This window comes from Moschus berezovskii, chromosome 6, assembly GCF_049115385.1.
Source record: "Moschus berezovskii isolate FMDL1 chromosome 6, NW_MosBer_1.0, whole genome shotgun sequence".
NCBI classification, from domain to species: domain Eukaryota; kingdom Metazoa; phylum Chordata; class Mammalia; order Artiodactyla; family Moschidae; genus Moschus; species Moschus berezovskii.
Genome location: NC_142465.1, coordinates 4,741,177 through 4,797,924, shown reverse-complemented (window position 1 = coordinate 4,797,924; position 56,748 = coordinate 4,741,177). Strand labels below are relative to the sequence as shown.

The window sequence follows — 56,748 nt, the reverse complement described above, 5'->3', positions numbered from 1 at the left end:
AAATCACATGAGCTACTCAGCACTACTATAAAATAGGCTTTATGTTAGAGGATTTTGCCCAACTGTAGGCTAATGTAAGTGTTCCAAACATATATAAGATAGGCTAGGCTAAGCTATGATGGTGGGTAAGTTAGGAATTTTAAATGCATGTTTTTGACTTACAATATTTTCAACTCTTGCAGGGTTTATCATAACCCCATCATAAATTAAGATTTGTATCTAATGGCTCCTACATTAAAATATACCAAAAAGTGTCCAGTAAGAAGTCTGCTTCTCAAGAATAAAGTAAAAACAAAACAAAAAACCTATAAAAGAAGTTTGCTTCTCATCCCTTTCCCCATCCAATTCAGCTCTTCTCCTCAGAAGCAACCAATATTATCAATTTTTAATGTAACTTTTGGGAGATATTCTAGGTTTATAGAGGCAAATATGTGTAGTTACCCTTTTTTTCAACAACAAAAGGATCAGGAACAAAACAAATACATAATTTCTGACCACTTCTATCCAACATAGCCAGTGCAAGAAGACAAGAAAAAGAAGTAAAAATACCCAGATCAGAAAGAAAGGTCATTGTCTTCAGTCACGGAAGACGTAATGCCTGTATACAAAGCCCGCGTAATCTATAAAGACGTTATTACAACTGAATGGGCTCAGCAAAGCTGCAGGATGCAAGTTCAATACAGAAATATCAAATATTTCTATATGCTGCTGTTGTTGTGGTTTATATGCTAAGTCATGTCCAATTCTTTGCGACCCCCCCAAGGACTGTAGCCCACCAGGCTCCTCTGTCCATGGGATTTCCCAGGCAAGAATCCTGGGGTGGGTTGCCATTTCCTCCTCCAGGGGATCTTCCTGACCCAGGGATTGAACCTTCATCTCCTGCTTGGCAGGCAGATTCTTTACCACTGAGCCACCTGGGAAGCCTTGTTTCTATGTTAGCAATGAAAAATTAGAATTAAATTTAAAATATTATTTACAATACCATCAAAAACATGAAACACTTAGGAATACCTCTGGTAAAAGACCTGTACACTAAAAACTACAAAATGCTGCTTAAGGAAATTAAAGAACACCTAAATAGAAAACTATACTACCTTTATGGATTCAAAGATTCAATCATTACCGGACAGCAACTCTTCCCAAATCAATATATGGACTGATTGCAATCCTAATCAGAATTCTAGTAAGACTTTTCAAAAAATAATTTTATAAAAATTAATAAGCTGATTCTAAAATTCATATGAAACTGAATGACCCCCCTCAAAAAAAAAGAATTTATAAAAAGATAAAAAGGGAATGAACCTAGAATGGACAAAAACAATCTTGTAAAAGAACAAAGTTGAAGACTAACACTACTTGATGTCAAGACCAACTATAAAACTACAATAATCAGTACAGTGTGGAATTGGCATTAAGACAGACAAATCAATGTTCAGAAGTAGAACCACCCATTAGGGAGACAACTGATTTTCAACAAATGTATAAATAATAACAGTCTTGTCAACAAATGGTAATACAGTAAACCAACAAAAAACTTTAATATCTACCTTGAACCATATTCAAAAAATAACTCCAAAGGAATCACAGACCTAAATTAAAAACCTAAAATTACAAAACTTTTGAAGAATATATTGGGGAAAAATCTTTGTGACCAAAAGCTAAGCAAAGAGTTCTTAGAAACTACACCAAAGCACAATCCAGAGAAGAGTTTAAAACTTCTGTTCTTTGAAAGAGAGTGAAAAGGCAAGCCAAGCCAGGAGGAAGAGTTTGCAAATCATGTGTCTGATAAATGACTTGTATCCAGAATACATAAAGCACTCTCAAAACTAACTAAACAAAATATGGGCAAAAGATTTGAACAGACATAATCAAGAAGATATACAGAAGTCAAATAAGCATATGGAAAAACATTCAACAGCATCTGTCATTACCTATTAAAAGGTATATTTAAAAAATTGACCATATATCAAGTGGTGGCAAGGATGTGGAGGAACTGAAACTCTCATACTGGTGGTAGGAATATAAAATTACTTTGGAAAACACTTTGACAGTTTCTTGAAAAGTTAACTATACACCTACCAAATAATCTAGCCATTTTATTCCTAGGTAATTTCCCAAGAGTAATAAAAGCATCTGTGTTTACAAAGATTTGTATGCTAATGTTTCTAGAAGCTTTATTTTAATAACCACAAATGGAGAACAATCCAAACGTTCATCCACAAATGAATGAATAAACAAACAGTAGTACGTGCATACAAAGGGATATTACTGAGCAAAAAAAAAATAATAAATGCAACAACACAGATGAATCTTAACATAATTATGCAGAGTGAAAGAAGCCACACTCAAAAGTATACATACTGTTCGATTCCATTTATATAAAATTCTAGAAAATTCAAACTAATCTGTTGCAAAGCAAGCATGTGAGGGAGAGGATCACAAAGATGCATAAAGGAACTTTGGTGGGGATGATGGATATATTCATGATCTACGTGATCATGGTTTCTATGTCAAATGTGTCAAATTGCACACTTTAAATATGTATTTTGTGTCTATTATACTTCAACAAAGCTAATTTTTTAAAACAGTTTACACAATTCTGCCCCCTGGCTTTTTTTTTCTTTCAAATAATATACCCTGTTGATCTCTTCAAGAAAATTAGAGATATCAAGGGAACATTTCATGCAAACATGGGCATTTTATGGACCTAACAGAAACAGATGATATTAAGAAGAGGTGGCAAGAATACACAGAACTATACAAAAAAGATCTTCATGACCCAGATAATCACAATGGTGTGATCACTCACCTAGAGCCAGACATCCTGGAATGTGAAGTCAAGTGGGCCTTAGGAAGCAACACTACAAACAAAACTAGTAGAAGTGATGGAATTCCAGTTGAGTTATTTCAAATCCTAAAAGATAATGCTGTGAAAGTGCTGCCCTCAATATGCCAGCAAATTTGGAAAACTCAACAGTGGCCACAGGACTGAAAAACATCAGTTTTCATTCCAATCCCAAAGAAAGGCAATGCCAAAGAATGCTCAAACTACTGCACAATTGTACTCATCTCACGCTAGTAAAGTCATGCTCAAAATTCTCCAAGCCAGGCTTCAACAATATGTGAACCGTGAACTTCCAGATGTTCAAGCTGGATTTAGTAAAGGCAGAGGATCCAGAGATCAAACTGCCAACATCCGTTGGCTCATCAAAAAAGCAAAAGAGTTCCAGAAAAACGACTACTTTTGCTATATGCCAAAGCTTTTGATTGTGTGGATCACAACAAACTGTGGAAAATCCTTCAAGAGATGGGAATACCAGACCACCTGACCTGCCTCTTGAGAAATCTGTATGCAGGTCAGGAAGCAACAGTTAGAACTGGACATGGAACAACAGACTGCTTCCAAATAGGAAAAGGAGTACGTCAAGGCTGTATATTGTCACCCTGCTTATTTAACTCATATGCAGACTACATCATGAGAAACGCTGGGCTGGAAGAAGCACAAGCTGGAATCAAGATTGCTGGGAGAAATATCAATAACCTCAGATATGCAGATGACACCACCCTTATGGCAGAAAGTGAAGAGGAACTCAAAAGCCTCTTGATGAAAGTGAAAGAGGAGAGTGAAAAAGTTGGCTTAAAACTCAACATTCAGAAAACTAAGATCATGGCATCTGGTCCCATCACTTCACTGCAAATAGATGGGGAAACAGTGGAATTAGTGACAGAGTTTATTTTTCTGGGCTCCAAAATCACTGCAGATGGTGACTGCAGCCATGAAATTAAAAGACACTTACTCCTTGGAAGGGAAGTTATGACCAACTTAGATAGCATATTAAAAAGCAGAGACATTACTTTGCCAACAAAGGCCCATCTAGTCAAAGCTGATTTTTTCCAGTAGCCATGTTTGAATGTGAGAGCTGGACTATAAAGAAAGCTGTGCACCAAAAAATTGATGCTTTTGAACTGTGGTGTTGGAGAAGACTCTTGAGAGTCCCTTGGACTGCAAGGAGATCCAACCAGTACATTCTAAAGGAGATCAGTCCTGGGTGTTCATTTTAAGGACTGATGCTGAAGCTCAAACTCCAATACTTTCGCCATCTGATGTGAAGAACTGTCTCATTTGAAAAGACCCTGATGCTGGGAAAGATTGAAGGCAGGAGAAGGGGACGACAGAGGATGAGATGGTTGGATGGCATCACCAACTCAGTGGACATGAGTTTGAGTAAACTCTGGGAGTTGGTGATGGACAGGGAGTCCTGAAGTCCATGGGGTTGCAAAGAGTCAGACACAGCTGAGTGACTGAACTGAACTGATGCCCTGTTGATTGTTTCTTTTAAACACACAAAGCTTTCTTTTTTTATAGCCAGCTACCCATAATTCTATTATATACAAGAACTATAATTTATTTTACAATTCTCCTATTGATGACAATTATAAATAATGCATTAGAAAACCTTGTACAAACTCATTTCCTTCATATACAAGCATATCTATAGGATATATTCCTAGACTAGGTCAAAAGGAAATGCCCTTACAATTCTGATTGCTACTACCAAATTGATCAGTCAGTTTTCAATGCAGCAAACAGAACCCATTCCAGATACTTACAACAGGAAGGCACTTGTTATAGGGAATTTGGTGCTTACAAATTCAGTTGAAGGGCTGAAGGAGCAAGGTCTGGGAATCTAGGTTGAGTTTCCCAGGATTGATCCCACGTTGATAGAAAACGAATTCACTAGGGGAGCTACTATCTTTGAGATCATATATAATTCTGCAGCAAAGACCTCCGGGAGGTGGCCTTTGCCTCACTTCTCGTTTCAAATTATGCAGAGAACATTTAACTGAGAAAACCTAATTAGCTTCCAGAACCCTAGCTATACACACACACACAAATCTGGGAAATCTATTTATTTCTCAGCTTCTCTGACGAGGTGGGCAAACTGGTGGTTGAGAGTATATCCAGAAGGCACAAAGCCTTCACCACCCTCAGCGGCTGTTTCAATATATACCTCTTCCAGCAAAAATACTTGTTTCTCAATTCTGACCAATGCTATCTAGGGTGTAGGAGTATTTTATAAACATTAAAAAGTCTTTCTTGTTCAAATATGTTAAAAAATAGTTTCTTGATATAGTTTTATTTTGTATTTCTCTTAATAGTGAAGCCGAACTTTATTTTTTTTCAGTTTAAGTCGTTCATATCCCTTTCTGTGAAAAATTTGTTTACAGTTTGGACCGTTTTTCTTTAGGATGTTCAACATTTTCTTATTGAATTCTACAAGTTCTTTATATATTAAGCAAAGCATGACATGATTTGCAGATATTTTTTCTACATTTGTCATGTTTCTTTACAGTGGGTTCTGCCATGAAGAATTTATTTTATATACTGTATGATTTCACTGTTATAAATTTATAGTGAAAAATCTTTTTGTTTCTGGATTTTGTATCAAATTTAGAAAAGCCTTCACCACACTAAAATCCTTCCCCATGATTTCTCTAGGTACTTAAAACATTTCAGTTTTACATTTAAAACTGGGTTTTATTTTGGTTATAATGATACGAACCCAACTATTTATCCTCCAAATAGCTATCAGTTGTCCTAATATCTTTAATGAGTTAAACCATATTCTCCCCCACTGAAATGAAATGTCATTTTTGCCTTGTGCTAAATTACCATATCTGGGTCTATTTCTTACCCTTCTATTCTGTTCTAAAGATCTGACTAGTCATATGCCAGTACCAAATTCTTCTAATTATTAGTGCTCTCTAGTTTAAAATTCTTTAAGACTAGTCTGCCCTCATTGCTTTCTCAGTCTTCTTGGCTAGTCTTGGTTCTTTTTCATGGGAAGTCTGGAATCAGCTTTCTAGTTTTAGAAAATCCTGACAGTTTTCTTGGGGTTGCATTAAGATTATATAATAACATACAAAGAACTGGCATGTATGATGTTAAGTCTTCCTATTCAAGAATACGATATACCTTTTCATGTGCCTGAACTTTCTTTTCAGAAAAAACATGGTTTTCTTTTTGTAGTCTTGCATACTGTTTATTCCTAGGCATTAAGGGGGCCTTTCTTCAATTGTATCTTCGAACTGCCTATTATTTGTTTAAATGAAAGCTTTTAATTTCTGTGGCTAATTTAATACCCAGTGACTTTATTAGTTCTAGGATGCTCCTTTCAGTTGACTCTCTGAAGCCTTCTACTGTCGTCTATAAATTTACCTCCTCCTCCATTTTTAATGTCTCTGAATGCCCTCACACCTGTTATATAATTTTCCCCTAGATTTTTAAGTTCCTTGAGGACATGAATTATAGTACTGCATTTTCTATACCTCTCAGAGCACCAGTGAAATTCTCTGCATAGAACGGTTTGTGGCTGACTCTATTATGAAAACAAAAGCATGAAGCGCCTGCTAAATTCTGAATCTGTCTCGGTGACTCACTCGTATCTCTTTGTCCAGGCCTCACTCACAAAGGAAACCAAAACTGATTTCCTTCTAAAAAGAAATTTATCAGTTCTGCCCATTCATAGCATCTAATTCCTTTCTCCTACCACAATAACTTTTTAAATAAACTGTCACATATATATTTTGCAATAAAGTAGGTCTTTCAGCTTATAAGATTTTTTCTTGGATTTACATATGAAATTGCAGGCAGAAAGTAAAAATCTTAGTCTAAGTTTTGCTTAAACATCCTTGATAATATTCGTTCAATGTCCATAACAATTTTCCTAAAGGTATGTATGATTTCATGTAACAACTACACACATTAGGTATAACATGATGGGGGAAATGGCCATTAAAGCTTAACATCACATAGAACTAAACCAAAGATGTTTACATGCACAAAACAGAAGATTAAATTCTATATACAAGAAAATCAGTCTTCTTATAGTTAGAGATCTGATTAAAATATTTCCAAAGTACACCAGTTACCTGGATAGCAGAATAAATCAGTCACGTGTCCTTCTTAAAAATACTACACAAAATCAGAATTTCACATGATAAAGCAAATGTTCCTTCCCCAGACCATTTTCAAATGTGGTTAAAAATTCTAACTTCCAAATTAAACTTTTCATTAGGTGAAGTACAGTAAAAAAAAAGTTACAGTGAAATAACACGAGAATTTAAGAAAGTATAGACAAAAAGCAGCTTTTCTGGGGGGTTGGGAGGGCATGCCACATGACTTGTGGGATCTCAGTGCCTCCACCAGGGACTGAACCTGGGCACAGCAGTGAAAGCCCAGAATCCTAACCACTCGGCACTAGGGAACTCCCCAACAAGCAGTTCTGAAAACTGCCCAACCAAAATATATATAAAGCAATTTCCATATGCTTAATATTTTAAGTAGTTCAAATGCCTGTTTTCATACCTATAGATAAAAATACATATCCAGAAAAGAAATATAAAATTAAGATTAAATACGTGTGTATATAACTGAATCACCTTACTATACACGTGAAACTAACACCAACTATACTTCAATAAATAAACTTTAAAAATAAAAGAAACAAACCAGAAAAATACTGCTCAGCCAAAATGAACAAGTATTTGTAGATTTTCTTCACAGGGTCATAAGATACTATCCCTCAGCTTAACTCTAAGGCTATTCTCAAACCTCATGATGAGGTTCTTTCACTTCTTCAGTAATTGATTCTTCCTTGTATTTTATAGCAGACTAATATCCCTTAGATCTTATATTGATTGTATGTATTCACACTCCCAACTCCTAAAAACTGAGGTGTAAATTTTCAAATGTGCTAGTATTCTAAGATTACTGTCAAAGACCATTAGAGGCAGGCAACTGAGATTCGGAAATCTAACCAATGAGCTCATAAGACCAGGATATGAATCCCGACCACAACATTCAAATAATATAAGTGCAACTAGTTTTCATTATTTCTTATTCAGATAGATACAGGCATACCTCAGAGATACTGCAGGTCCCATTCCAGACCATCAAAATAAAGCATATACGGCAATAAAGTAAGTCATACAAAGTTTTTGGCTTCCCAGTGCATATAAAACTTTTTACTCCATACTGTAGTCTAGTAAAGTGAGCAACAGCATTATGTCTAATAAAAAAAGTACGTAACAATTTAAAAATACACCAAAAATTTCCAATAGTAACAAAGATCACTGATCTCAAATCATTGTAACAAATACTGAAAAAGCTTGAAATATGAATTACCAAAATGTGAAACAAACACAAAGTAAGCAAATGCTCTTAGAAACACGATGATAGACCTCCTCAAGCCAGGGTCGCCAGGAACATCCAATTTGTGAAAAAACAAAGAACTTTGTGCAATAAAGCAAAAGCTCACTAAAACAAGGTATGCCTGTATTTAAACGTTCATCTACAAGGCTGATCAGTGTAAATGACCTGAGATGATGATTCAAATTTATTTTACCTTCTGCCTCTTTTCCTGTCCACTCAGTTTAATTCTCAGTTGGCGGGGCGGGGGGGGGGGGTGGGGTGTCTCCCTATCAGGTACATGCAAACTTTCCTTTTAGTATTTCTTGGTGTGTACATTAAAATAGCATAAAAATTCAGTTAATACAGTAAGTGTAGTGATCTGCTTTGAATATCCTATTAAAATGTACTGAATTAATTATAAGTAACTGGCATGTGCGTTTTTAACCGCAAAGTAACCAGGAAACAACAGCTAAATCACCTTGAAATACTGAAGAAGCTAAAAACATTAAAAAAAATCTTTTTCTATTAGAAATTAAGAATTTGGGAATACTAACTTCCACCCAGTTTTTAATATTAGGGCAGAAATGGTGAGACATGGTTAAAGTTCTCTAGTTCAAGTGTTTCCAAAATAGGCAGTGCCATAATCAGCTTCAAAAAGACCCTGCCATCACCACCACCACCACAAAAGCAGAGAGCAAAGATGGTCAGGAAATTCAAGGAGAGCATTAGCAGGACTTGTGGCATATGAAAAATTGAGAATTCATTGCAGAAATGCCAAATAGCTGGAAGCTTCTGTGTAATTATCATGGAGAAAGACTGTAATTGGGGGGTGGGGAAGAGCTGACTAAAATATTAATCTTAGTAACTAAAGGTCACAGAACTTATCTCCGTCTTCCCTAATAATATTAAAACTGACTTTAAATATTGTTAGTAGAAGTTCTTATAGGTGAGGGACATACTCAAATGTCTCCATCATTATTAAATGCAAGCTTTTTTTCCTTTAAAAAGGAAAAAAGCAGAGCTTAGCTTAAGAGCTCCTTCCTTTACTTCCTTTTTTAGCACTGCCACAAATATTCTGATTCTTTGATGGTATGTTTTCAAGTGGCTATTTTTGCATTTTTGGTTTTAAATATTCTCAATCACAAATCTTGCCAAATTTTCTCTAATTAAACTCCCCTATATTCCTAGATTGACTGTTCATAGAAAAAGACAAGTCACTTACCAGATTGAATGACGCTCTTGATAAACACAACTCTTGAACTTTAGCTCTTAGTTCTGTATTTAAGATAATTCCCCTTTTCCACCCCCATATATTAGAATCATATTTTGTTAAACCTTTCATAGATGAGAACTGCTCATGTATGGTGATTATTTTGTAGATAATTCGATATCCAGTTAATAATTTTTAAATATTTTATTGGAAGAGGCACAGCTGTAGTTCTGGCAAAGCAGTGAATCAAATGCTGAGGAACTAGAACTGTCACATGGCAACCTCAAGGCAACATACTAAAGATAAGTCCTCAGTAAATGAACAATGCTATACCTGGCAATCTTCAATAAAGTTCATCCTGGATTATATCCTTAATAAATAAATTTCTTGTGCCACTACTGTTGACCTTTGACAGGGAGGAAATACTAAATGCCACTTCTTCAGCTCAAGTATGTTTTCCGGTTTCATACTACCAACATGGGACTTAAAATGGGGAGCTAGGAGCTTATATTTGGACAAGAGGAATAACTTTGTTAACCAGGAGACAGCCAGAAGTCTCAAAGCCTCTTGTTCTTACGATACTGCTTTTCCTTTACAGGCTTCTTACATTTTGGAGAGCTGTCACTAGATTATTACAAGTATTCATGTTTTGTGAACTAGTGCAGATGAATTAATGCAGATGAAAAGAAGTTACTTCTTGATAACTGGTTCATGGAATAGTTTTTCTTAAAAACAAAAGTCAATAATTTGACTTTGTTTTCTCCCCAAGAGGATCAAGAAGAGACGTAGATAACTTTAATAATACACCACAATATCAAAAATATTCTTAAAAGGCACTGGAAAGAGTATTAGGAAATCCTGGTATTCATTAAGCTGCCTTTCTGGCCTGTATCTTCAATTTCAGGAAGCAAAAAGGCAACCCATACTCCTAAATTGGCAAGTGCCTTTAGAAATAGATGTTATGGAGTTCCCTGGTGGTCTGGTGGTTAAGAATCTGCCGGCCATAGCAGGGGACACAGGTTTGATCCCTGGCCCGGGAAGATCCCACATGCCACAGAACAACTAAGCCTGTGCGCCATAGCTACTGAGCCAGCACTTTAGAGCCTGAGCCACAACTGCTTAAGTCCATGCCCCCTAGAGCCCATGCTCCACACCCAGAGGCGCCACTGCAATGAGCAGCCTGTATACCACAACTAGGGTACATGCGCAGCAGTGAAGACCCAACAGAGCCAGAAGAAAAAATAGACGTCATACTCCCCAAAGGGGCTTAGTATCACTCAGGAATGGACTGTGTCCTGGATTACTATCTGACAAGGGAACATCTGTCAAAGGCAAAGAAAACAATTGTTTTTTTAAATACATATTTTTCAAGATTAAAAAAAAAGGCTGTGTAAACAAGCAAGACATCTGTTTCTTCAGTGCTACCACAACACTTGGAAAAGTAATAAGGACTTGAGGACTTAATTGCCACTTAAGGCTAGAAAACTTGTTATTCTAATCTGGCTAGAAAATGTACTGTTTGCAAGACCCAACATTCTGTTCAGCTTCACCGCAAATTCACTTATCAACTTCAACTACTGTCATTCTAATTACTGCGCCTCACAAGTTTGACCACTACCTATCTGTGTGATCAAACAGAATGTGAACATGTGCTTGGTTGACCTCATATCCACAAATAAACCATTTATATCCTAGACTATGGGCAATGGTAATAAGTTCCCCATCTCCAAGCTCTAACTATAAGGAAAGTCTGGTTCCCCTGTGCATGCTCTGGGCACTCAATGAATGAATGAAATTGATAGTCATGATGAACGGAGAACATGTTTTAAATTTTTTTAAATACCATATGGAAACAATTAACAAAACCATGTAAACTTGTGCTTAACTTGCTGTCTGAATTGTTTTCATTAAAAGTCAAATATGGACAAATCTGTTGTTCTGGAGCACACACATTTATGTCTCAGCACACAAGCTTAGCTATAACCTTGACAGTACAGAGAAGTACTCATAACGTAATTGTTGGGGACATTACAATGCTTCCCAAGCGGGAAAATATGCCAAAAGTTACACTGGTATCAAGGACTTTGGACTTCCTCACACCTTTTTCCTAGCCCCATTTCCATAGGGGGAAAAACCAATAATTTTATGGACTTCCCCAGAATGCTAGTTACTCCTTAAGCTTAAAATAAATGTACATCTTAAAAGTCAGGTAAACTTAACTTCTAGTTCAAGAACTGTCATCACTGATTGTATGATTCTGATTTGTTCTCGGAAAGTTAGTCAATTGAGGGCAGAATTTGACATAGGGTAGAAATTACTTTCGACTCAGCGACTAACACTTTCAGCCATGTCCAACTCTTTGGGACCCCGTGGACTGTAGGAGAAAGGGGTGACAAAAGAATGAGATGGTTGGATGGCATCACTGAGTCAAGGGACAGGAATTTCAGCCACTCTGGGAGACAGTGAAGGGCAAGGAAGCCTAATGTGCTGCAGTTTACGGGGTCACAGAGTTAGACACAACTTAGCAACTCAACAAGAAATTGCTTTCAGGGAACTGAACATTTATAAAGTCCAAAGATAAACTAAAACATTTATATATTAGATACAGACACATACCAAGTTGTTAACAATAGTTACCTCTAAAGAGGGACAGTGGGGGAGGAGGGAGACCTGAAGAAAGATTTTCGTTTTTCATTCTGTATTAATGGCACAAATTAATCAAGTTTTCAATTTTTGATAGCATGAAGTCTTGTGTTATGTAACGCTCAAAGCTGTATAAAGACTAGTTTTAGTTTGTCCTCTTTTTCCTATCAACTATACCTTCCCTTTTTTCCTCAAATAAAAACTTATTCTGAATAAAGAAAAATCTGCTAAAGTTAACTTCTGAATTTTATATATTAATCAGTCAACAGTAGGTCAAAAGTAAAATACTTCAAATGAATTGTAGGCAGATGTCTAATTTTCTTGATTCACATGCTTAAAAAAGACCCTTATTCTAATTTAAGTCCTGCCTTGCATTTAAATTCTATGATTCTAATGAAATCCACCTAATTGGCCAGATTCCTCTGGGGAAGTTTTTTTGGTTTTCTTTTAGGCCATGTTGGTAAGTGGGATCCGAATTCCCTGACTACATCAGTGACCTAACACGTGCCCCTTGAACTGAGAGCGAGGAATTCTCATCATCGGACTGCCAGGGAAGTCCCTGGAGAAGGTTTTATGGAGAGTCAGAAGTTATATAAAAAGGCAAAACACACCCAAAGAGATTTGGAAGAAAATGAAAATCTGTATATATTGACGTAAAATCTAGACATTTTGGGAGGAAAAAGAGCAAGTTACAAAACATATGCATAGTAAGTCACAATATGTAAAAATTTTAAATGCACAAAATTATGTATTTCTACAGGTAAATATATATGTATATAAATGCATAAAGAAAAGGTGATTGAAGAGTATATACTCTAGAGCAACAGTTACCATTTTGGAGAGGGTACCCCAGTGGCACTTCTACAATATCTGTATTTTTTATTTTTTTCCTAGAATATAGTCATATGTAATTAAATACAAAACGAGGAACTTTTATACTTCTATGAAGTACTTCATACGATCGTTTCCTTAAAACAGCTTGCTACCACTAAAGATTGTTGAGTTGTTTAGTCACCAAGTCGTGTCTGACTCTTTGTGACTTCATGGACTGCAGTAGGTTAGGCTCCTCTGTCCATTGCGTTTCCCAGGCAAGAATACTGGAGTGGGTTGCCATTTCCTTCTCAAGGGGATCTTCCTGACCCAGAAATCGAATCCACATCTCCTGCACTGGCAGGCGGATTCTTTACCAATGAGCCACCAGAGAAACCCACCACTGTAGTTTACCAAATACCACTGTTGTCTGTTTTTCATCATCATCATACTTTATCCCTGCTACCCCTCACCTTTCTCTCATTGCTCCACATGAGATCAAATTTAAGGAAATCACATAAGCTTTTTCTTGAGTATTTGATAATGAAGAAATGATTCAGTCGCCAGGAAGTACCAAAATCAGAGAGAACTGATATCACGACAATAAAGGTCATTTAAGCAGGCGGGCTCATCCTTTGGCTTTAACCCAATGTACTTGGAAATACGTGCATTATTTTGGAGAGGACAAGATTCTTTAAGAATAAGACTGTTTCTGGGTGTGCCGTGTACCATGCCACGTTCATTATCTGCTGTAGAAAAAATGCTGCAGTAGAAAGGTTAACACCCAAAAGCACACTCAGCTTCCTTAGAAGAGAGATTATATATAAATCCCAGATAGCCCAAGCAGTGCTACAGATTTGCCAAAGTGGTATTTGTTTAGAAGCAAAGCATTTTTGCTTAAAATTGCAATCCTTTAAGAGTATTTCTACATTTTTAAATTACATGTGATTAATACTAAAATACTTACATGTAGGAAAGTTTGCTGAAAATTATAGTTTTCCTGAAAAGGGGAAAGCTATCAAAGTCAGACATATGTGTAGCGTGAATTTTAGCTCACGACACCAAATATATTATTATTGTTTCAGCTGATAAAAAATTATAGAACAGCAGCTTACTAGAATAAATGACTATTATGAAATCAATGAAATGTACAAGTTCAATGAATCCCAGCTTTTAATTATTAAAATCTAGGTAATGCAATTTATAATTCAGAAAAAACACTTAAGGATCTATTTAGTTTCTGTATCTTTAGAAATTATTGTAAGGTTCCTGCTGGTCATTACTATCTACCCCATTTTCTGTAAGATCTCAACATTTTAAATGGTCACAAATTAAGTATTCCCTGTCACACTGTATCTACTTTAAAAAAACATATCTTTTAGATATATAGACACTTTTAGATACTTTAGATACTTTTAAAGTATCTACTTTAAAGAACTATAATGGCATACTGAAGTCAAAAGGTAAATTTCAAAAGTCAAAGGCATGGATCAAACCCTTCTAAAATATAAGTTATATCATCTGAAGTTAATATAAGATCAACGATCCAGACCCTTGGTAGCATTTGTAATACAGAAAATTGCAAATTATGGATTAAAATAAACAGTGTTAACAACTCATTTTTAATGTTCTAAATATTTGGCACAATGCATTAGTTGCCTTATGTAGAAACTATTTGTTAAAAGTACTGTAATTTTTAAAATGATTTTCTAAATTGTCACGTTGTAGAATTTCCTACCTACCTGATTTTCATTCTACTTCTTACTGCCTTCCTTCTCTATTTCTTTTCTTACTGAAAATCTAAAAATGAAATAGTCCACATTTATTTTAATGCCAAATTAAAGGTAATTACTAATAATATACAAGCTAATATTTTTAAAAAGATTTTAATTTAGCTGTTACAGCCATAGCTTTAGGCTATTTTCAGAAGACATCCCCAGAACCAAAGAAATTCAGATATTTCGTATGATAATGTGATGCTTATTTCTTTTCAGATTACTGTTTACCCCCAAACTGTGAAATGTGTATTTTTAAAAACAATACTCTTCCTCTATAATCACAATGCAAAACAAGCAGAATACCCATCATCATTATAGAAACGATGATTGTATACTTTTAAATATTTGGATACCTTTTTAATGACTATCTTAAACCAACTTTTAATTTATATACACCAAGAGTATACATGTATTAGTTGAAAACTACATTGGTTCTACCTACCTACTACTTTTAATACACAACACGGTAATTTGTGTCTTCTTCCTAGTAGCACAACTATAAGGACAGGCACACAAAAGATGTATCAGGGAGGTAAAGTAAGCACCAGAAGAGCTTTCTTAGCCTTGGTTTATCATTTGATCTTTCCTTTGAATACACACTGCAACCGATCTGTCCTCTTTCACTACCCTTTCCCTCTATTCCTCCCTAAAATTTCTGAGCTTTGGAACGAGGTCAGGTATACCATATTATCTATTGTTGTTACTGAATTAGCTTAAATTACAGGTGAAAAAAAGAATGAAATGCTTGATGTTAAGGAAGACACACAGAAACCAAGGAAGAATAAAGAAAGAAACAGAGAGAGTGGTTGTACCTCACCAATAATTATCTGGCAACTCAGGAGGGAAGAGGTTTCTATCTGGACTTTATATCATTAATATAGGGTCGAAAATCAGAGTCCAACTCTCCAATTATGACTTTTGATTTTACTTTTTAAAATAAACCTCAATTTCATCTCTAATTGGTTTTAAAAATATACTTCACTCCATGGAGAGGAGCTTATTTCCCATCTACAACAAGGCTTTCTCTATAGACAAAAGAACCAAGAAGGCAAAAACTATTTGTTCCAGTATCTGTACTCAGAATTCCCCTTGCCTCCCTCCAGGAAACCAAGAAACTACACAGAGTTCGACCATCCCATAAAAGAAGAAAATTTTAGCTTATCTTCCAGGCAACTCTTTCCACCCCACCCTCCCTAAACACACACAACAGAGAAGCAGTGTGTTGAGTTTGACAGAGACAATAATTAAAGAGGACAAAAATGCAGACTTATAGAATACTTAATACTAAGTTAAAATTGCAATATCGTAACATCAAGATGACAAGTCATTCAACTTTAACCCATCTGGAAAACTTACTTTTTTAGTAACTATAACTTCTTTATATTCTCTTAACTGTTCAAACTAACAACTTTATTGTATACTACTGCTTCTTGTAAGAAGTAAATCCAGGGACCATTCCATTTTATCTTAGACATCATTTACTAGTTTTCCAAGCATGACAGACATGGAAAAATATATATATTAGAACAAGAACAATTTATGTTAATTTACACAATTTGTATTCTTCCTGTGCCTGATTCTATTAAAATTAACAAATTTAAATTTAGTCTTATGCTTAAGGAAAAAAAAAAACCTAGTGAGACTAATTTACAAAGTATACAAGAATATAATTTTATAATAAATCTTTCCAGTGTTTGCTATAACTGCATTACATGAAATGTTTCCCTTCAAAGAAACTCAGAAGGATAGAGCTTACAAAATGAAACAAAACTTTCTGTGTTCATCTCTGGCAAGCAATCAACAAATATAATTTGCTTAGGAAGGATCTAGAAGTGCTGCCTCCGGAGCAGAAACTACCACTAACATGCTGCTGTATAAAAGAGTCTTGGTGAATGGCTACTATCTGGGACTTCTTCCTCTCTTCTTCTATCAGTGAATCCATTTCATATAAATGCCTAAGGGAAAACTAAAGCTTTGCAGAAGTGAAACTCAGCATGCTCCACTCAAATACTTCTAAGGTAACCACTCTAAAGCAAAAATGGCAGAAGTCATCTCTTTTATCCCTGCCCCCCAAAAAACAAACCCCACAAAAGAACAAAACAACCCAAAACCCAAAGGCAAATGCTGTTGCTCAATCAATCATCAGATGGATTTAGAGGCAAAAAATGACAACAGCAATAATTCAAGTAAAGTATATAAGAAAATTTAAACACACCACTTTCAAGTTAAGACAGAAGTGAAGGGGAGCTATGATCTTTACATCAGAGTCAAAAAGCTTAGGCATTATCACCAAATGTTAATTCACTTTACAGTCATCAATGAGACTATTGTATATATTTTTGCACCTTGCACTTGTAAAAGCAGATAAAATATTTAATATGTAATTTACATTGTATTTTACCAGCTCAGCATACAGGATGTATATAGATTATATCAAAGTGTAGTAGACAGTTAGGGGCCTGTGCAAACCCTGCAAAAATAGTACTTCAGGTATCTGCTAATTAAAAAAACAAAACAAAAGAAGAAGAAAACAAAAGACAGTTTGCTGTTTAGAAGGGATACAATTCAAACCACCACAAAATACAAAGGACTGCAAAAATGTATACCATTCCAACAACATATATAAGTTATTAAATAAAGATTTGATTTAAAAGAATATAAATGAAGCCTTTAAGTAGGTCTTTTCTACATGCATATTATTTCTTATTAAAGAAAAAAATATGTAAAAAGGCCATTGGTAATTGCTTTGTTAACATTTGTAGAAAATGCCAATTCTCTGGTCACAAACTCCACTAAGTTTAGCACTTAAGGTCTCTGCAGTTATAAACGTAATTTAAAATACTGTTAATTCTGTAACTCCATTGGTAAAATAATGTGACTTGGAATATGGCAGTCTTCATGTTGAGGGCAATGATCCACAGTTTGTTTTTTTTTACTTTCTTAGGGGTGAACAGTTATCCAGAAGAACAGCACCCTCCGCCAACGCTCTGAGCTTGAGGTTCATCATCAATAATCTGTACACCTCGCCTTGCAGCTCCCGGCTGACTGGAGCCATTGCCTTTTGCTCTCTCATCCACTTGTGCAGTTTCTATCATTCCTAAGAGAGGGAGAAAGCAGATGTCATTTAGGACCACAACCTGAGTCTTCTGTTTCTCTAATTTCCGTTTACCATCATGACAGCGGACTTTCAACCAACAAGGAAACTAAGTAATAGTAGCAAGAGTACTTGTCCAGCTGCATCACAGCCACAGTGACATCACCAGAGAAAACAAGTTTTTGATCTGAACAAATGACTGTATACAAGTGTCATCCTTAAGATTTTCCAAGTATACTTAGAAATATTTCAGTTCAGTTCAGTCGCCTAGTCGTGTCTGACTCTTTGTAAACCCGTGGACTGCAGCACACCAGGCCTCCCTGTCCATCACCAACTCCCAGCGTTTACTCAAACTCATGTCCATTGAGTTGGTGATGCCATCCAACCATCTCATCCTGTCATCCCCTCTTCCTGCCTTCAAAATATGTCAAAGAAGGTCAAATTGTTCCAAGTACAAGCGAAATTTAGGGTACAAGATTATTCTTCAAGTAATGTAAAACTTGTAAGCAAACAACATTTGAAAGAACCACACAGTTCAGGATGAAGGGGGAAGAAGACAGCTGGAGGACTCACACTATCTGGTTTCAAGACACAAAAGAAGTTGCTCTAATGATGACACTGAGACACTGGTGAAAAAAAACACTGAAATCAACAAAACAGCGCCAGAGACAGACTCCCACACATAGGGTCACTTGATTTTTAACACGTGCCAAGTTTACTGAATGAAAATAGCATCATCTTTTCAAGAAACAGTACTAGAACTGGATATTTACATGTAAAAAAGGAAAGTTCAATCTGTATTTCCCACCATATGTGAACATTAATAAGAAATTAATTTCAGAGCTAAATGTAAAACAAAATGTCTAGAAGAAAACACAGCAGGAGGGGCTTCCCTGGTGGCTCACTGATAAAGAAGTAGATCCCAATTCAGATCAATCCTTGATCCAGGAGGATCCCACATGACTTAGAGCAACTAAGCGCACGCAGCACAACTACTGAGCCGGTGCTCCACAACGGGGGGAGCCACTGCCGTGGGGAGCCTGCAGAGCACAACCAGAGAGTTGCCCCCGCTCTCCGCAACTGAAGAAAAGCCCATGCAGCAGTGAAGACCCAGCATGGCCAAAAATATATTAATTTTTTAAGAAAAGAAAAAAAAATAGGAGGAAATCTCTGCTGAAGAAAATCTTTATGATTTTGAGTTAGCAAAGGTTTCTCATGTAAGATACACAAAAAATGACTCATAAAGAAAAACTGATAAATCAGACCTCATTAAAATTTAGATCTTTTGCTCTTTGAGAAACAGTTAAGAAAAATGAGAATATAAGACACAGACTAGGAGTAAATAGTTGCAAAATGCATATCTGAAAAGATGAGCAAAGAAAAGAGAGTCCTTAGAACAGAGTAAGAGTTCTAAACTTGGGTCCAGAGACTGATCTTGAACAATGGTTTCCAAATTGAGATATATGGGACAATTTATTGAGATGAAAGTAGATAACAGCTTCCCCCAACCTTTCAAAATTCCTATTTTTTTAATATATGTTTTACAACATACAAAATACATAAGCACTTGTACATGTTCTATAATTTTAAAATAACATACGGAGAATACTCAATCTTTTTATATAAAGATGTGATATATAACATTTACAAGCCACTAATCTAGAACTCAAAGTATGGTCTGAGGACTAGTGTCATTAACCCTTGGGTGTCTGTTAGTAAAGAGAAGTTCAGGCCTACACGAGACCAGCTTTATCAAATTACAATTTTAACAAGATCTCCTAATTTTAGTATAAATCAGAATCGTAAGGAGGAATGATTAAACCACAGATTTGGGGAACCACCTTCTGGAATTTCAAATCAGTAGGTTTGGGGTAAGGCCCAAGAACTTGCACTTCTAACACATTCTCAAATAATGCTAATGCTGCTGATTAGGGGACTACATTTAGAGAACTACTCTTCCAGGTGAATTACGAATGATCTTCAGGTTTACATAAAACTGATATTTACTCCAAAGTTTGTGTATATGTACATTTTTCTAGAGAAAAAACCATCATTTTATCATTTTCTCAAAAGAGTCTGTAATTTCAAGGAATGTAATTTGACAAAATCATCTCAACCCATTATTCTACAGACTAGGGTTTTCCTAAGTTTAGTATCTGTTCTATTGGTGATATGAGAAATGACTTTCAGGTTGTATATGATAAACATTTTCCTTTCTCTTTTTTTAATATGAAAAAGCACAAACATACATAAAAGAAAAACATAATGAAAATCTATATGTCCATCACACACTTTCATCCATACTTGGCAATCATCTCCACCACTATTTTTAAATCAAATTTATGTGCCAGACACAGAAAATTTCATTCATAAATTATGATTTCTAAAGATAAAAACTTAAAAAAAAATAATTATTTTTAGGCATAACTGCAACACCATAATCATGCCTAACAAAATTCACAATATTTCTTAAGATCATCAATACCCAGTGAGTGTTCAGTTCAGTCGCTCAATCGTGTCCGACTCTCCGCGACCCCATGAATCACAGCACGCCAGGCCTCCCTGTCCATCACCAACTCCTGGAGTACACTCAAACTCATGTCCACAGAGTCGGTGATGCCATCCAGCCATCTCATTCTCCGTCGTCCCCTTCTCCTCCCGCCCCCAATCACTCCCAGCATCAGAGTCTTTTCCAGTGAGTCAACTCGTCTCATGTGTTCATATAGTCCCAATTGTTCCACAAATGTTCTTTTTCACTAGTTTGTCAAATTAGGATACAAATAAGGTCCATCCACTGCAACAGGTTGTTACATCTCTTAAATGTTTTTTATTCTGTATATTCCCCTTCCATTTTTATTTTTAATGGTATTGCATTTATTTTAATATATATTTAGCAAACACCACACACACATCCATACACCTACTTTTACAAAGGTCAAGAAAGAGTTCCTCAATTCCTTTGTTCTGTTTGGCTGAAGTGTGATAATGTTTCGCTCCCACAGATTCTGCATACCTTAAAAAGAAAAGTAACATCAATAATTGATGTAAAAAAATGTTTCAAGTTTTTGCCACAACTGTTATTTGAACTTTTTTTTTATAGTAGCACTTTTAGTGACTTGTTACTAATTAACCCAGGTTTAGTGAAATTAACATTATATACTACTTAATATCTCCATACATTGAACCAATTTTTAAATAAGAATATATTGCAAGACTTGAAATTTTTATAAATTAATTTGCAACCCAAATATTTTAGTTTTTGTGACTCACTATTTGGCCATGGCAGTTTTCTTTTGCATCACTTTTACACTTTTTACTGAAACCAGAAAGAGAACTGAAAGTAAAATATCTTTAAATGTCACGAGAAGTCCAGAAACTGCCAATGTAAACACACTCCATTGAATCCAATAGCTCAATCTATATTAAAAGCTTTGAGTAATAACTAAATGGCAAATAACACTGTGCAAGGATGAAGACTTCTTACAGAGAGTGACTGATGGAAGGAAGAGAAAGACAACACTTACGATTCCGCTTCTTGAATAGAAACATGTCTCTCCTTCTCCAAGTCTACTTTATTACCTAATTGGAAAAAGTAAATGCCAGTGTTTAACATCATTCATTTTTATAATGAAATTAAGCTAATTCCAAATATATAAATTCTATTTTAATCCCCTAGAAAAATAATGCAAATCCCCACCAGACTTCTCAGTGTCTTGAAACTATCAAGTGAAATCCTATGATATAAGGGTTCATCATGACCATCAAGGTGAATGCCTCAATCTCCCTCAGATGGCTCAGTGCATATCCCTTCTGAAGCTGCAGCCTCTGAGAGAAAAGACCACGCCCAAAGAGATGAGCATTCTTTTTGATTTAGAGTATAAATGGGATTAGGATTTACTAGGGAACCCTAAGGAGAAGGAAATGGCAACCCACTCCAGTGTTCTTGCCTGGAGAATCCCAGGGACGGGGGAGCCTGGTGGGCTGCCGTCTATGGGGTCGCAAAGAGTCAGATTCGACTGAAGCGACTTAGCAGCAGCAGCAGCAGGGAACTCTAAGGAAAAATCTATGATTTTTATCCAAGTGTAAGTGGTCCCCAATCAACTTAGAGATGGTCAGTAATTAAACAAGGCTACCTTATTGCTCATGAAAATACATTAGGCTAGCCTTTTGGATCCTAAGAATATTTTGGCTTTCTGGATGATATGAACTGATTAAAGAAAGCATTAAAACGTATGGCTTTTGAAGTACTTCATCAGTGCAAGGGAAGAAACTGTACTGTTTGTTTTAAAAACATCAGAGAACTTAGTATCTGAACACCATGCAGATTTTAAATTACTGAAAATAAGTCTGCCTTTCCTTAAACAATGGAACCAAACTGAAATTATGCTACAAAGCAACCAGAATAAAAACGAAGAAACTTCAAACTGAAGATTCCTTACTATATACAGGGTAGAGATGAAGGTAAGAAGGCTGGACTGAGTGCTAAAGGCAATGGCAATAACGGATAGGAAAGGGGGAAACACACTAAAAAAGGACACGTTAAATAAATATTTTCATTTCTTCTATTACAACCTATAGAGGTAAAAAAGGAAATCCTGTAAATAAGCTCATTTTTTTCTTGGAACTTTAGAGCATCAGGAAGACAATTTCAGATAAAGCAATGAACTAAGCTCCCAATGAAAGATGCAATGCTTAGAACTGAGAGGTACAAGCCCAGAGGTTTTGTATGTAGAAGACCTCAAATAATCTGAGCCTCTAATTATGTGCGGCTTCAAGCAACATCTGACATGGTAGCCTAAGGCTGAGAGGGAAGCAGATATGCTAAAGCTCAGAAGGTCTTAACAAATTCAGTACTGAACTCTTCCGTCTTTGAACAGTTATCAGTCTACCTCAGCAAGAAAACACATATTAGTTCTGATCTCCCACATTATTCTGTCTAATCTGCTAAATATTACAGCCAACATATCCAAGCACCAGCAGAGTAAGTTGTTCTATGCCATGAAGAATGCAAAAAGCACCACCTAGTGGCAGATGGTTCCAACAAACAGGAACAAGACTCTACCACAGTAAAAAGGTAAAATAGTCTCCTATAGAAAAAGGAGACTTTTGTTGAAATTAATGAAAACCCTCTGAGTTGGTTTGATAGAGCTTAAATGTCTTTTTTTTTTCCCAAAATCTGCCAGAATTACTAACATCTACTTTTTTAAAATGAGGATAGGGAAAGCAGACCTTATTGCCTCAAATGAATATTTGGGGAAAAAAAGAGACACTGCTTTATTATTTAATAGCATTTTAAACTTTACCAACTTTAATAAAGCCAGTTATTTTCTTTTTAAATTTTTTGCCTCGCCACCGTGGCTTGCAGTATCTTGGTTACCCAGCCAGAGACTGAACCCAGGCCACATCAGGCAAAGCGCCAAGTCCTAAACACTGGGCCACCAGGGAATTTCCTAAAATCTGTTACTATTAAAATTGCTATTTTAATAACACAATTAATATTTTAAACAAACAAAAAAAATTCTTCTACTAAATAACTACTGTTTCTTTGAACAGTTAAGTGCTCATGATGGATTAACAGCACAGACTAAGTCACAAAACTGTCTGTCAGTGATGGATACCTTCCCAAAGTTCAAGACCTTTGTAGCTCCTGTGTTCTTTTGACGGCAAGAGAGCAAAAGCTGGCAGCTTTGAGGCTTATTTCCCTGATAGCTCAGATGATAAAGAGTCTGTTTGCAGTGCTGGAGACCCAGGTTCGATCCCTGGGTCAGGAAGATCCCCTGGAGAAGGAAATGGCAACTCACTCCAGTATTCTTGCCTGGAGAATCCCACGGATGGAGGAACCTGACAGGCTACAGTCCATGGGTCGCAAAGAGTCAGGCACGACTAAGCGACTTCACTTCATTTCACTTCTGTTTCAATACTACTCTGTGGCCACATTGGGAACTTTCCAATAGGCTTAAAACACCTGAAAACAAGAATAACCACTAAAATAAGCACCTACTTGAAAGTACTGTATACTTTCTAAGGGCTGAAGCCACTGGAGAGGAAAAGGCTATCCTGCTAAGAACACTAAAAAGTTTTTCTTCTTTAAAAATACCTACTTTAATAAAGAACATGGAAGGGATATACCCATTGCTAAGAGCAGATGGATAATAGCAATAAAGAGAACTTTATTTTGCTTTGACTGGATGGAATGTGACATAGTGGAAACTTTTAAATCTGATAAAATTTTTTTTAACTTCTGGCTCATTTCAAAACTATACGATTTGGGGCATATTACTTCACCCCTCTTAGTCTCACTTTGTACAAATGTAGCTAATAAACTTTCCAAGGTTTATGTGAAAATAAGATACAATGCAAAAGGCCTAGTAAACAGTACACACGCAATGGAGAGTAGTTATTAAAATCAGCCATACCCATCACAGCGAATGATCAAATGAAATATCAATACAGTTATGAGAGACTTAAAACCCATGATAATTAACACACTTCTTATCACAATCCTGACTAGCTTAGGAAATCCTTTACCCACCCCACCCCCCAATTTAGTTAGGTTTCCTTTTGTGTTATCCCAGCACCCTCCACTTACCCCTCTCACAGCTTTTACCATAATACACAATAACAGCTTGTTTTTCTCTCTCACCCTACATGATAAGCTGCAGGATGACAAGGACCGTATCTATTTTTTGACTTATTCACTATATTATTCCCAAAGCCTGGTACGTAACAGCAAGTAATACATACTGTTGGTTAAAGATATGGGCCTGAAGCAGCAGACAGGCCTGAATTGAAATCCCAGGCCTATCTCTAAGTACTATGTAGTCTGGGAAGTGTCATGCTCTCTAGGTCCATTTTCTCATGTGTAAAACGGCAATGGCAACAATACCTTCTTGCAGTGTTGTCAGGAGGCTTAAATGAAATAACAAGGGTGTAGTTCTTAGAACAGTACCTGGCACTCAATAAGTGGTTTAAGTAGTTATTAATAACGGAGAAGGCAATGGCAAGCCACTCCAGCACTCCTGCCTAGAAAATCCCATGGATGGAGAAGCCTGGTGGGCTGCAGTCCGTGGGGTTGCTAACGGTCGGACACGACTAAGTGACTTCACTTTCACTTTTCACTTTCACACATTGGAGAAGGAAATGGCAACCCACTCCAGTGTTCTTGCCTGGAGAATCCCAGGGACGGGGGAGCCTGGTGGGCTTCCGTCTATGGGGTCGCACAGAGTCGGATACGACTGAAGTGACTTAGCAGCAGTTATTAATAAATGTTTAACAAACATACAAATGTTCAGGACAGACTATTAACAAAATATTCTATTAAATAGAGCAACCACAGCCAAGAGTGCTGATCAATGGATTAAGTAAAACTAGAGGGAAAAGTCTCTACTAGCGAAGTATGGCGTTCTCTATTCCTGATTTACACATTATCAGTGGTTTAGATAAGGAATGAGAAGGTTAAGTATCTAATTTACACATGAAAAAGCTAGTAGATTATAAATATGTCAAACATAAACATTCAGAAACTTATGGCAAGTTGAAATTCTTTTTTTTTTTTAATCCAATAACACAAAAATTTATTTAAAAGCATGGGACAGAGACTTAAAAAATAAAAATGTAGGCAGAATGTCCAAATAATTTTGATAGCATATATTATAATCTCCCTTTGGAAAGAATAGGGTCAATTATCTAACTTTCCACAGTTAAGTTGCATTATGATGCCGTAAGATTAAAGTAACACCCACAGTAGAAAATATATCATTTTCAAATACTCAAGACCAAAAAAGCTAACGAATAACAGAGCTAAAACTAAATAATTTATTATAAAGAAACATTTCTCCAAAATCTGTTTCTTCAACATATACAATGACATTTAAATGTATTCAGGATGGGAGTAGGGAAACGTTTTACATTAAACTGGAAGACAAGAATGTGATTCAGGTAACAACTGGTTCTGTGCCCTAGAGAAATCTGGTTTATAAAATAGGAATGTTGATTCAACAATGGATCAGGACAGCGAATTGGAAATGAACTTTTCTTTCACTGCGCCAAATAAAAGGAGGAAAAGAAATGTGACACAGAGTGACTCCGCAAATTTTCCAGATGTCAAAATTGGTCTGGGTGATTGATTTATCAAAACATTTAAAAATTCTATTTTCTACTAAGTAATCAAATGTAAACTAGTGATCAACAATGACATAAAAGTGGAGCTCAAATTCCATTCAATTGGTTTTGAAATGTATTATTTTTGAGAACCAAGTCCTTCTCCTGGCTGAGTTGAGATTTCCCTTCAAGGAACAAGTGCATTTTTAACAGACTGGGGAACTCAACTTGCATAATAGTCGTAACTCCTCAGTGTGGCCAGGACTCCGGCCGAGTTCATGTGCTTCACCTCCTTGTTATACTGAAGGGCATTTCCATGAATATCGGTTAACTTGCCTCCGACAGTATGTAAAATGACTTCTGGAGCACAGGTGACCCACTCCTTGGATCCAGGACTTGCGAATACATAAGCAGAAGCTTTGCTTTCAATCAGCTGAATTATCTTATTTCCTGCTCCTCCTGCCCTCAGCGCATCATCAGGGTTCATAGCAGTGACGCAGTCCATAACCACCTGTTACGGAACCAGGTAGTTGTGATGACGTGTTTGCCGGCGGGCACTTCTTTCAGCTGAAATCCGAAGGCACCTAAACCCAAAACTCCCAGATAGTTCTCCCCAGCACAGCATCTGGTCCTGCCTGGTAGTTGTAATACGGCTGGTTAATAACTCCTGCTATGGCTTTTCCTTCATAAGCAATTCCAATAAGAACTGTTACATTGTCAAGAAGACCTTCGGTATATTCCTTGGTACCATCTAGAGGATCAACCCAGACCACAAAATCTTCCTCCTTGATAGCACTGTACTGTGATGGGCAGGGCTGTTTCAGTATCTCCTCCCACTGACCATCTTCAATCAGCTCTTGATCCACGTCTTCAGGAGGCAGATCCTCTTCCCCTATAACTGTTAGTTTGGGGAACTTCTGTGTCAATGAAGAACATAAGCTCAACTGAACTAATCGGTCAGCCTTGGTCTGCAGGTCTGTTGCACAGGTCTTCTCAGGGATACCCAGGTCTCCTTCAGCAATAACATGTCTGACTATCGTTCCTGCTTTTTGAGCAATAGAATATGCTGAAGCCACCAACCACATCAACACAGTGGGACTGGATGCCATGATGGGCAAACAAGACTGGGACCAAGTCGGACGAAACACCCTTCAGGGGTAACCAAAAGAGCGTTTCAGACACCAGGTCCCGGCAGTGTCTGGTACAGCGTTCACCCTCCTGGGATAGGTCAACAGTAGATGCAGAGCAAGCCTCTGAAATTCTTACACTTACGTTTATATAACAGTTATGCAGGAAGACAAGAAAAGCCTAACAGAAGAGCAATACTTATAAAAACGGAATTCTGATTTTTGTTAACTATAATCTATCTAAAAGACAAATTAAGCTGACATGACTGCTAAAAAGCATATGCAATCTTGAGAGATAATAATCTAAAGAAAAAAGGAACCAAAGAGAAATACCAGAAGTCCAAGAGAGAGTTCTACTAGAGTTCTTTTACTTTACCCATTAAGAATATTCCTCCACTCTAGTGAATCATGGTCTACTTTCATCTTTGGAGTCAACAGTCACCTCTGGAGTCCTTAACTCAAAAATATGTATAGTTAAATGTAACAAGAATAGATTCAGGGGATTAGATCTGGTAGACAGAGTGTCTGAAGAACTATGGATGTAGGTTTGTAACACTGTACAGGAACCAGTAACCAAAATCATCCCAAAGAAAAAGAAATGCAAGAAGGCAAAGCAGTTGTCAGAGGAGGCGTTACAAATAGATAGGGAAAGAAGAGAAGCAAAAGGCAAGGAAGAAAGGGAAAGATAAACCCAACTGAATGCAGAGTTCCACAGAATAGCAAGGAGAGATAAGATGGCCTTCTTAAGTGAACAACGCAAAGAAATAGAGGAAAACAATAGAATAGGAAAGACTAGGGATTGCTTCAAGAAAACTGGAGCTATCAAGGAAACATCTTGTAAAAGGATGGGAGCGATAAAGGACAGAAATGGTAAAGACCCAACAGAAGCAGAAGAGACTAAGAAGATGTGGCAAGAATACACACAAAGACTGTACAAAAAAGGTCTTAATGACCCAGTTAACTAGAACTGGACATCCTGGAGTGTTAAGTCAAATGGGCCTTCAGAAGCATGACTATGAGCAAAGCTAGTGGAGGTGAGGGAATTCCAGCTTAGCTATTTAAAATCCTAATAGATGATGCTGTTAAACTGCTGCACTCAATGTATCAGCAACTTTGGAAAATCCAGCAGTGGCAACAGGACTGGAAAAGGTCAGTTTTCATTCCAATCTCAAAGAAAGGCAATGTCAAAGAATGTTCAAACTACCGCACAATTGCACTCATTTCACATGCTAGTAAGGTAATGCTCAAAATCCTTCAAGGTAGGCTTCAACAGTACGTGAACTTATAACTTCCAGGTGTATAAGCTGGGTTTCAAAGAGGCAGAGGAGGGGGTAGGATAGAAGATGGCAGAGGAATAGGACGGGGCAACCACTTTCTCCCCTACAAATTCAGCAAGAGAACACTCAAAACACTGAGTAAATCCCACAAAACAACTTCTGAATGCCAGCAGAGGACATCAGGCACCCAGAAAAGCAGCCCATTGTCTTCGAAAGGAGGTAGGAAAGAGTATAAAAGATAAAAACAGAGGCAAAAGAGGGAGGGATGGAGCTCCGGGAAGGGAGGCTTAAAAAAAAAAAAAAGAGAAGTTTCCAAACACCTGGAAACACTCACGGGCGAGTCTGTGGTGAGCCTTGGAAACTCAGAGGGCCACATAACCGGGAGAAACAAGAAATAATTAAAACCTGCAGACTAAGTGCCCAGAGGAAACTCTCAGCGGAGAAGCGAAGCAACCGCCCGCACTCCCCACTAGCAAGCGGGGGCCAGGCAAGGGAGGCGCAATGGCAGCACTTAGAGAGAGGACCAGGCCTGAACGCTGCAAGGGCAATCTGAGGGCGTTAACGGGAGACAGCTAAGCAGACTGTGGGATAGCGACCCCGTAGAAAGGTGAAAAGCCTGAGGAAAGGCGAGAAGCCCCAACCTAAGACTCCGCCAGTCCCACTCACAGAACAAAGGACTGAGCAGAGCGAGCCAGCTGCTGGTGGCCCCTCCCCCATCCCCCACAGGGACACACAGGGGAGGGCGGCCAGAGCCGGAAGGGAGAACCATGGCCCCAGAGAGGCTTCCCATACTAAGCTGCAGGCAGGCTTCGTTGCTAACCAAGACTTCTTGGGTTCAGGCCGGTCGATATCCGCCTGAGAAACTGTGCTGGTTGTACACCCAGAAAACTGAGCAGTAGGGACCGGGGAGGCGATAAGTTGCAGTGACTGTGCTCGCCAAACGCCTGGTCACCTGAGCTGCTCGGACCAGGGAAGGCACAAAACACAGGCCCAGCCAAGTCTGCGCCTTTGTGGAGTACCCGAGGACCTGAACCTAAGCCGCTCAGACCTGGGAAGTGCATGCAACGCAGCACCGGCCATGGACAGTTCCCGACAGAGCATCCTAGAGCCTGAGCAGCTTAAACAGGGAAAGCACACACACCGCGAGCGGGGGCAATCCCAGTGTAGCCGAGACACTGCGTGCACTCCCACAGATGCCAGGGATATTTGCTAGCATCGTCCCTTCCTCCCCACAGCATGACTGAACAGAGAGAAGAAATCCAGCTCCACCCACCAGAACACTGACACAAGTTTCCCTAACCAGGGAACCTTGACAAGCCACCCGTCGAACCGCACACACAGAGAGGAAACTACATAATTAAGAAAACTCCACAAACTGTCAGAAGATGGAAAGGCCACCCCAAGCACAGCAGCAGAAGTAAGATGAAGAGGCAGAGAAATACCCAGCAAGTAAAGGAACAGGATAAATGCCCACCAACACAAACAAAAGAGGAAGATATAGGGAATCTACCTGATAAAGCATTTCGAACTTTAAGAGTGAAAATGATTCAAAATATGGAAAGCAAAATGGAGTTACAGATAAATAACTTGGAGAAAAGGATTGAGAAGATGCAAGAGAGTTTTAATAAGGATTTAGAGGAAATAAAAAAGTCAAAATACAATGAATAAACCAACAGATGAGATCAGAAACACTCTGGAGGGAACAAACAGTAGAATAACAGAGGCAGAAGACAGGATAAGTGAGCTAGAAGACAGAATTGTAGAAATAAATGAATCAGAGACGGAAAAAGAAAAACGAATTAAAAAAAATGAGGACAATATTAGAGACATCTGGGATAATGTTAAATGCCCCAACATTCGAATCATAGGAGTCCCAGAAGAAGAAGACAAAAAGATAGACCATGAGAGAATACTTGAGGAGATAACAGTTGAAAACTTCCCTAAAATGGGGAAGGTAATAATCACCCAAGTCCAAGAAATCCAGAGAGTCCCTAACAGGATAAACCCAAAAATACTCCAAGACACATATTAATCAAATTAACAAAGATCAAACACAAAGAACAAATATTAAAAGCATCAAGGGAAAAGCAACAAATAACACACAAGGGGATTCCCATAAGGATAACAGCTGATCTTTCAACAGAAACTCTTCAGGCCAGGAGGGAATGGCAAGACATACTTAAAGTGATGAAAGAAAGTAACCTATAGCCCAGATTACTATACCCAGCAAGGATCTCATTCAAACATGAAGGAGAAATCAAAAGCTTTACAGACAAGCAAAAGCTGAGAGAATTCAGCATCACCAAACCAGCTCTTCAACAAATGCTAAAGGATCTTCTCTAGACAGGAAACAGAAAGGGTGTATAAACTCGAACCCAAAGCAATAAAGAAAATGTCAAGGGGATCATACTTATCAATAATCACCTTAAACGTAAATGGGTTGAATGCCTCAACCAAAAGACAAAGGCTGGCTGAATGGATACAAAATCAAGACCCCCATATATGTTGTCTACAAGAGACCCACCTCAAAATAAGGGACACATACAGGCTGAAAGTGAAGGGCTGGAAAAAGATATTCCACACAAATAGAGACCAAAAGAAAGCAGGAGTAGCAATACTCATATCAAATAAAATAGATTTTAAAACAAAGGCTGTGAAAAGAGACAAAGAAGGAAACTACATTATGATCAAAGGCTCAATCCAAGAAGAAGATGTAACAGTTCTAAATATTTATGCACCCAACATAGGAGCACCACAATATGTAAGACAATTACTAACAAGTATGAAAGGGGAAATTAACAACAGCACAATAATAGTGGGAGACTTTAATACCCCACTCATACCTATGGATAGATCAACTGAACAGAAAATTAACAAGGAAACACAAACTTTAAATGATACAATAGACCAGCTATATCTAATAGATCTCTATAGGACATTTCACCCCAAAACAATGAATTTCACCTTTTTCTCAAGCGCACACGGAACCTTTTCCAGGATAGATCACATCCTGGGCCATAAATCTAGCCTTGGTAAATTCAAAAAAACTGAAATCATTCCAAACATCTTTTCTGACCACAATGCAGTAAGATTAGATCTCAATTACAGGAGAAAAACTATTAAAAATGACAACATATGGAGGCTGAACAACACGCTGCTGAATAACGAACAAATCATAGAAGAAATCAAAAAAGAAATCAAAATATGCATAGAAACGAATGAAAATGAAAACACAACAACCCAAAACCTCTGGGACACTGTAAAAGCAGTGCTAAGGGAAAGGTTTGTAGCAATACAGGCACACCTCAAGAAACAAGAAAAAAGTCAATTAAATAACCTAACTCTACATCTAAAGCAACTAGAAAAGGAAGAAATGAAGAACCCCAGGGTAGGTAGAAGGAAAGAAATCTTAAAAATTAGGGCAGAAATAAATGCAAAAGAAACAAAAGAGACCATAGCAAAAATCAACAAAGCCAAAAGCTGGTTCTTTGAGAAGGTAAATAAAATTGACAAACCACTAGCCAGACTCATCAAGAAACAAAGGGAGAAGAACCAAATCAATAAAATTAGAAATGAAAAGGGAGAGATCACAACCAACAACACAGAAATACAAAGGATTATTAGAGAATACTATCAGCAATTACATGGAAATAAAATGAATAGCTTGGAAGAAATGGACAAATTCTTAGAAAAGTACAATTTTCCAAAACTGAACCAGGAAGAAATGGAAAATCTTAACAAACCCATCACAAGCACAGAAATTGGAACTGTAATCAGAAATCTTCCAGCAAACAAAAGCCCAGGTCCAGACGGCTTCACAGCTGAATTCTTCCAAAAATTTAAAGAAGAGCTAACACCTATTCTAGAGAAGGAAATGGCAACCCACTCCAGTGTTCTTGCCTGGAGAATCCCAGGGACGGGGGAGCCTGGTGTGCTGCCGTCTATGGGGTCGCACAGTCGGACACGACTGAAGTGACTTAGCAGTAGCAGCAGCAACACCTATTCTACTCAAACTCTTCCAGAAAATTGCTGAGGAAGGTAAACTTCCAAACTCATTCTATGAGGCCACCATCACCTTAATCCCAAAACCTGGTAAAGATCCCACAAAAAAAGAAAACTACAGGCCAATATCACTAATGAACATAGATGCAAAAATCCTTAACAAAATTCTAGCAATCAGAATCCAACAACACATTAAGAAGATCATACATTATCACCAAGTGGGCTTTACCCCAGGAATGCAAGGATTCCTCAGTATCCACAAATCAATCAATGTAATACACCACATTAACAAACTTAAAAATAAAATTCATATGATTATCTCAATAGATGCAGAGAAAGCCTTCGACAAAATACAACATCCATTTATGATAAAAACCCTCCAGAAAGTGGGTATAGAAGGAACATACTTCAACATAATAAAAGCTATATACGACAAACCCACAGCAAACATTATCCTCAATGGTGAAAAACTGAAAGCATTTCCCCTAAAGTCAGGAACAAGATAAGGGTGCCCACTCTCACCACTACTGTTCAACATAGGTCTGGAAGTTTTGGCCACAGCAATCAGAGCAGAAAAAGACATAAAAGGAATCCAAATTGGAAAAGAAGAAGTAAAACTTTCACTGTTTGCTGATGACATGATCCTCTACACAGAAAACCCTGAAGACTCTACCAGAAAACTACTAGAGCTTATCAATGAATACAGTAAAGTTGCAGGATACAAAATCAACACACAGAAATCCCTTGCATTCCTACACACTAATAATGAGAAAACAGAGAAATTAAGGAAACTATACCATTCACTGTTGCAACGAAAGAATTAAATACTTAGGAATATATCTACCTAAGGAAACAAAAGCCCTTTACATAGAAAACTATAAAACACTGCTGAAAGTAATCAAAGAGGACATTGATAGACGGAGAAATATACCGTGTTCGTGGATTGGAAGAATAAATATTGTGAAAATGAGTATACTACCCAAAGTAATTTATACATTCAATGCAATCCCTATCAAGCTACCAACGATATTTTTCAGAGCTAGAACAATCTCACAATTTGTATGGAAATACAAAAAACCTCGAATAGCCAAAGCAATCTTGAGAAAGAAGAATGGAACTGGGCGAATCAACCTGCCAGGCTTCAGGCTCTACTATAAAGCCACAGTCATCAAGACAGTATGGTACTGGCATAAAGAGAGAAATATAGATCAATGGAACAAAACAGAAAGCCCAGAGATAAATCCACGCACCTATGGACACCTTATCTTTGACAAAGGAGGCAAGAATATAAAATGGAGAAAAGACAGTCTCTTTAACAAGTGGTGCTGGGAAAACTGGTCAGCCACTTGTAAAAGAATGAAACTAGAACACTTCCTAACACCATACACAAAAATAAACTCAAAATGGATTAAAGATCTAAATGTAAGACCAGAAACTATAAAACTCCTAGAGAACATAGGCAAAACACTCTCCGACATAAATCACAGCAGGATCCTCCATGACCCACCTCCCAGAATATTGGAAATAAAAGCAAAAATAAACAAATGGGACCTAATTAAAATTAAAAGCTTCTGCACAGCAAAGGAAACTATAAGCAAGGTGAAAAGACAGACTTCAGAATGGGAGAAAATAACAGCAAATGAAGCAACTGACAAAGAATTAATCCCCAAAATATACAAGCAGCTCCTTCAGCTCAACTCCAGAAAAATAAACGACCCAATCCAAAAATGGGCCAAAGAACTACACAGACATTTCTCCAAAGAAGACAGACAGATGGCTAACAAACACATGAAAAAATGCTCAACATCCCTCATAATCAGAGAAATGCAAATCAAAACCACAATGAGATACCATTTCACACCAGTCAGAATGGCTGCTATCCAAAAGTCTACATGCAATAAGTGCTGGAGAGGGTGTGGAGAGAAGGGAACCCTCTTACACTGTTGGTGGGAATGCAAACTAGTACAGCCACTATGGAGAACAGTGTGGAGATTCCTTAAAAAACTGGAAATAGAACTGCTATATGATCCAGCAATCTCACTCCTGGGCATACACACTGAGGAAACCAGAAGTGAAAGAGACACATGTACTCCAATGTTCACTGCAGCACTGTTTATAATAGCGAGGACATGGAAGCAACCTAGATGTCCATCTGCAAACAAATGGATAAGAAAGCTTTGGTACATATACACAATGGAGTATTACTCAGCCGTTAAAAAGAATGCATTTGAATCGGTTCTAATGAGGTGGATGAAACTAGAGCCTATTATACAGAGTGAAGTAAGCCAGAAAGAAAAACACCAATACATTATACTAACGCATATATATGGAATTTAGAAAGATGCAAATGATAACCGTGTATAAGACACAGCAAAAGACACAGATGTATAGAACAGTCTTTGGGACTCTGTGGGAGAAGGTGAGGGTGGGATGATTTGGGAGAATGGCATTGAAACATGTATATTATCATATGTGAAACGAATCACCAGTCCAGGCTCGACGCATGATACAGGATGCTCGGGGCTGGTGCACTGGGATGAACCAGAGGGATGGGATGGGGAGGGAGGTGGGAGGGGGGGTTCAAGATGGGGAAACGCATGTACACCCGGGGCAGATTCATGTCAATGTATGACAAAACCAACCAATATAATATTGTAAAGTAATTAGCCTCCAATAAAAAATAAAAATAAAAAACAGAGGGGGGAAAAAAAAAACAAAGAGGCAGAGGAAACCATAGATCAAACTGCCAACATTTGCTGAATGATGGAGAAGGCAAGGAAGTTCCAGAAAAACATCTACTTCTGCTTCATTGACTATGCTAAAGCTTTTGACTGGGTGATCACAAGAAACTGGAAAATTCTTAAAGAGACGGGAATACCAGACCACCTTACCTGTCTCCTGAGAAACCTGTTTGCAGGTCAAGAAGCAACAGTTAGAACCGGACATAGAACAAGTCTGGTTGTTGTTGAAAAGGAGTACAAGAGGCTGTATTCTGTCACCCTGCTTATTTAACTTATATGCAGAGTAAATCATGCAAAATGCCAGGCTGTATGAAGCACAAGCTGGAATCAAGATTGCTGGGGGAAATATCAACAACCTCAGATATGCAGACAATACCCCTCTAATGGCAAAAAGTGAAGAGGAACTAAAGAACCTCTTGATCAGGGTGAAAGAGAAGAGTGAAAAAGCTGGTTTAAAACTCAACATTCAAAAAACTAAAATCATAGCATCTGGCCCCATCACTTCATGGTAAATAGATGGGGAAAAAGTGGAAACACTGACAGATTTTCTTTTGTTGGGCTCCAAAATCACTGTGGATAGCGACTGCCACCACGAAATTAAAAGACACTTGTTCCTTGGAAGGTAAACAATGACAAACCTAGTGTATTAAAAAGTAGTGACATCAATTTGCTGACAAAGGTCTATGGAGTCAAAGCTATGGTTTTTCCAGTAGTCATGTGAGTTGGACCATAAAGAAGGCTGAGTGCTGAACAATTGATGCTTTTGACTTGTGCTCTTCAAGACTTTTGAGAGTCCCTTGGACAGCAAGAAGATCAAACTAGCCCAGCCTAAAAGAAATCAACCCTGAATATTCATTGGAAGGACTGACACCAAAGCTGACACTCCAATACTCTGGCCAACTAAGTGAAGAGCCGACTCACTGGCAAAGCCCCTGATGCTGGGAAAGACTGAAGGCAAAAGGAGGAGTGGCAGAGAATGAGATGATTAGATAGCATCACCCATTTAATGGACATGAATCTGAGCAAACTCTGGGAGGTAGCGGAGGACAGAAGAGCCTGGCATGCTGCAGTCCATGGGGTTGCAAAGAATAGAACACAACTTAACAACTGAACAACAACAATATGACAAGAACACAGCTTAAGTCATTGATTTTAATTATACTGTAGTTGCCAAACTCTTTTATTTTCTAAAATAATCTTATGATGAAAAACTAAAGGTCAAGTTGAAGCAAGGCTGGGAGACTCAAAGCCCTACATGTTCAGGGATTCCCAGCTGCTCCCCAAGGGCATTCCTTGAATTATAGATGTTTGAATCTCCTGAAGATCCCTTCCAAATTCTAAATTACTCTAAAATATTAAATACTAAAATACCATTCTTCTTTTCTCATGTAACTTTAAAATGAAAATTATTCATTTACTATTCTTTAATAAAGTATTAAAAGAAACAAAGGACATTTTTAAAAATTGCTGATACTTACCTACTATACATAAACAGATTTCATTTCCCAACATTTTCCGTAATTCTTTCACCCAGTTTTTAACCTGTGAATATAAGCGTAAATATTAAAACAAATCCTGTTACAATGACTACAATTACAATACCCCAAAATGCAATGTTATGAAAATACCTCAAAATTCTGTCTAATGGTCCATATATTTAGTTATTAGGAGTGATTCACTATATACAATCATTTATATTGCAAACCACACACACAAACATCCAATGGAAAGATTTCTCTCTCCATCTACATGTAAGTATAAAGAGAAGCATCTCTAATTACAAACTTTCACAAATCGTCCACAAATCCAAGCAAAGCTGTTCACCAGAGCAAAAGCATGTGAACTCCAGCCTCTGATAATAGATGCTTGTATAGAATCACATTGGATTGAAGAACATATGGGCTTGTGAATTCCCTAGTGGTCCAGTGGCTAGAACTCAGTGCTTTACTGCTCAGGGCCAGGGTTCAATCCCTAGTCAGGATACTAAGATCCCACAAGCCACATGATACAACTACAACAAAAAAAACTAAAAAACACACATATACACTAGCTTAATTAAAAGCCTTTATACCCCAGTTGGTTCCAAAATAGAGGGCACGGGAGCTTCTGTGACACACATTTAAAGGAAAAACAAGACTTAGACGAGTAGGAAAAGAGTAAAATACAGTTTTATCCTTTGGTGTGTGATAGGTTTCTTCAACCTCAGCATTATTGATATTTTGGCTTCGACAGTTCTCTGCCATGAGGGGCTGTCCTACACAGTGAATAATATTTAGTAGCATCCCTGGCCTCCCACTGACTAGACACCAGTGCCACTGCCAGGTGTGACAACCAAAGATGTCTCCAGAGATTGCTATCACCTATGGATAACCACTGGACTGCAAGGGAATTCCCTAAATCTAACCAATGTTCTTTTTTAATTGTTATCCATCTGCAGTCAGATTCCCCTCCACAGGTATTCTATTCATTAACCCATACATTCTGTGACGAGTTAAAGAGGGTCAGAAATTCTCTGCCAAGAGTCTATCTCTTCTCTCTCTGACTCTGGTCTAGCCTAGTCTCTTGCTTTGACCAAGAGACTGTGGCAGCACTAATGCCATGCCAATTCCGGACTACAGCCTTAGGAAGGTCTGGCAGCTCTCTCTTGGGATCTAGTTGTCATGTACGGTTTGGCTGGACAGAATGATGAGAGCATGTGGACAGAGTACTGGAGAACAAGACACCAAATGGAGTGAGAAGGCACATGGAGGAAAACCAGGCCCTCTTGGACCCAGGTCCCCACCCAGCTAACCCCCAGTTCATGCGGCTGAGTGACTCCACTGACACCATATGGAGCAGAGGATTTGTCCAGAAAAGAAAGAGAGTGAAAGTCGCTCAGTCCTGTCCGATTCCTTGCAACCCCATGGACTATCCATGGAATTCTCCAGGCCAGAATATTGGAGTGGGTAGCCTTTCCCTTCTCCAGGGGATCTTCCCAACCCAGGGATTGAAGCCAGGTCTCCCACATTGCAGGTGGATTCTTTACCAACTGAGCTATCAGGGAAGCCCAAAAAACCATGAGAAATAATATGCTGTTGTTTTAAGCCATCAAATTTGGGGGATTTTGTTATGCAGCAAGAGATAACTGGTCACTTTTCAACCTAAATGACTCCACTTTCTTTTAAGCAATAAAATACTTAAACCATTTCTTTCCATGCCAAAAAGGCAAGAAGGGACAGAAGGGATAACAAACAGCATCCCAAAGATAAAACATTTTAAAATATCATTAAATCTGAAAGCTACCTATTTTCATTTTTCTACTCCTTGGCCTAAGGTTTTCAACATGGCATTAATAATCCAAAGGCTAACTTGTATATCTGCTTCATCCATTAAATGCTAGGAAATAAATAAAAATAAAAAACAAAAGGGGCAAGTAATTTCAAGAAGTACAAACCTATAAACTCAAGGCAAGAAACATTTCACCTTGGAATTACTCCCTTTACTTACATATCCTTTCTTATTCCCAGAAAGGCTTTCAAAAGGTCAAATAAGTAAACTGTCACAATCCTAATTGTGATGAGGATTCAGAGGTAAGTTTAATGGTCACTCATTTTGGTCCCAAAAACTTTATAAGAATGGAAATGCTTTAAAATAAACACTGCATAGATTTTCCTTTTAAAATCTGTCTTGAATCCTCCAGTATACCTAGTGAGGAGAAAAGAGCTTAGACTTCATTTAGTTCTTCTTTCACCTCCCCATAATTACGGAACCCACCCGTGCAGCCATACCAAGTTTTCAAGTGCCCAGTGTGTACAGAATCCAAAAAAAAAGGTCTGTGATTTTTCTTTAATAAGGAGAAAAAAAGGCGTCTATATTTTTCTGAAGCTTTACTTCAGAGTATTTCCCTTTCCTAATATCTGAGAAAGCCATATAATAAACTATTATTAGATGATATCCTTACTGTTAACATGAATTAAATACTCCATTAAAAAACATGACTGATCATCATTTATGCAGAAACTATACTTTTAAAGCCAAGGCTAATCACACTGTTAAACAAAGACACGTTAATGCAGACTTGACAAATCACTGTTGCTCTATTAAGTCATTCACCCATAAGTAAGCAAGATACCTTCTGAAAAGAATCTTCATCTGTTATATCATAAACTAAAATAGCTCCATTTGAATCTCTGTAGTAAATTGGACCCAATGCATGGAATCTCTCTTGACCTGCTGTATCCTAAATAAAGCAACAAACGTTTATTAGACCAGAAGAAAAAATATATCTATTATTTAAACTACAGTGAGCTTCTGATTAATCATAAACCATGGTATAAAGTTACAGATAACCCCAAAACACTGTTAAAAGAAACAAGCTATAAAAAATTTTAAGTTATAATTAGTATTTAATGTTTTACTGTTTTGTAAAGGTTACTTCTCCCCTCCCCAACCCTCCTCCTCAGCTATCTTTCCCACCCTCACTAAAAAGACAGTTCAGTTGCCAAAGGGCTGGAATGACTACAATGGCCTTATAAGCCAGGGAACAGGCCTGGCACTAAATTTAAGTTCTCCACAGAGAGAGGAGAGAAGGAGAAAGAACGTACACCAGGACCACCTGGCAGTGGTACCTTACAGCATCATCCTTGCCCTAGTCTCCACCAGCCACTCCCTTGGAAGATTGGGACACGGAGACAGGCGGATAAAGGCCAGGCAGGCTGTCCACCTCTTTCTCGGAAGTGGAATCCCTTGAGTTCACCCTTCTCCAGTTGAAAAGTTATGACAGCGCTATTCATGTATAACAAGTATATTTAAGATGAAATTCTTAGCCAGATTTTCGGGGGAAAAGATGTTTAATTTAAAAAAAAAAAAAGATTTTGGCTAACCCTGAGTTAACTTAAAAAAAAAAAAAAATCCAGAAATTCAAATTCCTATTTTTTAAGCCAATTAGTTACTAGAGTATGAAGAATAGGTAAAGGCCTTCACTCATACAGTTGAAAACGCTAACTTACCCATATAGCAAGATTCACTCTCTTCCCACCAATATTTAACTTCTTTGTTAAGAATGATGCCTAAGAAAAGAGAGATGTATATTAAATGATGTTTCACATAAAACTTCTTATCCTAAAAACTATAGATGAATGAATCACATCATATGAAACAAGTTATCTGGGAGAGAAAGTAATCATTGAGTTTTTACTAATAACATTGTTTCCACTGAAAACAGAACATTATTTTTATTCTAATCCAAGAAAAAGATATTTTGTTTTATAAACACAAGTTATGAAAAGTACCCAAAAGCTGGTAATTAAATGTTTTCTTAGTTTTTTTCCCCTCATTAAAACATTTTCTTAGCATTTAATTTGATGCCACCTAACCTACTCATTGGGGCTTCCCTGGTGGCTCAGAGGTTAAAGCGTCTGCCTGCAATGCGGGAGACCTGGGTTCGATCCCTGGGTCGGGAAGATCCCCTGGAGAAGGAAATGGCAACCCACTCCAGTATTCTTGCCTGGAGAATCCCGTGGACGGAGGAGCCTAGTGGGCTACAGTCCACAGGGTCGCAAAGAGTCGGACACGACTGAGCGACTTCACTTTGACTTTTGAACCTACTCATTAAAGAAAGAGTCTAAGAGACTTCTAAGATGAGATAAAAGAAATATTTACTGGTGTTTACTTAGCTGTATGAATACCATTACTACTGGAAAATTTCCTGCAATTATTTTGCAATTCATTTAAACTACAGCTAATAACTGTACCAGGTACTATCACAGAAATGAAAGAAAACAGTTCCAGCTTTCAAAGAGCTTATTAAAATGTAAAGATAATGGTTAAAATGGAGGGTCTTGCTAAAGTACACTATAAGGAAAATGCTGAGAAAGGAGTGTAAAGCTTGCCTGGATAAGTCACAGAAGGCTTCAGAAAGAAAGTAATGAGCTTCTCTTTATGAGTAGTAGGGGTTTTTCCTGACAGACAGGTGAAACCACTGAAGCCTGAAACATGTAACTCCCCACACCACAGGAAACTCCAAGTTGGTCTGGTGTATGCCAGAGATGAATCTCTAAAGTGAGGAAAAGGCTGAATCAAAAAAACCTGAAACTCCGTATCTAAAGGTATGGACTTAACCGTGTGGGTCTCAATAAAAGCTGTGCCAAGACTCCAGAGAAGGTTTCTTTTTCTTTCTTATGTATACTCCAGTCAGGTATATTTGCGGACTGCTGTGCATCGCTCTGCATCCCCTTTGTGCATGCACAGTGCACACTAAGAGTCTGCCAAAAGAAAGACTAGCTAACTGTATTTATACAAGTACTTCCCAAACTCATTTGACTTCTTTTTCCCTAAAGAAACACCTAACTCATCCAAAGAAGTAAACGTTAGGAAATAATACTGTTGACAATGAAGAATCAATGAAGAGTTTTTAAGCAATGAGGACATATAGAATCTATATTTTTAAGAGAATGACTATGATAGGAAGAAAGACAGGACTAGACCTGGAAGACAGGAGGCTATTTTAAAGCTGGAAAGAAAAGCATAAACGGCCTGAATTAAATTCATGAAGACAGAAAAGAAGAGGATAAAATCAAGACTAACTGAAGAGGGAATATAATCAGAAACCCGAGTCAGCTGACATGTTTAAAAAAGGAACAAAGAGCCAAGTTCAAAGCTATGCAGAGATTATCACATTTAAGTGTATCGATACAAAAGAAAGTGCAGAGATGGAAAGTAAAACAGATAAAAAGGCTGGGATGGTGAATTACTGATATTACTGAAGGAGAAAGAACCTAGATTTCAGGAAGGACTTTCTACTGTATATACACCAAGGAAAATTAAAAACTAATAAAAGGCCACTAGGTTGAATGATTAACGAAGGAATCCAGATACAAAGGAATCACAAATGGCGAGCTGAGGTCAAATCCAGGACTGTCTATCTTCAAGATATTTTATTAAATAAAACAAAGGTTATATAGAAAAGGGTATAATATTTAATTCAATGGCAAAACAACAAAGGAAATAACTTGGAAAATGAGAAGACCAAATACATGTTATGACAATAAATACGAATGAGTATTTCCCACTCATAGCATCAGTTCAGTTCAGTTCAGTTCAGTCAATCAGTCATGTCGGACTCTTTGCGACCCCATGAATCACAGCACACCAGGCCTCCCTGTCCATCACCAACTCCCGGAGTTCACGCAAACTCATGTCCGTCGAGTCGGTGATGCCATCCAGCCATCTCATTCTCTGTCGTCCCCTTCTCCTCCTGCCCCCAATCCCTCCCAGCATCAGTCTTTTCCAGTGAGTCAACTCTTCGCATGAGGTGGCCAAAGTACTGGAGTTTCAGCTTTAGCATCAGTCCTTCCAATGAACACCCTGGACTGATCTACTTTAGAATGGACTGGTTGGATCTCCTTGCTGTCCAAGGGACTCTTATAGCATAAGGGTTAAGAATATCAATTTTGAAGCAGAACTTTGGATTTGAATCTCAGCTTTGCCACTTATCAGTTGTATAATTTATTTGAGCTCAACCATTTGCCCTTATTTCACTATCAATGTTATATAAAGAAACTCAAAATCTGACTCCTATACAAACGTTTAATAGATAAGTAAACTTAAATGTTTCTCTCTCTTCTTTCAAACATATTTAAAGTTAAACTGATCTTCCCTCCAAAATTGGCTTTCCATTGTTAACATTTGTATTTTGATCACATTCTCCAAGTCACTGAGGTTTAGCATCTCAGGAATATCATCATTGAATATTCTTCCTTCCCCGTCATCCCATAGTCCAAAAAAACTGATCAAGTCTTGTCTCCATATTTCCCTGGAGTTCTATGACCACCAGTCTCATATTAAGTCATAATATAAATGCCTTTGGTCTCATCTCACACTCTGGTTCTCTAGTCTACATGCCACATTATCTTCCCCAAACCTCCATGATTAAAAATAAAAACAAGCAAACAAACAAAAACAAAAAGCCCTTACCACAGCGATAGCCGAGTTCTCTAATAAGTTATCACTTTACAATACTATACTTGAACTATATCCTGCTGCTGCTGCTAAGTCACTTCAGTCGTGTCCGACTCTGTATGACCCCATAGATGGAAGCCCACCAGGCTCCCCCATCCCTGGGATTCTCCAGGCAAGAACACTGGAGTGGGTTGCCATTTCCTTGTCCGATGTGTGAAAGTGAAAAGTGAAAGTGAAGTCGCTCAGTCGTGTCCGACCCTTAGCGACCCCACGAACTGCAGTCTACCAGGCTCCTCCATCCATGGGATTTTCTAGACTGGCAGCTAATACCATAAAAGCCTTTTGTCAAGAGTTTTGTGGGGATTTCTCAGCAGAAGGAAGTGAATTATAGCTGGGAAAGCTCCATCATTTCCTTTCTACCATTCCTTCTGAAACTTACCATCACTTTCCACAGTGAGTTGAGAGACAGTGCTAAGTCTCTCCTAAGGAACCATGGATGTACAGAACAATTTTATTGAAAGAGTGCTCATCAGAGCATTGATTCTTTAGAAAAAGAAAGAAAGACAATGGAAAGAAATAACCTAAGTGTCCATCACTAGGCAGTTCTTTAAAAAATATACAAATGTAGCCCATTGATACAGTGAGACACTACACAGTCATTTCTACTGCTATTGCTAATACCAGCTGACAGTTACTGAATGCTTACCTTTCACCAAGTACTGGACAATGCACTGTTTACAAAGTCATTCATAAGCTTCTCCTTTATGAAACTTAGGGAGCCCTAATATAGACATAAAAATCTCAAACCCTTATCTTTGTATCCAAGGACCTCCACCATTTGTCCACATCTATCTTTCCAGAAAGCTTCCAGTATTCATAGAGTCTATACTATATATTCACTCCAATTCTGTTTGTTCATGAAATTCCTCTCTAACTTGGGCCTGTTCTTTATTCTCTATCTTAATCTCATCTATCCAAGACCAGTTCATAGATCTATAATCACCTTCTTTGAATTTTTAAATTGTCTCATACCACCTATACAGCCCACACTGGATTTCTCTATGCAGCAGAACTTTAGGGAACCTAATCTTACAATATACAGCACAGACCACCTAATATTTTAAGTTATCTTTTCATGGGTATAAGTATTCGGTTAACTAAATTACATATTTTTATTTATTTAATACTTTCACAGTACTTACAATGAAATGGACAGTGTTTTAAATACTTTTCAATATTAATTTACTTCTCATAAAACTCTGTGATTAGATATAGTTATTATACAAATATTATAGGAATGGAAACAGAGACAAAGGAATGTTAAGTATCTTGTTCAAGGTCACAAGCGACAAGAGTAGGATTTGAAATCTAGGCGGTCTGGCTCCAGACATGACTCATAATCACCGTGCTGTGGTACCTCTCAGACTGAGATGTGAATGAACACTTCTCTAATAGAGGGGGTAGGGGGAACCACAGTGCTGCCCACAGTAGACTTGCAAATGTTGTTACTGCAGATAAATTCATCTACAGTGTGCCTGGTATAACTCAATTTACGTTAAAGATATGTTTCGATAAGTTTCCTTATAAACCAAATTATTTTAACTCAAATATCTGACGCACCAGGAAAGCACATTAAAGCATGGTACTCGCTCAATCTTTTCTTTCTGCCTTCATAACAAAAAAACTTAAGTCCCTCTCCATGGAAAGAGTCCTTCTGTAATACAAATCATCTCATTTTATATAAATCCTAAATTCTTAATATTACATAGATATTTTCTTAAAGAACAAACATCTTCTGTTTTAAAAACAATTATAGTTGAGAATAAAGCTGAAAGATTTTACATGACATCAAGATAGCAGCAAATGATCAGAAGGTTGAAATCTCTTTTTTCTCCCCACAACTAACTTTATGAGGCATACTTAATTTGGTCAAGCTACTGAGATACCATCAAGGTTATGTAATACTCTGGGACAGAGGTTCTTAATTCTGTTACATGGTAGTAAAAATGGGAGGGAGGTATAATCATGGACTGCTTTGAGAATCAGATAAAAGCCATGAAACCACTCAACAGTCAAGAAAACTGCTCATATGCACATATGAAAAAAAATTTTTTTCCCCACACACTTTCCTAAGGGATAAAGCCCTGGCAACATCTCAGTGAAAGAACCCCACTGAGAAAGAGAAGGGGAGAGCGGCATAAACAATGTCAATTCAAAGGTTTCGAGGAATATGGGAAGAAATAAAATAGTACACACCTAATGTGCCACCATGCTTAGTCTTTCTCATTTTATCTTTATAACAACCCTGTGAAGTAGGCAATTAGCCCTGTTTTACAGGTGTGAATCTGAGATTTAAAGAAATACAGTGACTCACCCAAAGTCAGACAACTCAGTCAGGTACTGCAGTGGGTGGAAGGATGTCTGACTCCACAGTGCTTTTCCCACTGCACAAAGCTGCCTATTCTAGAACACACACATGTTCTTAACCTGGCTCTCCTCCACCTGGACTGAGTGCTCCTGGACAGCAACTTGTCTCCCAAATACTCTCAGGGTAACCACAAACAATGAGAATCAAAGTAATGGCATTTTTCTCATTTTAATCCTCCAAACCCTGAGTTGTGTTTGTGTGTGCGCGTGTACTCAGCTTGCTCAGTCGCACAGTCATGTCTGACTCTTTGCGACCCCGTGGACTGCAGCCTGCCAGGGTCCTCTGTCTATAGAATTATCGCCAGCAAGAATACAGAAGCAGGTTGTCATATCCTACTCCAGGGGCTCTTGCAGACCCAGAGACCCACCTCTCTTGCATTTTTTGCATTGGCAGGTGGATTCTTTACCAGTGCACCACCTGAAAACCCTGAGTTACAGCATCACTATTTCTTCTAATTCCAAAGATTTCATCTTCCACATTTTAGGTGGATTAAGAGACTTAGCAATCTTTTTAGACATCTGTCATTCGCACCTGATGCTTATTTACCCAACACTTTATCTGAAGTCACAGTGGGTATTTTTTTAATCTCTATTTTTAAAAAATGCTTATAAGTGAGATATAGCAAGAATAAATTGCATTTGCCAAATGAAAGTCTTTTCATAACTGGTTTCATAAAAGTTGTAATGTTTTTTGCTTTTGTTGGCCAAACCACTTGTTCTTTTGGCAAAACAAAATACCTAATGCAGTATAGTAACAACTGTAGACAAATACTCAACTGTCTTTATCTAAATTCAATAGACTTTCCAGTTACATTATTTTTGCTATGGTTACTAACACTGTTTCCAGCATAAGGATTTAAAGTATCTATTGGGAGTTCCCTAGTGGTCCAGGGGTTAGGACTTGGTGCTTTCACTGCCAGGGTCCTTCCCTGATCAAGGACTAAGATTATGCAAGCGGGGCTGGGAGGGGCGGGGATAATCCACTGACTACTTTCAACTGAAGCCATGGACATGAAAAGGTTCAGTTAGATAACTCATAAAATGAGTCCTCTGTAGCAAGGCAATAAAAATGAGCTACCAGAAAACTAATATGAATTTCTACAAGGTCAAAATCACGTTACAGTATATAAAGGTAACAAATCAAGACATTATACAACTTAAGTTTATAAAAAGGTATATATCAAATATTTTTAATTTAAAAAAAGAAAGAAAGAAAACTAAGCTGGGTGCTTGAATACCTCATTTCTTATCTTTAGCATCTATAAAGAGGTATTATAATCAGTTTAGAGTCCAAGTAAATACTTTGAAGAGTCAAAAAGGCACTTCTAAGGACTAGCTCAAAACATACAGCAGAAAACAAAAGTTAGATATAGAATAGTTTTATGTTAGAAGTTCAAAGCAATAATTCAGAAAAACTCTTCTTAAAAAAAAAAAAATCCACTCTTCCATAGCCCACATATATCTAGCAAAATACTGAGGGAAAAAGGAAAGGTCTCTACTATGGTATTTTATAAAGATATTGTAAACAAATTTGTAAGTGGCTTCCAGTACCACCTTAGAAGATCTTTCAGACATTTGAAACATTAATCTAATAAACAAAAAAATTAAGATTTCTAGCTGAGTATAAAACTAACTGCTAGAATCTGAACGCCCAGTGTTGCTCTGGAGGTTAAGGTGTATGAATAAAAAAAAAAAAGTAGCTGACTTAGCTTAAGAAAAAAACAGTACACTATCACTATACATGCTGCTGCTGCTAAGTCACTTCAGTCGTGTCCGACTCTGTGTGACCCCACAGACGGAGCCCACCAGGCTCCCCCATCCCTGGGATTCCCCAGGCAAGAACACTGGAGTGGGTTGCCATTTCCTTCTCCAATGTGTGAAAGTGAAAAGTGAAAGTGAAGTCACTCAGTCGTGTCCAACCCTTAGTGACCCCACAGACTGCAGCCTACCAGGCTCCTCCATCCATGGGATTTTCTAGGCAAGAGTACCGGAGTGGCTTGCCATTGCCTTCTCTGATCACTATACATAGGACCTCAGAAATCTAACCCAAGTCTTCGTTTTCTCACTTGCAAACCCTCAGAATACTGTCTGTCTTCCCAGCCAACTTTACAGCACTGCTTTGCTAATCAAATGACAGGCACCTACCCTAGACTTCAGGATGCAGACAGGTGGAATTCCAGTTAGAGTTCTAAAAGGAAAGATGATGGATGGTTCTGATTATGAAAAATGTTACTTTTTACACAGGAGACTAGTTGAAAGTGGTAAAAGGCATGTAAGTCAGAGTGCACAGTCTTACAATAAGGGGGAAAGGGAGTTTCAGCTAAAGAAAAGGAAGTGACTACTCAAGAGCACAAATATAGAGTGAAACAAAGACAACTGAAACCACACAAGCATTTAAGAATAAAGAAGAACGTTAATAGATGGTTAGAATATCTTTCTCATCTTTACTTTCCCCAGCTGGCACAATGTTTGACATGTAACAGGTATGAAATAAAAAATTCTTGAATTTAACTGGTTAAGTTCAACAACTAAATTCCAGAGACAAAGCAATAAGTCCCTCATTCCAACTGTCTTTCTTGTCAGTGTCAAGTTTAACACAGCCCAAAACAATGAAGAAATCACAGAAGGAAGCTTGGGGACTTTATATAAGCCCAAGCTTTCTTGGTAAGCCAGCTAAAGGATCCTGAGTCCTCAGAGAGCTCACCTACAACATTACTTCATAATTATCAGTAACCTAGAAGGAGGTCTGCAAAAAAGGAACAGTACTAAAACACCAAAGCATGGCAAATGTCACAATTTTTAAAAACAAAAAAAGTGACTTTCCAGAAATATCAAGCCCAGACAAACTCTAGAATGGATAATAAATACATATGTATGTATAAAAATATAAAAGGGAGCAGTCCCTCAGACTGCATGAGTTCTCAAAATAATTCATGTCAAATTAATCCCATTACCTTTTTGTCTGGGTTACCCTGAAAGAAACCAACAGAAATTAAGCACCATTTATTCATTCCCAGGTGGTGCCAGTGGTAAAGAATCTGCCTCCCAATGAAGGAGACACAACAGACACGGGTTCAATCCATGGGTGGGGAAGATCCCCTGGAGGAGGAAAATGGCAACCCACTCCAGTACTCTTGCCCAAAAAATTCCATGGGCAGAAGAGTCTTGTGGGCCACAGTCCTTGGGGTCACAAAGAGTTGGACATGACTGAGCACACACACACAATTCATTCAACAGCTAACAATCATTAAACAAACACTGTGCCAGGAGGTTTACATACTGTGGTACTCTAACCCATATAAAAATCTTATGATTGAGATTCTCCAATTTCATGGATAAAGAGCTAGCTTACAAACATTAGAACACCCTGCCAAAATCATGATAGCTAAAAGGTAGAAGCCAAAACTTCAAACTAACTTCAAAGTCCTGTCCCTTTTTACCACATCAGATGGTCTCCTACTGCAGAAAAAGAAATGCATCTTGTCTTGATAAAGTATCTCATGCATTTGACAAAGTATCTCATGATATCCCTTATGGGTAAGACTGATGTAGCATGGGCAAAAGAAAAAAAAAAATCAGAAGACTTGTAATGCTGGAATAGCCATTTTCATTAAAGGTTTCAAGTTCACTAGGCAGCAGCCCATAGCAGTCAGTCTTGTTTTCTGTTTCCATCATTATTAGTATGTATAACACTCCATTAAAGACTGTTGCAGTCACAAGGAAAGAAGGCTGTGGCCCGTGTCTGGTCTGGGAAAAGCCCCATCATTTGACTCTGTGAGTCCAAAGAGAAACCAACCTCTGGCCCTGTGTCACTAGATTATAAAGCCTTGTGAAGAGCTTTGTGCCTGGCCCTGGCTCGCCCTTTTCTTTCAGAGTCTACTAATGACTGATGAGAACACTGAAGACAACCTTACCAAATCTTCAGATGAAAAGTTAAAATGGGTGCCTAATACAGCTATAGAGATCATGCCTTATTTTTATGGGCATGGCCAGGACCCAATCTAGTGCCGGACCCACAGTAGCTCCATCAATGTTTCTTGAGCTACAGAATCAAAATTCAAAAGCATGTTAAGAGGCATTAAGCACTGGAGCAAACCTATCAAAGCCGACTTTAATGGGTCAAATACACTGAGGGTTGGCGAGGAAGGCAACTGCACAGTGAAAGCAAAACGAATTTGAGGGAAGTGGTCTTCCATTCTCACTCTCTCCCTGTATTTCTCTTCCTTCCACTCAGCAAACAAAACTAAGACAGCAGGCCCAATATCAATCAATGTGGCGGCTCAAAAATTCATAGGATCTTTTCGACTTCCGAGTTAGAAAAGGATTCTCCACAGGGGAGGTGATAGCCTGCACTTCTTTGCACAGTTCAAACCACACTAAGAGTCATTTCTACAGCTTAAGCTATCAAATTTTAAGAAAAGAAGGCAATGATTAAATACCAAATAACCAGGATATGTCAAAATAATGACTTAAAACAATGTTACAGGAGATCTAGTAAAAGGAACCAGAACTGTTTACCAAGAGAAGACAAAACTCAGGGGATGTATAGACATCTTCAATTATCAGAAGGGATGCCATGTGTGACTAAGATTCAGAGAGCAGGGAAATAGATTTTGTCTCTAGACACGGAAAAATGAACTGGAAAGTAATCTGTCCAAAAATTAAAGAGGCCATGGCAGGATACATTGTTCTCCACCTTCTGTATCAGTTCATCTCACCTCCAAGATGTTCAGACTAAAGTAGACAATCGCTTGACTGAAACAGTAAGCGAAAGACTGAAATAGTAAACCATGAACTATCACAGGTTCGTTTCAGTCTTTAAAATAGGAATGCTTGACAGTGTACTTTGCAAGCAAAACACAGAATATTTTACACAGGTAAGCAGTAGGTAGTTCTTTTTGCTAAGTAAAAAGGGAAATTCTTTCTCTCACATATTATGATGCATTAGTTCCTCTCCATTTGGAATGAAAGGCATACAAGACTCTCTATGGGTCTCACTGAAATCAAATTTCTCCGAAAAGATTGTTTAAAAAGATGAAATGAACTGGTATCCAAAAGAAGGAGATTGTATATAATGCTGTTTCCATATGTTGGTACACAGCGAAATCCTCAATTCTAGAACATAATCCAGATAATGTTTGTGATAAGAGTCATATGCTATGCTTTTGATACTAGAAAGCTATGTAGATTGCAGAGATTTCCTCTCAGATATTTAAAAATCTTTACCCAGCTAAAAGCTTTGAGAATATTTTTGGAATGTATAATGTAAGTGTAATTTTTAGGCTGAAGGGCTAAATTATCTTTTAAAAAAATTAAGAGCTCAATTAAAACTGTTTTCTCTTCTTTTCTAAGATCTGTAGCACAAAAGAAATCACGAAGGGGTGGTTTACCAACATCCAGAAACAGTGCTCCAAAATTTTAAACCTAAACTGGATCCAAATTTCAGCTTGAGAACCAAGATTTGTAGCAATATGATGACCAACAAGTTACTCAACTTAATCATGCCTGTTTCAGCATCTGTAAAATGAGGCTAATAAAACTATCCACCTCACAGGCTGTTATAAGAATAGAAGAAAAGTAAAATACTCGGCACAGTAAGAACTCACTAAATGTTAGCTATTATTATTACTCCACCTTAACAAATTTTGAAATTTCCAACTGATCACAGGTATTTACCCTACAAATTCCCTTTCTCTCTCTAGTAACACTCAGCCATAATTATTAAAATTGTGTTAAGTGACCTTGTACAAAAATGCAGGAGGAAAAAAAAAAAAAAACCCACCCAGGTTCCTGACATTCACTTTTTCAGATCGTATGCTTTACACAGAAGTAAAAACAGAGGAGTAAAAATAGAACATGCAATCAGAATCAGAGCATCTTTGTAAATTCTAGACTCAGTAGTTTAATAATAGCATCAAACATCTAATGTCACACAACTAAGAAACGGCATTCTATCAAATAGTGTCCATGGACTCACACACTACACAATCACTAATTAAGATTTACTGTGGGGTAGTAATAATAAAGATGGAGAGCTTGCACTGGGCCAGGTCCTACGTGCGTTTATGTGTATTTGTCCTGACTACCGTATGAACGATATACTATTATTATGGCCATTTTAACAGATCGAAAAACACGGACACAGATAGGTTAATCAACTTGCTCCAAATCACACAGCTAGTTAAACGAATAGAGATGCAGACAATCAGGCTCAAAAGTCCACTAGACTTGACTGCCTCTGATGAAACTGATCAGGGCGGACCAGTTGGGTATTTTTGTTCTAAAGTGATTTCACGCCCAATTAATGATTACATTTTAACAGTTTTCTGACTAACAATCATGTATCTGCAAATGAAAGCTGGTCCTACATTTACAAGCAAAGAAAATAAATAGCAGCAGTAAAGCTGTTCGCTTGAGGACCAATTGTTGGCCAGTATTCATATGACGTTTCCATGTGAATATGGGTCGACCCGCATCGGTGAATGTAAGTGACCCACAAGTCAGACCCACGCAGGCTGCAATGGAAGTGCGTAACCCTCACCAGCAAGCGGTCATTTCAAAATCCCTCCAGAGAGAATAGTCTTGCCAATCGGCACCTTCTTCGAAGACAGGACAAAATGGAAGTTGCACAAACACTTAGTCATCAGTAAGTGCTGAAGTTACACATCACCTAGTTCGCAAAATCAAACCCGCAGCTAAGTTCCTAATTCCGAAAGAAAGAAAAAGGGCTGACGCTCGGTTGACTGACTGCAGGATGAAGGCACCTAGGGCCCAAGCGGAAGCGAGTCAGAGAGGAAAAACTAGCTCCCTGACGGGGACCCCGCCACATGCGCAGCCACTCTGCGGACCCCGGGGAGTTTTCAGGGCCCTCCCACTTCCCTCCCGAGGGCCTGTCCCGTCTCCGGGCTGCCCCGACGACGCGTGTTCCCAGGGCGAGACCGCGAAGGCAGTGCGCAGGCGGAGGGGACAGGCCTGGGATCTGGGCGCCCCGACCCAGAGGACCGCGGAAGCAAAGTCGCCCGAGGCGCCGCCCCCCGCCCCGCGGCCCGCACCTGCAGGGTGGTGATGTGCTTGTCGTTGAACTTGTTCTCGCAGTAGCGCAGCACCAGCGACGTCTTCCCCACGCAGCCTTCCCCCAGCAGCACCACCTTGAACGAGTAGGCTCGGCCCGCCGCCGCCCCGCCGCCGCCGCCGGCCGCAGCCATCCTGCCGCGTCCCCGCCGCCCGAGCCCTTGCGCCGCGCCGAGCGCCCCACGGCCGCCGCGGCACCTTCACAGCCGCGGCCCGCGCAGCCCCTCCGCACCCGCGCCCCCCGCCCCGGGCGCCGTCCCCACTGCCGCCGCCGGGCGAGGCCTGGAAGCGCCGAGGAGAACGTCCGCGAGTGAAGGGCCCCGGGCACCACGTCAGGAACCGAGGGAGCGCCGAGGAGCGCCCACTCTCCGCCTCCCTCTAATGGCGTCTCCTTCCTCCTGCGTCACACGTCGGGTCACGTGACGCCGGGGCCCCGGCGCGCATGGGCGTGGGCGGACCGGGCGGGGGCGGGGCCTGCCGCCGCGGCGCCGCGTCCGGGCAGACCCGCGGGCAGTCGCGGCGGGGCTCGGCGCTCTGCGGCCGCCGCCTCTCTGCAGCTGCCGGGAGCCTGCGTGCGATGAGGCATTTGCGGCGAGCCCAGCTCAGGTGGAATGTTCAAGGACACAGCGTTCTCGTTCTTGCCCAGGGGATGTTCACGAGGCTAATGACCTCTCCCTTCCGGAGGTCCCGGTAAAACGATTTCGCCCAGGCGCCCCCTCAGTATCTTGAGAGTCTTTCTCTGTGGGACCCCAAATCCTAGCTGTTGAATTTCTTTCAGTTCCCCAGACCACCTGGACTCCTCTTTAAATTTCAGTGTCTCACCTTAAACCAGGTTTCCCTGACCACCCACCTTTCTCCTGTCATCTCTCTCCCCACCGGTGTATCTTCTCTAGCCCAGCTTACCGTACTTCGTGGAAATTACTATGTTCAATATTTGTCTTTCTTTATTAGGCTGTAGACTTCTTAAAAGCAAGAACTGTGTGAGACTTGCCCACCCTTGGGTTTCTGACTCCAGGTGCCAGACACATTACTAGTATTCTATATATATTTGGGAAGGAATGAATATTTTCTTAGGCCATTGTGCCTTGGTTTCCCATTTTTTCCTATCTTTCATGAAGCTTTTTCCCCCATGAAAGTTTTGACATTCCATGTTGACTCCGCCTTGACAAACCTGTCTGATTTGATGATTTCCTCCTGTGCCTCCCCTTTCTTTCATGAAATAAGTTCTTCCAAGATACCATACCACTGTTTCTAAAAGTTTGCAGCCAGAAACCTGATGCCAGCAAACATATTCTTTTTCACGAGACTCCTCTTCCACTTCAAACAAGTTTGTCCATTCATTGATTCAACAAATATTTGAAGGTGCCCACCATATGCCAGGCACTGTGCTGAATAAGATACAATGCTTTGTCATTAAGAACTTACTTTTTAGCAGGAAAAACAGAAACGGTCATTATTCAATTGAATGGTTTCATCTTTATAAAGCAGTTCTGCCGCTGCTGCTGCTGCCAAGTCGCTTCAGTCGTGTCCGACTCTGTGCAACCACATAGACGGCAGCCCACCTGGCGCCCACCGTCCTTGGGATTCTCCAGGCAAGAACATTGGAGTGGGTTACCAGAGTATTTGCAAATGTGTATTGGGTTTTCCCGGTAGCTCAGGCGGTAAAGCGTCTGCCTACAATGCGGGAGACCCGGGTTCGATCCCTGGGTTGGTAAGATCCCCTGGAGAAGGAAATGGCAACCCACTCCAGTATTCTTGCCTGGAAAATCCCATGGACCGAGGAACCTAGTAGGCTACAGTCCATAGGGTCGCAAAGAGTCGGACACGACTTTAAGCGACTTCGCTTTCATGGGGACCCAGGGGCTTCCCCGGAGAAGGCAATGGCAAGCCACTCCAGTACTCTTGCCTAGAAAATCCCATGGATGGAGGAGCCTGGTAGGCTGCAGTCCGTGGGGTCGCTAAGGGTCGGACACGACTGAGCGACTTCACTTTCACACATTGGAGAAGGAAATGGCAACCCACTCCAGTGTTCTTGCCTGGAGAATCCCAGGGATGGGGGAGCTTAGTGGGCTTCCGTCTATGGGGTCACACAGAGTCGGACACGACTGAAGTGACTTAGCAGCAGCGGCAGCAGGGGCTTCCCAGGTGGCGCTAGTGGTAAAGAAACTGCCTGCCAATGAGGGAGAAGCTTGAGATGCCGGTTAGATCCCTGGTTGGGGAAGATCCCCTGGAGTAGCTAGCACCCCACTCCAGTATTCTTGCCTGGAAAATTCCATGGGCAGAGGAGCCTGGCGGGCTGCAAAGAGTTGGACACGAGTGAGCACAGCACGAATGATGGGGACCCAACTGGTTTAGCCTACTAGGGAAAGCTGCTACCATTGGAAAGGTGTAATCTGGGTTAAGAAGGGAGGAGAGCTCTGCAAGCAGAGAGAATAGCATGACCTGGCACCTTGAGGAAGAGATGAAAAACAAGTAAGATAAGAATGCAGAGAACTTCAGATGAGACTAGCATGGAAGCCAGGAATCAATACTGAAATGACCTTTCAGCAAATGAAGGGTTTTAATTAAAGAGGCTGATATAATCAGATTTGACGTTTAAAGGATCACTCTGGCTACAATTTGAAAAATGGACTGGAGAAAGATAATACTACTTCAGTTTATTTAGAATCAGCCATTAAAGAAATCTTATGTTTTTATAAAATATCCTCATCCTTGCCTCTGAGGATGTAGTCTGTACTTCTCTCCACATTCCTGCTCTCAGAGTCTTTGGATATTAATGTGTTGTTCAAGAATTTGGAAGAGACTTCATTTTGAAAGGGCCCATTTCATTGTCCATTCTGAATTTTTAATATTGAATTGAAATTTACCTCTCAGTGCCTACAACAAATTGTTCCTCATTCAACCTACACAACATGTATCTAATGTCTATTCTCTGTAAAACATCTTTATATTAATACATGTGAAGAAAGCTGTATGATCTTCCTTTAAGCCTTCTCTTTTCAGTATAGCCAATGGTTTCAACCACTGTTCAAATAATATGGATCCCGGATCATTTAATAGCTTAATCATCTTAGAATCTAAACACAGTAGTTTGTATTCATCACTGAAAAACAGTGAAAACTTTACTGTGAAGTAATTTGTCTAAAATTAAAATAATTTTCCAGTTTTAGCTTACAGTGGGGTTTAAGGAATGTTCACAGTTTGCAATAAGTTGGTTTAGCACAATTTTGAGCACAGAGTAGGGAAATACAGATGGAAATTGTGGCAGGTTGGTCATGGCCCTTGAAAGATATCAGGTTTGAATACCTTGTGCCTGGAAATGTTACCTTGTTTGGACAATGGGTCTTTTCAGACCCATTGTCAGATATTGTCCTACGAATATTGTGCTGTGAAGTCCAGTAAGACATGACTTCTGCCCTCATTGAGTTTACAGTCTAGTGGCAACCACAAATTTGGTAAGTGCTCTATAGGACATGTACACGGAGCTATGGAACCATAGGAACATCAACTAACCCAGCTGTTCCACAAGATAAGTCAGATCAAATGGGCACATCCTTTGTCCTCAATTTTGTCAATATTTCGGTAGATTTGACTCAGCTGGCCACTCTCTCTTTTGTGGCATTTGTGCCCCTATGTCTTCCAGTCCATCATAATCTTCCAGACTTCCCTTACTTTATTAGCTGCATCTTTTCTTTTCCATCTGTTTGCTTGCTTCTCCACCTATGCTGAGTGCATGCTCTGTCACTTCAGTTGTGTCCGACTCTTTGTGCCAGTCTCTAAATGTTAGTGGGCTTCCAGACTCCGTTCTCTCCAATAAAACTCTCTCTCTAGTGACCTCACCCAGTCCTTTGGCTTGAAATATCTACTACGTATTCATTACTCTTCAATGTACATCTGTTCCTCCTGATCACTCCCTTGTGCACTTGACATGTATATAGGCAACTCCCATTTAACATCATAACTCAAATGTCAGATAGACATATCAAACACCATATGTTTAAAATAGATTCCTCAGTTTCTCTCCAAAAGTTGTTTCTTCCCTGGTTATTCCTGTCTTGATAAATAATTTTATTATGCATCTATTTACTACAGCTAAAACCTAGCTAATATCTTTGTTTTCTCTTAATCTTCACATCCATGCATTATACCTCAAAAAACAGATTTTTTTGTTTCTTTGTTTGAAGAATATATTGCAGTGGGTAACAGGGCAAATTTAATTGGAGGATAATTTCTTTATAATGTTGTATTGGTTTCTGCCATACAATAACACAAATCAGCCTATATATATATATATAGGCTCCCTCTAGAGCCTCCCTCCCCATCCCACCTCTCTAGG

The 56,748-nt window shown here is 38.7% G+C and overlaps 1 protein-coding gene and 1 pseudogene across 1 annotated transcript; both read right to left on the bottom strand.

The window, feature by feature from the left end:
* Positions 1-16,095: 16,095 nt before the first annotated feature.
* On the bottom strand, positions 16,096-52,814 carry RAB21 (RAB21, member RAS oncogene family). Its single transcript, XM_055394069.2, has 7 exons — positions 52,394-52,814; positions 39,965-40,024; positions 39,088-39,195; positions 36,455-36,518; positions 21,254-21,308; positions 20,654-20,742; positions 16,096-17,732 (listed from the first exon to the last, which is right to left on the bottom strand). Exons 1-7 carry the CDS (start codon positions 52,544-52,546, stop codon positions 17,590-17,592), a joined length of 672 nt encoding a protein of 223 aa, XP_055250044.1. The 5' UTR covers positions 52,547-52,814; the 3' UTR covers positions 16,096-17,589.
* On the bottom strand, positions 21,317-31,225 carry LOC129535599 (3'(2'),5'-bisphosphate nucleotidase 1 pseudogene; annotated as a pseudogene).
* Positions 52,815-56,748: the final 3,934 nt, after the last annotated feature.

Coding starts and splice junctions, on each gene's coding strand:
- RAB21 (XM_055394069.2), bottom strand. CDS start 52,546: ATGGCTGCGGCCGGCGGCGGCGGCGGGGCGGCGGCGGGCCGAGCCTAC. Junction 21,309..36,454: donor AATCTGTTTATGTATAGTAG/GTAAGTATCAGC, acceptor TTTTCCAATTAG/GTAATAAAGTAGACTTGGAG. Junction 20,743..21,253: donor TCTATTCAAGAAGCGGAATC/GTAAGTGTTGTC, acceptor TTTCTTTTTAAG/GTATGCAGAATCTGTGGGAG.